At 42.8% G+C, this 71,513-nt stretch overlaps 2 protein-coding genes and 4 non-coding genes across 6 annotated transcripts; 1 reads left to right on the top strand and 5 right to left on the bottom strand.

Annotated features, from left to right (window-relative positions):
• Nucleotides 1-11,485: 11,485 nt before the first annotated feature.
• LOC115649570 lies at nucleotides 11,486-11,570 on the bottom strand. The gene has a single exon (XR_003999882.1). It is a non-coding gene; the product is annotated as a small nucleolar RNA SNORD100 (small nucleolar RNA).
• A 202-nt stretch (nucleotides 11,571-11,772) lies between these two features.
• RPS12 (ribosomal protein S12) lies at nucleotides 11,773-17,139 on the bottom strand. Its single transcript, XM_030556334.1, has 6 exons — nucleotides 17,078-17,139; nucleotides 16,915-16,960; nucleotides 16,412-16,528; nucleotides 13,785-13,887; nucleotides 13,166-13,267; nucleotides 11,773-11,862 (listed from the first exon to the last, which is right to left on the bottom strand). Exons 2-6 carry the CDS (start codon nucleotides 16,926-16,928, stop codon nucleotides 11,800-11,802), a joined length of 399 nt encoding a protein of 132 aa, XP_030412194.1. The 5' UTR covers nucleotides 16,929-16,960; nucleotides 17,078-17,139; the 3' UTR covers nucleotides 11,773-11,799.
• Nucleotides 12,622-12,755, bottom strand: LOC115649568. Its single transcript, XR_003999880.1, has one exon. It is a non-coding gene; the product is annotated as a small nucleolar RNA SNORA33 (small nucleolar RNA).
• On the bottom strand, nucleotides 13,333-13,421 carry LOC115649569. Its single transcript, XR_003999881.1, has one exon. It is a non-coding gene; the product is annotated as a small nucleolar RNA SNORD100 (small nucleolar RNA).
• Nucleotides 15,542-15,616, bottom strand: LOC115649549. The gene has a single exon (XR_003999862.1). It is a non-coding gene; the product is annotated as a small nucleolar RNA SNORD101 (small nucleolar RNA).
• A 9,676-nt stretch (nucleotides 17,140-26,815) lies between the features above and the next one.
• On the top strand, nucleotides 26,816-69,138 carry LOC115649398 (MFS-type transporter SLC18B1-like). The gene is made up of 15 exons (XM_030558339.1): nucleotides 26,816-26,861; nucleotides 28,366-28,511; nucleotides 30,309-30,404; nucleotides 34,722-34,795; nucleotides 41,528-41,675; nucleotides 44,355-44,511; nucleotides 47,235-47,371; nucleotides 57,258-57,359; nucleotides 58,996-59,087; nucleotides 60,400-60,495; nucleotides 61,446-61,520; nucleotides 68,080-68,173; nucleotides 68,277-68,323; nucleotides 68,576-68,631; nucleotides 69,080-69,138. The coding sequence occupies exons 1-15, from the start codon at nucleotides 26,816-26,818 to the stop codon at nucleotides 69,136-69,138; spliced, it is 1,425 nt and encodes a 474-aa protein (XP_030414199.1).
• The last annotated feature ends 2,375 nt before the right edge of the window (nucleotides 69,139-71,513 follow it).

The raw sequence follows: 71,513 nt of genomic DNA, 5'->3' as shown, positions 1-71,513 counted from the left end.
CTCTAGAGACGAGAACATCTTGTTGTGGCATCAGTGGTACCGGCAAAGACATGATGTCTTTTGAAGACAGGAAGGCCTCCGGCATGGATGGGACCTCTGCCACTACCCGGAGTGGCTAGTGGGTCCCTAGGAGAGCTGGATAGCCTAGCTGGCAATGCAGGTGTCTGGCTGGGCCGTGGAGACATGCTGCCCCGCATGGACCTATGCTGCTCTCTGGACTTTCCCTTTTCAGTACGAGATGTCAGGGAAGCCTTCTCCCGGTGTGCTTCCTCTGCTTCTTAGTAGGTATCAGGGACTGGGACTGGTGTCAGGAGGCAAGTGCCACACTTCACACCAATGCCGCTGTGCTCAGAGCAGAGTCTGATCTCTGTGGCTTAGAGACCAGCGCAAGGCCCAACTCCATGAGCAGCACTCTTAGTCTTATGTCCTGCTCCTTTTTAGTTTTAGGCTTGAAGCTCTTGCAGATGTGACACTTGTCACTAGCGTGGGTTTCCCCCAAAGACTTCAAGCAGCTTTGATAAGCAGCATAGGCTTTTTGCAGTGATCACAAGGCTTGAATGCCCGATCCTTGGGCTAAGTCCTTTAGGGGACTATCTAACTTATCTACAGTACTATCGGTTAACTATTAAGAGAACAATTTACACATTAAGAGAACTATTTACACAATGAATGACAAGAAGAACCACTGGGTAAGAGCACTTGCCAAAACAAGGAGATGTTCCAGCACCATCGCTAGCAGTAAGGAACTGTGGGAGGGGGGAGCCCACAGTGTCCCTTCTTCCGGCCCATATGCGCACCACTCCAGAGGGCACCAGAGCCTCTAGAGATACCACTGAGGGAAAAACTTCGGCATCAGTGCATGTGGTGATCATACACACATAACATGGAATGGACCTGAGCAAGCGCTCAAAGAAGAATAATTAGTGCTGATCAGAACATTTTTGACTAACTTTTTTTTTTAATGCTGTCTGGTAGAAGCTGAAACATTTCACAGAGGTGTTTTTGATGGGAAGGTTTCTGAGGTCCGGGGTGAAGACTGCACACTCTGAGATGTGAATTGAAAACCTGGGCTTTTCGATCTGAAAATGGACATTTAAACTGAATTCCTTTTCATAAAAAAAAATTATTTTTTTTTGTTTTAGTCCAATGCAGAAAGAAAACAAATTTTAAAGCCTCAAAAGTTTTTGCAAAATGAAATTGTCAGTCTCCAGCTGAATCTAGTAATATTATTATTAAACTGATGGGTCATTTTATAAAATGTTTATGTCTAGGCAAATTTCTCTTTCTTTTTTAAAACACGTAAGTCATAAAGGGGTTTGGACCATGATAACTTCATTCAGATACCATTAAGTACTTACAAAGAAATTTATATTTTGCCCAACAAATTTATTCTTCCAGAATAGGGCTATTCTTATTTTCTTACTTTTTCCTGACTGTTCATTTAACAAGCTACAGGCTGATAAATAGGAGAAAGTTTGTTCTCCAGCTACCATTAGGCTCAGTGAGCTCTATTATTCACTACATTTACTAATACAAAATATTTCATTAGTATGCCAAATATTGGATTGAATTCTATTCTAAATTATGGCAAAGAAATCCCACTGTGTACAATGAAGCTGTAACAGGGACATTTTTTTTAGCCCATTGACTCAATATGTATAAACATGTTCTCCAGTATGAATTTGGTCATAGTCCAGACACTGGTATTCAGAGTAACTGCAATCTATTTTATTTCCACTCAAAACCAGTTTGGGATTTTAGGAGCCTAAGTCTCAATTTTCAAAAGTGCTTAAGGGCCAGATTTGGGGCAGATAGGTACCCAGTGGGATTTTCAACAGTGCTAATGTGAGTCAGGTGCCAAGGCATTTTAAAAATCCCACTAAGATGCCTCTCTGTATTGTTAAGCACTTAATATCTTTAAAAATCTGGCCCCAAGTAACCTCTGCTTGATATACTGTCCAGTTGTCTACTTTGCAACACACACAATTACAATTGGCATTCTTATGACAATATCTGTGATTACAGGGGGACAAGATGTAGTTCGTCTCTTTCCCTTAAAAATGCCTCTCCAGAGTCACAAAAATCTGAAGCTGCACGGGTGCAAGATTCATTTTATACTGCTTCCAAAAGGGTTTGCACCATTATGACTTCATTGAAGTCATAACTGCAATGCAAGTTTCTTTAATGTAAATAGGACCTGAGAAAATCCTGAGATAGGATCTATATTCTACATAGCCTCAATTTCATACCATTTCAAGTTTAAAAATTGACAGCTATTCAACATTTGAAATCATAGAGAACAGGAACTTAAAGGTATAGTCAATATTTTACTATGCATTTTAATTTGTGCACTGATAACATTTGATATGAAACTAATGACTTCCAACCAGTGTAAGTACATTCAAATAATTATAGGCCTCAAAACCCTCATTAGCCAGCCAGATTGCTTCCTGCCTTCAAGTATGACTACTTTAACATATCATAAACTGAGTCAGCAAATTTAAAATATACCCAGGGAAAAGGTTGTAAGTTAAAACAAAAGAAATCCATAAATTCTACGGTATTTATGACCTTCCTGTGGACTTTGTTGAGCTCTCCAGATTTTCATTAAAAAATAAGTTTCTACTTCTGAAAGCAGATAGTCCTTTAGGATCAAGACGTTATCTCACTGAGTCTGCAGTGAGACCTGTGAACATCCATCTATCCCAATAGAAATAATTTTGACCTCTTAAATACAAATAATGTAAATCATTTCACTTCAGACCATTACACTACAAACACAAGTGTGGCTAGACATGCAAGCCTTCTGTACAATAAGGATTTTAGGGAAGTCTCCCATCATTACTTGTGGGGCTAGGGATCAGCACAACAACCAGTCTAACGCTGCTACTAATGCTCCCACTTTTGCTAGTACTGTTGTAATAGCAACTGTGAGATTTCCCTAAAATCCCTAGTGTATTCACAGCAGTTGAAATTCTAGATTCATTGAAATCAATGACAAAATTCCCATTGGTTTCAATGGGTTAGGATTTTCCCCAACTAGTTTTATTGTTGTATTTCAGTGAAACAGATACTCCAAAGAATAAAGCTGTAAAGTTTGAATACGTAAACCACCAAATATTGTTATAATTAAGAGGTCTACTATTCTCCTTACACTGAAGATAACTGGCAAACATTTTTTAAGTATAATGAGCTGAAATGTGTTGAACGAAGTAGAATTTTTCTATTAAAATGTCAGTCAGGATGTTAGTCTCTCATTTCCTGGATTATCAGTGGTTTAGAAATGTAAAAGCAATGTTTTTTCCCTTTAGGACCCAGTTACAATTACAACTGTGCCACAGAACTTGGTTACAAAATTCAAATTTGCAATGCAGACTGAATTTTAGGAGTGTCCCTTAAAAATATTACAGCCTTAGGCAACAATGAAGATCAGTATTTATGCTCCCAATATAGTATTACAATAGGAATAAAATACAACAAAGACAAATGCTTTTAATTTGCTCCCAAAGATTTAAGTTGTTCCATGTCAAAACTCAAAGCTGTAGTGCAGCAATTCTAGGTCCAAGAAGAACCAGACACTTCACTTTTGTATTATGTTATTCTACAAACATTTTGCTTTATTATTATATTTATATTAAAAAATTAACCTATCCAAGGCTCTAGACACCTTTGCCATAAATTATAACAAAACTAGATTGTCTACAAAACACCAACCTCTCCTATCCTACCCCCAACACAGCTGATTTCTCTCAAAGGCCCAACTCTACACACACACACTCCCAACCCCACCCCCCTTGGACTTTCCACCCTGTGACCTCTGACTCCCACATGGTTGCTCTTCCTGTCACAGGCCAAAAACTCCAAGAAGACCCCACACTTTCCCTTGTAGCATTTCACTCTCAGCAAGGAAAGGAATTCACAAGGATTTGTCTACTCATGAAAATTAATCCAGAATAAAGGATGTGAATTTAAAGTGGATTAACTATTTCCAATTTACTCCAGCCACTCTTATTCCAGAAAGTCTTATTCTAAATTAGTTTGACTCACTTCCAAAGTGGATTAAGTTAGTTCAGAATATAACACTTTTATTCCAGAAGAGGAGCATCTACACTCAGAATTAATCAGGAATAGCTATTCTGGAAAAACTCCCTATGCAAAAGAGCCTGTACATAGGCTATGTATACACTACAGCAGAGGTTTTCAAACTGTGGTACATGGACCACCAGTGGTCCACAAGCTCCATTCAGGTGGTCCGCAGATAGTTCCCTCTAAGGTGTGCACCTGGGCGGCCGCACACAACACAATGAAGGGCCACCCACTTAATTGAGCTGCACAGGCATGACTCCACTAAATAGGTACCTGGACCCTGGAGAAGATACACATGTAAGGTGTGGGCCTTGGGAGGAATAGTTGGGAGGGGGTAGTGGGGTGAGAAGAGGGGGTGGGAAGAATTTGGGATATGCAGGGCTGCAGCAGCAAGAGAAAGAGGCAACTTTCCCCAGCTCCAGGACTGCAGCTACCAGGAAGAAACCTCCCTCCTTCCTAGCCCCAGCTCAGGGGCTGCCACAGCAGGGGAGGGAGGGCACAACCATCACATTAGAAAGGTAAGACAACTGATATTAAAATATGAGTTGTGTGCTTTTATTTGTAGAACCAAAAAAAAGGTTATTACTAAGGGGCTTTTTTTATATAGTGCTTTTATCTAAAGCGCTTTACAATAGTTAGCTAATGGTAAAAACAACATTTGGAAAGTGGTCTGCCGAGACCCTCAGCAATTTTCAAGTGGTCCACGGAAAAAAAAGTTTGAGAACCACTGCACTACAGAGCTTATGCCAACATAGCCTTTTAGTGACAACACTGAGTACATTGAGTGAAGGAGTTTTTCTGCCAATGTAGCAACACCATCTCCCTGCATGACTTTATCTATGCCTACAGAAAAACACTGTTCTGTCAGCATAACTGTGTCTACGCTGGGGGTTTTGTCAGCCTAGCTATGTTGGTCATGGGTGTGGAGAGGTTTTCATGTCCCTGCCAATATAACTTTTAAGTGTAGACCACAGTCACAGAGATGGGAAAAGTGGAGAAGATGCTCGAATTAGGAGAACAATCAGCACAGGTGTACACAGATGACAACTTCCTCTCCCTTCCCCACAACTAGTTAGCTATATTTGGCATAAATTAAAAAAAAAAGTAATTGCAGTTTGCCAAAAGGAAAAAATGGGATTTACTGCTGTCAATTGTTTATCTATACAAAGACATTGGATAGAAATTTAAGAGAACTAGGAAGCAGAGCTTTAAGAGAACACATGAAATAATATAGAATGGCCTTCCTGATGAAGTTGTGAGATATGCACATAAATATGTGCAAATAGAAATTAGCCAAGTCTATGAAATCTAATTAAATTATCAGTGCTGTTCTGGGTTGCTTTTTTGGAGAATTTCTTGTGGGGGGACTACGTTGTTCATACTCTTTTCCACAAGCTGTCTTCTTTTGTGGGAGGAATATTGTTTTTCCTTTTGTGCAGCACAAAAAATTAAAATGCATGTAAGCTCTGTGGGGCAGGGACCGTTTTTGTGTGTGTTTGTATGGCAACCAGCACAAGTTCCTTGTTCATGACCAGGACTTCTAAGCAATACAAATAATGAATAAGTCTATATATGAAAAATATATAGAGAAATTTCAGCTATCACTCACAGACTTCAAATGTGGATGAGTGCCAAGTACGGTCCTCAGATGGAAGATTACTATGTGTCCTGCCCTCCCCCACCAAAGTGCACAATAAGTGAAACTGGTGCCACTGTCTATTGTTAAGGTTGCCTAATCCTTCTCATTATAAGAACCTATTTTCACTTGTAAGTTTCCCAAATTATAACTGCTTGGGCTGAAATTTCCCATGCTGGATATCAGCCTCAGGCTATTTTTTTGTTTTTTGAGATGTTTCAGCTAATATGGTTCAACCATTTCTGAGAGAGTGTAAAGGAAATTATATTGCTTAGCCCATCTGTCACAGGTTCCGCACAGCTATCCACCCTCTTGAGCCAGTGCCCTGCATTGGCTGGTTCAATAGAGTCCTCATGCCTACTTGGTGCTTCACCCTTGTCCTTATTTACAGTACAACCATGTAGTCCTCTTTATTCTCCCAACAGCTATCCCCATTCAGACCCATCCCAAGGTCTAACCACCATGAGGCTTCCTGCCTTTAGTGAGAAGACAAAGATATAAGCCTCCTATCCCCTTAGGCTAGCCTCCTGACTCAGCTTTCTCCAGGGCTTTTATAGCCTACCCCTTCCTCAGCCCAGCTGAGCATAGCCCATTGCTATGAGTCGACTCTCATTAGGGCTTGAAGCTGAGCTCTCTGCTGGCTGCCCAGGCCCCTGCATCTGGTTTCCCTACCAGAATGCAGGGCTTGGCCATTTTGGCAGGGCATTCAAGGTTTTACCCTAGCCCTGTCACACCATCTTAAAAAATTGTGACTATTTTGTTGAGATGATCCAGCACCACCATGTTTTGGAGCAGAGAATCCAAATTTGGCTTAAGTCACCCTGGTTTCTGGAATGTGTCTTTTGCAGTTCCCATGAAAAAAATGCCCAAATTTGGCCACATTATGAGACTCTGAAGCACATGCTCAGTAGAGAATTCTTAGAATTTGGCAGCTAAATTCTCTGAAGATTCCATTCTGCACTGTGCATACTGCATCCCATGACAGCTGGCATATGCTGCCTCGATTGCACATGCAATATTCCCAGAGAATGACTGCATATGCTCCAACCTGGAGCTGCAGGGACTGAGCAGAACTTTCCCTGCAACTGTTGCTCCCAGCTGTTGTCAGCTACTATGGTACAAACTGAGCAAGGAGTAGGTTTCTCCTGTGCTCTCAATGCTCCCACTGCTGATGCTGAGGCAGCACGGAGGAGGAAGCTGCCTGACTATAACACAGAGAGAACAAGACAGATCATGACAGCAGGAAAACTGAGGTAAAGAGCTTCATAGGAAAAACTGGGATGAGAAGCCAGGGAGAGAGGACATGAGATAGGACTGTTCTACAGACAGGCTGGAGAGGAAGCAGGTCAGGCTCTCCCTGAAGCACAAAAATGGACACAAGCATGTGATCACTACAGCACACTACACTGACCAATGTAGCTATGCTGCCCTAATCCACAGGATAGATGCAGCTATGTCAGTAAGAGAATATTTCTGCCTACATAACTTTGTTCAGGTTGGTGTTCCTCCACCAATGGAAAAACCCCTTCCATCAGTGTAGGCTGCTGTCCCTATAGCTTCCATAGTATAGACACAGCCTAAGATTTCTCAACATTCCCCTGTTGTCATCAAATAGCTGTGAAATCCATTGGCAAAGAGCAGCTCATCTCCCTCTAATGCAGGTCCATGCAGAGGAGGACAGGAGTGTCAGTCTATTAACACGAGTGGCCAATGTTTATGCTGAACACGTAAAGGTTCCACCACTGATTACCCACATCATTATTGCTAGGTTTCTATATGATGGTACTTATTCTTCACAATGTTTTTTAAAAAGCTGAGAAATCACAGAAATGTTAAAATAGAAAATTAAGGTTGCAAAGTCAAGCACTCAAAAGTTAGCAAATGCATCCATTGGGAATATGCGTTATGATAGTCTTACATACTATTTTTTTTCCTGCACAACCATGGCTCATCAGATACACTGAGAATGAATCAGAATGGTGTAGTGAACAAAGTATAGGCTCATAGGGACGGGAAGGATGGTCTCTCAGTTAATAATGAAATGGCTGCCCTGAAGAACTGGCTTCTATTTCTATTTCTGCCACAGAGTTCTCATATGGTGTTGGGAAAGTTATGTAAACCAAACATTTTATGGGTTATCACTCATTATGAGATCATCATTCTGTGGATGCCTGATTTGAGACTCTGGGCTGATTTGCAGAAGTGCTGAAAACACATTACTGCTATTGAAATTAATGGGTGTGCTTTGAACATATACAATGCTAAGTACTTTGGAAAAAGAGGTCAGCGGGATCTCAAATTGTGCACCCAGAATTAGTGGTCACTTTTGATCTTAACTCTTTCTGGCCTAGAATCATAGTTAGTATTGCAACTCTCAGCATTGCACCACCTTTTAGACACCTTACTACTTAGTGGAACCCACAGCCAAAGTTAGGCGCCTAGACATTCTATGAGTGGTTCTCAACCTGCAGCAGAATTAGCATGCAGCTGCAGCCCATCTGACATGTTCAGGGCCATACAGGTAGTACTGGATGCAGCCCACAAAGGCAAATAGGTTGAGAACCACCACAATCTCTGGGCCAGAGGAAGGCACTTATCTCTGGTTGGGATTCTTAGCAGTGAACCCTCTCCTGGAATTAGGAGCATATACTATCAGGATACTCATCTAAGATGTCTGAGAGCTGGGTCCAGTTATGTACCATTCCCTCATGCAGAACAGGTATTTGAACCTGGGTCTCCCTCCTCAGGTGAGATTTCTAATCACTGCTCTATAATCATCCTCACCCTGGCCCAACCCATATTTAATAATTCATCATACACAGCTTCACAAGAATGAGATGCCCTCCTCTCAGTGCTAGAATACCTCATAGCTCAATGGCTATGTCACTCCTGGAAGGTGGGAAGCCCAAGTTCAAATCCCTGCTCCACATCACATAGAATGGGAAAATGAACTTGGGTTCTCCCACACCACCGGCAACATCCCTCACCACTGAGCTAAAGGGAAGACAGCCTCACAACCCCACCATTTTATGCAGGTTTAAACATGTTTTGAGCACAGCTACTGGCTCAGGCTCTGCAAAGATAGGTAGACAACCTAGTTCAGGGGTAGGCAACCTATGGCACAAGTGCCAAAGGCAGCACATGAGCTGATTTTCAGTGGCACTCACGCTGCCTGGGTCCTGGCCACTGGTCTGAGGGGGCTCTGCATTTTAATTTTAAATGAAGCTTCTTAAACATTTTAAAAATCTTATTTACTTTACATACAATAGTTTAATTATATAGACTTATAGAGACCTTTTAAAAACATTAAAATGTGTTACTGGCACACACAACTTCAAATTAGCATGAATAAATGAAGACTCAGCACACCACTCCTGAAAGGCTGCCAACCCAGACCTAGTCGGAGGAACCTACATAGGCATGACATGCACCTTGGGCCATGGGTGGGGAACCACTGGTCTATCAGCACACAGCTGCAGCCTATTTGACATCCTCAGGGCCATACAGGTAGTACATATAGTGTGTGGATGCAACCCACATAACACAGAGCTGCATATGCAGCCCACAATGATAAATAGGTTGAGAACCATTGACCTAGACTGAGGCAAGAGTGTATGCGCACATGCAGAGGCTTAGATTTTAACTAAGGAATCCCATGGGATTTTAGGCACCTTTTTCCTGATTAGGCAGGAGTGGAGAGGGGTTTCAGGATCTGAGTGGCACCTATGCTCTCTTATGGATCAGGGTTTCTATGCCTAAATTCCCCATCTATAAAATGGGAATACCAGATCACAAAAACCCCACAGCACTAAGTCTCAGAGCCTGGGCCAGCTGAGGTGGGTTGCAGGGATAAAAATTGCAATGGACTCTTAGTCCCTCTCTCCCACATAGGCCAGTCCAATCAATATTGCAATGTCATAGCCCCACAACTATAGTCAGTTGACCTGGGCCAGAAGCAGCCCCCCAGGGGTGTGTGTGTGATGTGAAGATAAATTAATGTTTGTGAAGCACTCCTAACTACAGCAGAGTCCCACAGAAAAAACTACAAGGAAATAATTCTGTAATCTGAGCAGGGTTTGAACAGTATTTGGTATGAAAGGGCATGGTACAATACCCAGCAATCATGTAACAGAATTAAAAGAGCTGCTCATTCAAAATGCAATATCCATTCTGTGGAATAAGCTCAAAATCCTGTGAAGAAAACTCAATATGCAAAGGCAGCAGAATTATGGTTGTACAGGCAACCATTTTTCTGGCATTTCCCAACTTTTGAATGCTCAGCTTTGCAACTGTAGTTTTGTATGTAATTCTATTTAGGTTGTTATACTAGCCCTTTCAGATGACTGAGAACCTTAATGTATCTATTCCCATCAGCAGTCAGAAGACAGCAGGCTTCATTTATTAGGAAAGAGTAAAACCAACTTTGTTGCTGATGGCACTTGACCAAGACTAAATCTTTTCTTCTCTATAGTTTTGCATAGCAGTAAATACTAAAATACTTGAGTGCATGTCTTCTACATAATCAGGCTTATAGATTTATTTTCAGACCACAACTCCAAGCAGTGGTGTGCACTTGGTAGGAGTATGCAAGTGATTTTGATTCAGAGTACTTAAGCAACCTGAGCTAAAATTGAAAAAACCTATTGCAAAAAGCTGGAGATAAAAGGGGCTGAGACAGTATGGACATATTAACAGCCAGATCTATACTCGTTGGCTTGCACATTTCTCTTGTTTGATAAAAGTGTCCTATTTGGCATACAAAAACTTGCTAGCAACTCTAAAACAAAAGCCACAAACTAAGGCACTTCCTCATCTGGCAGTAGGAGGACCTGCAGTAAATCCCCACTCTGGACAGTGGGTCTTCCCACTGTTTCTTTATCACTGTTTTCAAGTTAGGCCTTGAAGTACTTCTCCATTAAACAAAAAATATTCACAAACATAAAAGGGGTAACTTTCCCTCCCCCACCTCAGAGGCATCGTCCTGTTATGCACCCAGGGTGTCAGGCCTTCCTCTAAACAAGTATTCAGTTTTGGTTGTTTCTGTTGTAGGGAAGAAAGCAGCCTTTCATCCGCCTGTCTCTCCTTACCAGGAGAGGGATTTTTAGGTTTCAGGCAGCCCTTAATTGGACTCAGGTGTCCCTAATTGACCTGAGGCAACTTCTTCTCAGCTTATCAGAAACAAGACTGTTATTCTAAGGCTAACATCACTCTCTTGCAGCTGTCCAGCTTTTGTCACAAGTTATATAAAGGAAATCCACCTATTAATTAGCATGAAGGTATCAACTTGGTTCCTATAAATTCCCTCACAACTCAGTCAGTGCATTCCCCGCACTAACAAAAATGCAATCTAATTAGAACAGTGCTAGTTTAACATTCACTGTTCACAGGAGTAAGCCACAGCCAGCACACAAAGTAGAAAAGTAGTATGGTCAAGAGGTCAAAATAATTTGAGCATTTCACTTGTTATAATGGAACCTTACAAGGATTATTTGTTTTGGTTCACAGCAAAGTCAAAGCCAGAACTCCTTATCAGAACATATCTAAACATAAGAAAGCAAAATCCAGATGCTCCCAAAGGTTGGGGTGAAACTTACTCATATTCAGCCCATTATAAAACCTATTTGAGCTGTAATCTCTAATTCAAACCTGAATTTCCTTCAGGACCATGTAGTTAAGTTTTCAACGGATAGGAAAACACACTTAAAATGTATCCAGTGTTAATGAAAAAGTACCAAAAAAAAGCTAGTTTTAAAGTATTTTTGCTGCATCTCAGAAGATTTGGGTAACAATTCAGGCATCTTTCCTCACTTGTTTCAGTAGAGGGAGCCAAATTTTCATCACAGATGCTACAATACAGGCTCTCAATCCCCCCAAAATGAAATTAGGTTCTCCCTACAATTGATAGCAAAAGTTTGCTTAACTAAGTGGATATAGTTGAATGGATAAATTACTGTCAAAAGACCCAAGATGAAAGGAGGGGTTAGAAAGTGTACTTTTTGAGCTTGAAAGATCATGATAGATGCTGCCCATCAAAAGTAGACACGAATTAGTCAGGCTTAACAAAATTTATTTTTCATTCATTTCTTGCACTTGAAGTATTCTTCGATTACATCTTTGGCCTGAGATTCCTTGCCATAGTCCTATAATACAAAAGAGTAAATTAATGGAATACAGACATCTTTGGAAATTAATATATATTTGTTCAGAGTAAGCTACAGGCTAAATTAATTACAATATATTTTTATTTGGCTATGTTGGAGTAAACTTTAGTGGAAGATATTCAAATAGATTCAGCAGTTCAACATATGGGCACACAAACTTTATTCTTCAAGTATGATGTACATGTATGTATATACTTGTTCATGTACATGCCCTCACATTAGAAGTAACAACCAGAGACTCTTGGTATTCACTTTAGCCTCCTTAATATGCTAGTAAGTTGCACACATCTCACCTACTTTCCACTATTTGAAGAAACTGAGCTGTGCAGAAGTTGGAATACTAACTGCCAGATTCTTCCTTATATACACAATTTTTGAAAGACTGTTCCTATCCTTGACTCCCCTCAAACACACCAATAATCCCCTGTACTTTGACAAAAACAATGTTGTGTTCAAAAGCAGTGTGCTTCTACCATCTCTTTGTTGTGCTCCTTGAGCAACTGCAAGTGGACTGCTACTTTTCCAAAATATCCTTCAACATCCCTACAATGTATCTGAGTGCCTGAGACTTAAGGAAACCAAATGGTAAAATGTAGGCAAGCATATCTAATTATTGTGATAACATGGAATCTGTGGGAAAGGCTTAACAGTCATAGAAAATCCATTTATTAAAAACCAGAACAATGACAGAAATATGAAAATATTCAGAGTAACCATCAGTGTTGTCCACTATGGACGATGTGTAGCCATCTTCAGGGACCTCAAGGACTAGCAAGTCTTTAAGGCTCGTACCATGGCTTTGTTATTGCCAGCACCATCTTAATGATTTCTGAAGAACATGTTCAAGTTAAGCAGACATAATTTACTGGCATTTAGTTATTTATTAAAACAGAACCAGACCTCTTCCAATAAAGGGTAATATTGAATTTTGTTTTAAGGCTAACCCATTAATGTTTTCTATCAATCCTGTACTCAGATTTCTAGTTATGCATTATAAAATAATCAGCAACAAAAGAGAACATTAGACTGAGCTGGACTGGTAAGACTATTTGCTGCTAAAAATACCACTAAAGTTAATTATAAAATAAGAATGTTAACCCACATATGCCTTTTTTTTTTCCCCCCAATACAGGAAACTTTTTTTCCAGAATGGAGAATTGACACTGAATTTATTAAGTGGAAATATTTTTCTATTTAAAACTATGTTCTAAATTTATTATTTATTTACTTATTATTTATTTTTTGGAAACCAAGGAAACAAATGGAAAAAAACTTATCTTACTTTGACAACCACACAACTGCAGCCCACTACTTTGCGGGGTTTTCCTTCTCTGTCGATTTTGCAGAGACCTACCCACTCGCCCAGTTTCTTGTTGTCATCAACCTGTTAAAGACAATAGTATGTCAGAGCTGCATTTTCCTTGATGCAATCAGAATAAGATCAAAGACGCTGTACACTCAGAAACATTGGGTAACGTTTGTGGCTGCTTTCCTCACAAATATCAGTAGAGGGAGCCAAACTATCATCATTGTACAGCTCTAACAGGATTCTGAAGAAAGTAAATGAGGTTTTGACTTGAAATTAAGAGCCTCAGACTAATATTTGTAGGCAGAAGTACCAGCAACAGAGTTTTACAACACATAATACACACTACAGTCTACTTGGTCTTCAATAGTACTTACTAAAAAAAAATCTTAATTTTCTTCCTCTTTGGCTTATATTTTATACTTTTGTGGTTTTGTACTGTTAATATGCTTAGTTCATAGCACTAAAATGCTAGTCCAAAAGAAATGGGTCTTGGTTGAGTAGACTACAGTATCAGATCATTATGGCACCACATATGTTTTTAAGTGCAATACTGATACAGCTCTAAATTTGTAACTGAAGTTTCAATACTCACTTTTATCAAGTTGATCTGGTGTTCTGCACAAAGGGCTTCAACCAACTTTACGTACATGGGTTCGTCGCAGTTTGAAGCAAGAACACAAAGGTGGGCTTGGCGTCTAAAATAAAGAATATTTATACACAAGTTACACAAGTTATTCCAAAGTCAATAGATTTTCATTAGTAATTAAGCCATGAACTAAAATACAATATTCAATGTCTATTTGTTTGCATTAAACCACTTTTTGTAAAACCCATCTGGTCTCACCAACATGTTCAGATTCAGCTGAAAAGAGAATAACTTTTAATCAAGCTTTAGAAGGATTTACTACAGCAATATCAGAGTCCATGGTTTAAGTAACAGGAATCCATTTCAGTTTTGGAAACAATCTAAAAAACCATTGATTACATGGAACCTCTGCCCTTGATTTAATATAATGCAGTTAGAACCCAGTTTCTGCAAATGACTGCATATGGGCACACCTCCATATTACTGCAAGCAGTCAACTGCAAGAGTGAGGCCTTCACTGCATAGTTCAAATGACAGCAATCCATTAGCACAAACTATGATTGTGAAGTAAAAATATATGTCTACTAGTTATATTTGACATTTAAATGATAAACTCTTCAAGGCAGGGATCTTGTCTGCCTGTTTGCACAGCAGCTATCATGACAGGACCTCAAGTTTAATTAGGGCTTCTGTTCACTACTGCAATACATACTTTTTGAATAGATTGAAGAGGAAGATGAGAGTAAGGGAGACCTGAAACAAGGCAGTTACAGGAGCCTAGGCAAAAAAAAAATAGTGGCACAAGCCATGAATTTTGTATCTTTATGCATTTTGACCATTAAGATGACTATAGTGGTTTGAATTTTGTATGCAATTTTACACACCCCCTGCCCCGGGCAACTGGAATGGAGTTTTTGTAGTTTTTCATAATCTCTCAAGTAAAAGGCTACGTCTAGACTACCCGCTGTATCGGCGGGTTAAAATCGATTGCTCGGGGATCGATATATCACGTCTCATCTAGCCGCGATATATCGATCTCCGAGCACGCTTATATCGATTCCAGAACTCCACCAACCCCAACAGAGTTGCGGAATCGACAGGGGAAGCTGCGGACATCGATCCCGTGCGGTGAGGACGGGTGAGTAATCTGATTTTAGATATTCGACTTCAGCTACGTTATTCACGTAGCTGAAGTTGCGTATTTAAGATCGATTTCCCCCCGTAGTGTAGACCAGCCCAAAGTTTGATTAACAACATATATTGGATAAAGGTGGGCGAGGACACAATTCAAAAAGAATGGGATCTGACTGAGGATCCATCTGAATCATGGGCACTGGTTTACCTCTGATCTCTCCTGGTCCATGCAAGAATTGGAAGTGAGATGTGAATATCAGGAGGATCCGAGTCCTTACACCCAGACCTGATTACAATCATGATGCTACTCCATCTATTCCATCCAGCACCACACATCTGATTATCTGAAGAGATGAATGCAGCTAAAACCAGGCTCTTAGTACTGTACTTAACACACTTTGAAAAAATCCGCCTATTAAATATCACTACTACCCATGGTCCTGTGCTAATACCCGCCCATCCCTCACCCAACCTACAACAAATAAGGCTGCTCAAAAAGCAATGTCACATTAGGCAATATAATTGTATTTCCTAAAGTATGTTTCGGACAGTTGACCGTACATAATCTATGTCTTCTTTCCTTCTCACTTTTGTTACAGTATTATCTGTCTAGTCCCTTAAACTTACAGGTTTGTCAGACTAATTTTATCACTCATAAAAAGAGTGAAGGGGTATCCGACATGTTTGAGAGTCATCATTCAAACACTGTAGTTTATTGAAGTTTTGGAAGCTATTATATACCTAAACCCAAAACAATTATTCACACATGCATCTCTATCTTACTTTGCCACTAAGTGTGTGCTCTGAGATCAACTCACATAACACATTTGGTAACAGATACATAACAGAACATAAACTTGAAACTTATAAGATTTTCTTTGCAATATATTATACAGAAGTTCACTGAATGAAGCCAGAAAATAAATTAAAGGTTACCAAAAAACTGAAGACGAGTTTTCCCAAATAGACCTATACTCAATGAGATCTTGGGAAGATTTTTATCCCCAGTTAAAGGCACACTTAAGTTTAGTAGACCCCAAGTCTGATACTGTCTATAAAAACCCTCAATCTTCCAATAATCCCTAGCCCAGAAGAAATGTATCAGCTCACCAAAACAAGGGCCATACTAATCAAGCTACCTTTAAAGTAGAAGCTCAAGCAAACTACACTGAGACTCAGATTTCCTAAACTCAAATCATGTTGCCTGTGCTATCCCACAACTGTTCATGAAAGCTATTTTTGCTTTGGTGCTCTCAGTTACATGATGAAAACTACATAACACAAGCACAGGAAACCCAGCATCTTGGGACTGTAACCTGTAATTTTTGGGTTTACATTTTACATATGACAGAAGGACTGATAGTCTCCTTGTTAGTGGGATCAGATTTCAAGTCAAAACCTGCTCATGCTACTATACATCCAAATATCTATACATCTACATTAACAAATATTTAAACAGATTTGCTCGTTACAATACATAGCCCCAAAATAAGACTTACTTGTCCAAGGCTTTGGCAGCTTCACGAATACCACGAGCTAAACCATCGTGGATGAGTGCGGTCTTCAGCACTTCTTGCAGGGCGGTGTTAACATCCATTACACCTCCAGCAGCAATGCTAAACAATTGAACAGACATAACTCCTCGCTCACCTGCCGGCCTCCCGCCTTAAGAGCCCCGGGGACAGGCAAACACTGGGCCAATAACACACCGGGGGTGGGGTGCAAAGGGACACACAACCCTGTTGCAGCCCAGCCCGGCTCCCCTCGCTGCAGCTGAAGCCCCCGACCCGGGGATCCCGCCACCCGTTCCTCCCACCTGGCTCCGAACACGCGGCGATGCAGCGCAGGCCTGGGCCCGGCCAAGAGCGCTCAGCGCCCGGCGGAGCCGCACGTGGTGCCCGGCATCGGCCACGCGCGACCGCGCCCCCCTCCCTCCCGGGGAATCCTAGCGGAGCTAGTAGGACCCAGCGCCCTCCCCCAACTCCGCGGCCCCGGCCCTCACCCTTCCTCGGCCATGGTCGGTGGGGGTCGCTCCCGCCCGGGATTTGCTGAAACACAAGAAACAGACCGAGGTTAGTGGCGGTGGCGGCCGCAGCCCCGCTACCCCCCCGCAGATGCCCTGGGGACGGGGGTTAAATTCGCGCCGCAGCCTCGTGCCCACGTACCCCGCTGCCTCTACGGGTCACCAGCGAAAGAGGGGGGCGCGGCCCCGGCGGCGCCTTCTTAAGGACGCGAGGACCCCGGCGCTGCCGCGCGCTCCCGGAAGAGGTGGCCACGGAACTGCCTGATCCTCTGCCTGTCACTGACTCCCGTTCACAACCGTTGCTGACCAACAACCCGCCCCCAGTCTCCTCTGCCTGTGACCCCTCCCCCACAGAGCCGACTGACGTGATTCGATCAAACCTTTTTTTCCCACAGAAACATGGCGGGGCGGGTGGGAGTCTCCGGAGGAGCAGCTGGGTCGGGACAAACCCCGCACGTGGCGGGAACCCGCCTCTGGCTAGGGCCAAACCCCACAGACTTGCGGGGCTCAGCGCCACGCTGCCTGTGCGCTCTTGCTTCCGGCGTGGGAGCACAGTTGCCAGTTTTAACGTGCTAAATAAACCCAACTTTCACAATAAGCCAAACCCGAAGCTGATCCCCTTTCAGGACAAGCCAGTCCCTGAGAACCCCGAGGCTATGTGACTGGAGGCCCCCGGGGGCGGTCGGGGACTGTGGTGGGCCCGCTGTGCACCCCGACTCACCCCTGCTTGCTGGGAGCTGATCAAAAAAAGACACAAGCTACAAGCCGAAAACTAGCCAACAAGCAACTCTCAAGCCAAAACCAAGCCCCATGTCTGTGGTTTTCTCCCTTGGGTTTGGCATGTCTGCTTCAGGGATCTCCTGTGGTCCCAGGGCTCAAAGTTCCCCCTTCTTTCTGCACAAAGCCCCAGGGTCGCCCACAGGCAATTTCCGTTGGGCCCCGAGGGGGCCCCGCGAGCCCTGGCCGAGAATCCCTTCCCGCTACTCACCCAGTGGCAGTCCAGGTCTTTGGCTGTGGGTCCTACACGCGCCCCGGGTCTTCGGCGGCACTTTGGTAGCAGGTCCTTCAGTGCTGTCGAACACGGGGAGTGAGTGAAGGAGCCACCATCGCTGAAGACTGAGTGCCGCCCAGTGAGTACAAGCAGCGCAGCAGGTGGTGCCTTTTTTATTTCCGCTCCCCCACTTTTCCCCAGGCCCCCTTGAATCCTCTGGGTGGCCCTGCAAAGCCCTGCTGTTTGTCAGTTTTCCCAAGGGCCAGCGAACTGGAAGAAGATCAGTGATTCACACAGCTCAACTCCCCCCCCCACACACACACCTTTCCCAGGGTATGTCTACACTACAGTTTATGTCAGCATAATTTATGGCTCTCATGGGTGCAAATAAGGCAAATAATCCCACACCTTTTGAATATTACGTTTCAGTATTCAGCATGTGTATATTCTTCTTCTCCACTGTGCCTGAAAAGATTTCTGAAGCCTATGAATGTGTTCAGAAAAGAGTCAAAGTAAAATACAAACACTGGAAAATTCTGAGAATGAAAAAGCACAGAAACAAAACCAAAAAACAGATGTTTGGAGGTTGGGGAGAGGTAACAAAAGTTGGTAGCCATAGCTTTGTAACTACAGAAACCAAAATCAGAATCCTCTGTCCTTTTTCTGCAATGTATCCCTCTATCACCTTGCTAGTACCCACATCACTGGTGGAATTTTACCCCACTCCTTTCTATTTAAGTTAAGAGGCAACCACTTGTGGACCATGAGTCTCCTTAGGCCTCTGTACAGGGAACTAAATAATGACATATGCAATATATATTCTATCCAGTAGGTGGAAGTATGCTCAGTCAGAAAGGTATGTATCAGATCAAACAAGAAAAATAATAGAAGAGCCTTGGGGAAGGGGCAGCGCAGTGGGTGGGGCAAGGGTGTTTGATTTTCTGGAATTAGAAAGTTTGCAATCGTAGTGACAGCACATGTGTGTTTCCAGCAGGGAAAGATCCCAGGTGGTCGTTCTTCAGCTCTGCTCTTGCTGCCTGAAAATTCCAAAGCTGGGCTGGCTGTGGGGATAATTATCCCCTGAATGTGCCTGGGGCAGCAGCCCCCTCCCAAGCCTGAACAGCCCTGTGTCTATTGATGTCAGCTCCTGCCTTTGTAACATGTCACCATGTGAAGGTGAATGGCACATTATGGTAAAATCTGCAGCAAGCATCTTCCAACCTAAGCCCAGAGCGTCCTTCCCCCCATCACTCCCTGAGCCAGTTTGTTTCAGGAATGAATCTGAAAAAAAGTGTTACAGAAACTCCCAGTCCTGCTATTGGCTCTGTGAGATACATATCTTCATTCCTATTGGCTGAGCAAAGAATTGCCTGCCCAGGGAGGGGAGAGAAGAGTGAATCACATTGCTCTGACTTGTGAGGGGAGAAGGGAGAGGATACGCGATGCAAGCAATGTGCATCGCACTCGCTCCTGGTTGGTGAGGGGAGGAGGCAGAGAAGCAAGCAGCATTGGTCCCAACTGGTGGTACGAAACTCGGTGTGGAGGGGGCTGCATCCCTCCCTTGGCATCTCTAAATGGCGCCCTTGCAAGGTTGGCTCTTCTAATAGCCTTTGTGTCCGGCAGTTCAAACTCAGCAGACAGCTGATCCACCCCGCTGGTAGCCCCTTTCATTTCACAGATATTATACAGGACACAACAGGTATCTATTAACCATTGGGATATGTTTTCTCTCTTTGATCCAACCTAGTTAGTAAACGTCACCAGAACCTTTTAATCTACCAAAAGCACATTCAACAATAATTCTGCACCTGCTCAACCAATATATCAGTGCTGGGCAACCTGTGGCCTGCTGCTTCCCGCAGCTCCCATTGGCTGGGAATGGTGAACCGTGACACTGGGAGCTGCGGGCGGCTGTGCTTGCAGACGGTTGAGGTAAACAAACTATCTCACAGCCCGCCAGCGGATTACCTGAATGGCAGCAGGTTGCCCACCACTGCAATAGATGAATCTTTCATTGTTGTCAAGGAAGCAAAAGGTAGGGTCCCCCAGAATCACTAGTGTCATTTCAACATCATACATGGGAATGCACCAATCAGGGAAGAATGTCCCTGCTTGCAGCTCTTGGAAAAGACCTGTGTTCTTAAAAATGTAAGCATCATGCAATCAGCTCTTGCGTAACTACAGAAAACCTATCCCTTTGCACATTTGGATGCCAATGGAACCCTCTGTGGATTTTCTAACTCCAAACTGATTGCCCACTAACAGATAGCAATCCAGTGTTGTAAGTTTCCCTAGTATGATCACCACTCGCTTTTCTACTGTTAATGTAGCTCTAATTCTGGTGACTCTGCAGTGGAGGGCTAGGGCCAACTTGGCACACAGATCCAGGAACATGCCCTTTTGCATCCGAAAGTTCTTAAGCCATTGCTCATCATCACAAACTTGCATTCTGATGTGACCCCTCCAGCCACTGCTTGTTTCTTGGGCCCAGAAGCAGCAATCCACCTTGTAGAGCTGCTCCGTGAGTGCCAGCAGCAAACTTGCCATTTTTATTTGCCTTGTGCATCAGCACCCAATTGTTATCATCAAACATCTCCTCTTCTTCCTCCTCGCACATATGGTGGCACATACTTGAAATTCCGCAAATAGAGAAGATTCGCATGTACTGTATCTGCGGCAGTTATTAATATTGTCTGAAGTTCTGCAGAGCACATGCTTCTGCCGGAGAGATGGCAGAGATGGGAATGAAACAAGCATTATGTGTTGGAAAAAATGGCTTTTTGGGAATTTGATACCAAGTTCCCAAAAATCCATGAGTGAATCACTAATATTCCTAAAACGTTGTGAAAATGTCCCACAAGGCATTGCACTGAATGGTGGCACAGGACACACAGGGATAAATATCCATGTAAATATCCATAGTGCACCACATTTTCCATAGATGCCACCGCTCTTGGTGAGTAATGGAGTGCCGTTGCAAGCAGCCAATATACAAATATCATTAGTAGTATGCCAATGTAACTTACATCAATGAAACTTTGTACAGTAGACGTAGCCTTAGTTTCCTATCTGTAAAATGAGGATAATAATGCTACTTCACAGGAGTGTTTAAATGATTAATTAAGGTTTATAAAGTGCTGACATCCAACAAAATGCACCAAAAAAATCCCTAACAACTGGACAATCCATTGACTCCCACATTCCCAGCTTATTTTGACAAATGACTCTTATCAACATTTTAAAAAATGTTTTTTAACTATGCACAGACTTCAGCACAAGCGGAAGATTAGCATCTCTCTTTTTACTTAAAATGGGTCAATTGGGATTCCACCGAAGCATCACATTTCACAAAAGCTTTCCCAAAATCTTTGGGGCTGGCCCTGTTCAGAGAGGTGTGATCACACCAGACAGCAGTCAGTTATGTCTCTTGAAGAAAGGGCCAAAAATATTTTACAGGCCTATACAAATATACAGTACCAGAGTGAGGAATGCATATTCCCATGGTGTTCTGAGGGGAAATTATTATTCTTATTGTGTTTTCATGTAGTGGACAAAAATATTAAAAATGAATGCAGACTTTCATCAACAGGATTGTTATGAGGTAGGAGAAACTTTGTTAAGGGTTAAGTTAAAAGCTCATTAAGATTGACAGATGTGAGTACTCCTTTCAGTTAACATAACTGTAAAGACAATCCCTCACCTAAGAGAGGAGTATGTGACCCTGTCCAAGAGCTTTTGCTGAGTATTGTTTGGGGTAAGAGAGAGAGAAATTGGCAGAACATAGAGGACCAAGACAGCCAAATGAACAGCCTGAAGGAGCTGCTGAAAACATGGTATATGAACTTCGAAGAAACCTGGGGAGAGGTTTTGTGGTCAGGATGAAGAGTGTTCATCCTGACCACAAAAAGTCAGGAGAGTCAGCTAAAGACAGTGTTCTTGGTGCTATGAGCAATGAAACTGTTTCTTGCTTTTTGATTCATTCTGTGTTCAGAGATACAGGACTTTGTCCATTCTTTGTAAATAAACAAAACCACATCAAAGAACTATTTGAATATCAGCAATTTCTCCTCCTAACTGGAAACACTTACTAATTTTTGGCTAGCCACTAAGGTCAAAAGAAGTGACAGCATTTATAAAGAGCCTGGGACACCAAGGCAGGAGTTTGACATACAATATAAACTCTGTGTTGTGGTGCTCATGGTAGTTACTAGGAATTTCTCTGACCTGTGCTGGTTTTACACGAGTGTAACTCCATGGGCTTCAATAGGGTTAATCCTGATTTATGTTAGAATAAGTGAGAAAAGAATCAGGTACTAAAAGTGAAGGATAGATGCAAACAAGTGCATGGCTGCCTGAGATACCTACATCTCAGAACTTAAATAAAATATACTGTGGAGATGTTGCACTCTATTATTTCCCTGAAAATTTCAATGGGGCTGTGATAAATGGGGGCGGAGGGAAGAGTAGTTCCCTTTTATGGGCACCCAGCCAGCCAGTTAGCTATAAAATCCCTCTTGGTAGCTGTTCTCTACTTGCTTTACCTGTAAAGGGTTAAAAAGTCTGATTGCGTGCATAGGTAAAAAGACATGAGTGGGCACCTGGCCAAAAGAGCCAATGGAAAGACTGGAACTTTTTATAATCAAAACAAGACTCCCCTTTTGTCTGTCTGTGGTTGTTCTCTCTGGAGAGGAGGCACAGAGCAGCAATGCTGTAAGAAGCTTGAGCCAGGTATGAAAAATTAGAAATCATACCTAGAAACTACTCATTTGAAACCCCAGATATGTAAGTAGATCAAAAAATGTCTAGGAAGATGCTATGAGGTTTCTCTCTTTTATTTCTGTAAGTCTTGTGGACTCCTCTGTGCTAACCTCAGGTGCTTTTGTTTTGCTTGTAACCTTTAAGATAGACCTCAAAGTTATTTTGATGCTTAATCCTTATAAGTGGCTCTTTTTAAAATCTAGCAATAGTCTGAATTTTTAGATGTATTTTCTTTCCTTTTTGTTTTTAATAAAATTTATCTTTTTTAAGAACTTGATTGGATTTTGTGTCCTAAAAGGGTGTGCACATGTTGTTTAATTAGCTGGTGGCAACAGCTCATTTCCTTTATTTTCTTTCTCAGCTCTTCCCTGGAGAGGGGTGAAATGACTTGAGGGTACCCCACAGGGAGGAATTCCCAAGTGCTCCTTCCTGGGTTCAAAAGGGTTTTTTTTTGTTTTGTGTTTTTTTTTTTTAACATTTGCATGGTGGCAGCATTTACCCAACCAAGGTCAGAGAGAGAAGCTGTAACCTTGGGAGTTTAATTCAAGCCTGGAGTGGCCGGTATTAATTTTTAGAATCCTTGTGTGCCCCCATCTTCTACACTTGCATTGCCAGAGTGGAGACTCAGCCTTGATCAGGGCCTTTAATTCATCATTCAAACCCTATCAATCATCAGCTTTAACTGGAGGCTGCGCCACTTCAATGTAACATGGAACCTAGAGCAGAAAATCTGCTTCATGGGTATTTTCATTGTGGAAGAAAGTAGTCACAGGTTTAATAAAGGTTGGGATAACAAAACCATTACTCCCAATCCCTAGTCCCCCTCCTCATTCCAAACCACTCCCAGAAAAATCCACTAGACTATAAGAGAAAAAGCTGATACAGAATTCTCTGCTGCCCAGCAGATGTATCACAGCTTTCAGATGTGCAAGAGGCAATCCCAACTCTTTTAACAGGAGTCCCAACAACAACATTTCTAATTGAACATTTGTCCCCGTATACAGCAGTCAAATCACTTATCTCCATGGAGGCATCCTAAGATAATTCTTCCATTATGAGGAATCTTGCCCAGAAGATCGTACTACCTACTGTTACTGCTGCTAGGATTTCTTCCTAGGTGGCTCCTAAGAAGACCCATGGCTGGAAACAGACACCTCAGATCCTTCCTTATTGTCACCATTCCTCAGTTTCCAGCTCCTGACAGGCTTTTGTGTTCTCTCATCAGCCCTGGGGTTTCCCTTTGTGTTGCTGGGATCCTCATGGTCAAGCAAAACAAAAAAACACCACTTCAGATTCTAAAATAATGCCTCTTTTGGAGCACTTTTCCCCCGGTCCACTCATACCTTTAATAATTCCTTGAGTGGAGAAAAGCAAATGGAACTCCTGCAACAGAGAAGACCCCAGTACTACCTCCATCTCCACCCACAGGAGAAGAGGAAGCCACATGTACAGTGGCTAAACTGCCCTTTACTTGTACATTTCTGATACAGCTTGACTGTGTTAAAGTTTCACTGTATCCCTGCCCCTCCTTTAAACCCTGTGCAGAATTCAAAATGGAGGGCATGCCCTGAAAACCATCTGCAAGAGTAAGGAAACCTAATCTATCCCCTCACTAGCCAAAGCTCCTTCTGGCAGCTGATACCCAACAGCAGGGAGCTTCAAAGCAAGCTCTCTTTCCACTTGAACATATACTCCTATTGCCAGTCTCTTGGTTCTCCCTCTCCATGCAGCTCCCAAGTCAACTTCCCCAGCTATACATACCTTTAGCCTGGGGACACAACCCCCCCAGGCACCACAGGAATATAACATCAGCTGATAGCACCACATAGATCCACCAATCTGTTCACAGTGATTTCTGCATCCATCTCCACACACACGGACTTTTATGCCATCTCATCCAGAGAACTTGTGGGTAGGACAAAGCCTTATTTCAGCCCCATTATCTGAGACTGCAGCCATCTTGGCAGAAAGAGGAGGTAAGAACTCTCTCTCTTTCTGTAGCTCAGAGAGACTGAGAACAGAGAAACTTTTGTTTTGGACTTTTAAGATTTGGGAGTTCTCAACCTTAGTCCTGAGGTAAGGGCCTTTATGGGACTACCTTTCATAGACCTTATTTAAAAGGAAGACATATTTATGTTAATTAGTGTGCTTGGTTTCTCATTGCCCTGATCTGAGCAAGCATACCTGTTGACACTCAGGTAGGATAATATAGGGTGAGGTATACCTGCAATACCACATCTGGCCATGAAGGAGGGCATAGGGTGGCCCACCCCTGTGCAAGAAAAGTGTCCATCACAATGTACAATGAATATCAATAACATAAAAAAAAAACTACACCAGCACAAATGAACAAGTAAGAGGAAAAATAAGACTTTCTTGAAGCTTTGTGAAATTTAAAATTTTCAATTTGCATCCTATAGAAGTTTCCTTTTGAGTTAAAAGAGAACCAACCTAGGCTGAAACCACTATATTTCAGCAGGTCAGAAATACACATTAGACTACTCAGTGTTTTTTTTTTAAATTGAAAACCTAAAACAGGTAACATCCAGCAGCCATGCCTACCCACCCACCATGCTCAGATTTCTGTCTTTTTTCAATGTCTTCCAAAATTGTTCCTCACCTCCATTGTTCCTGCACAGGGGGACAGCTGGCCTAATGCTCTATTTGTGTCTTCACGTGAGCAGAATAAGTTAGATCTGCTTCCTAATATACACCTGGAAACCTCTGGGAGAATGGGGCAGCACATCAGGAGAAGGCCTCAAGACTGGGGATGAAATAACCCAGTCTCCACCACATAGAAGAAAAACCCAAAGCTTCTGCCTGAACCTTAGCCGAGAAAAGTATGAATTGCTTCTGTTCATCTCCAGGGGATGTTGACCCTAATGATGAAATCTCAATGTTAACTATTTTGCTGCTGATCAAAGCATAAGCAAAAAAAGATCAACATGCTCTACTGGAAATGACATCTCTTTTTGGCATCATGAATGATTGAAGCTTGAGTTATAAACAGCTCCTGTAGGTGTACCACCATAAGAAGATCTAATGGCTGGAACATAAATCAAGAAAGGGTGCAACTTTTTAACAGTGAGGGTAAATAATCATTGGAACAATTTGTCTAGGGATGCAATGAATTCTCCATCACTCAGAGACTTTATATCAAAATTGGATATCTTTCTAAAACATAGCTCAAACAGAAGTTATAGTCTTGATGTAGCAATTACTGGATAAGTTTCTGTTGCCTGTATTATGCAGGAAGTCAGACTAGGTCAGGGGTTGGCAACCTTTCAGATGTAGTGAGCTGAGTCTTCATTTATTTACTCTAATTTAAGGTTTCGCGTGCCAGTAATACATTTTAAAGTTTTTAGAAGGTCTCTTTCTCTAAGTCTATAATATATAACTAAACTATTGTTGTATGTAAAGTAAATAAGGTTTTTAAAATGTTTAAGAAGCTTCATTTAAAATTAAATTAAAATGCAGAGCACCCCAGACGGGTGGCCAGGACCCGGGCAATGTGAGAGCCACTGAAAATCAGCTCTTGTGCCGTCTTAGGCACACGTGCCATAGGTTGCCTACCCCAGAACTAGATTATCATTATAGTCTTTGTCCTAAATTCTATACATGTTGTGTAATGCTCTTCTACTTTGCTACATGCACACACACACCTGTGCTGCTCCCACAGGTTTGTCTGTCGGTTTGGAGCACTGAATGATAGAATAACCAAAGAACATTTACACGGATGTGATTCCAGTGACCATGTGTCACGTCCCTTTTGCTGTAACGTTAACTTCGCAGCTGTTCTTTGTAACCCTTCACAAATTCTCAGGGTAGAAAAAGGACTAATATGTACTAAAGCCGCTGATTTGCGGATTAAGCAAATATGATGAAGCAGCCTGTGTTTGTCAGTGAAAAACTGGGAGGGAACGGTAGTGTCAGCTGCCTCTCCCGCGCGGCTAATGAGCGGGTTTAGGGTGAGCTAAGGCTGAGCATACTCACTAACATCTGAAGCTGCTGCCTTAAATCTGCTCTGCGCTGTGGTTAGAATCTCTTCCCTGTGCAAAACCGGGATAGACAGAGGGATACTGGTATTCTGGGGAAGCTACGTTGGGGCTGCGATATCCAGGATTCCTCGCAATGGGTAGCCAGGAAGCAGGGACCCAGGAGACTTTGCAAACCCCAGGTAGGAGTAGGAGAGTTTGTCTTTTAGATCCTGTTGTCTTTAACCTTTTGGGCTGCGGATGTCTTTTGCTCTCCCCCCCCCCCCTCCTCCGGGGAAATTGGGTGACTACTTCACCCAAGTATTGTCTGAACGCTTCTGAAAACCCCGGCTGACTTCTTCTGTTTAGGTTAGTGGTTTGCGTTTGCTTAAAGTGGGACCTGATTTATCTGAGTAACTGCAACTTTTTGGGGGTAGGTGACCCGTTTTGTCTGCGCGTTTTTCCTTTTATTATTTTTGTAACTAAACTTTGCACATCAGAAGAACTTAAAACTACACTAAGATCACAGACTGACACTTCTTGCCTTTCATGTTTACATCTCTCACTGTTGAAATTGACCCATTTCATCTTCTATCCCGGGGTAATGTGTTCAATGGGCTTTTTGTCTTTATGTGAAGTCTAGCTAAAGCTCAGCAGGACTTTTTTGTCCGTTTATAAGGGCTATGAAGGGATGAACTTGAAGGTTTCTTGCTGGCTATTTTAAAACTCTGACCCTAATTGCGACCCTAGCTAAATAATGGAAAGACTTGCAGTGGAGCCTGAAGCCAAACCTGTTAAATAACTATCTTACTGCACCTTGGAAAAAGAGCAAAAGGGTATCTTTGATATTCCTGGGAACTCTCTTCTGGCCTCAACCTCATTCTGGAGTGCAAAATATCAGGAACACTTGAAATCTACACCTGGAGGACTGGCGAGAAAGAAAGGGAGTAAATTTAAATACTATCTCTTGCAAACTTTCTTTGAAGGATAGAAGGAGTTGGTAGATGACCTACACTTGTATCTTCAATGTTTCTTGCATCTTTATTTGTAAGCTGATTGTTTCTGGGTCTCCAGGCTGTAAAACAAAGTGTTTGTAAGGGATGAAATGCAGACTTTATAGCATGTCAATACTGTGTAGCTAAAACACTGCAACTCTGTGAGAGTGCAGTGGCAGATTCTTTTGCAGCATCAATGACAAGCTGTGGAGAGACCCTGGGAGTCAAATGGAATCTGGGTGCAAGAGTCTATACCGATAGGGTTGTGGGGAGGGCTTCACTTAGGCTATGTCTATGCTGCACTTTCCTCATTAAAACTCATATCTCTCAGGGGTGTGGGGAAAAAACAACTTGTTGGGCGTGCTTTTATTTTGTCAGAAAGAGTGACTGCACTGCTTACCTTACAGCTGTAACAAGGCTTGTAAGCTGTGCAGTGTAGACATAGCCTTGTAAATTGGTGCAGTAATGCATTCAGAAAATGGTGGGTTTTATGGCTTTTAATGGCAGAACATAGATTCATAGACTCTTTAGGATTGGAAGGGACATCGAGAGGTCATTGAGTCCAATCCACTGCCCTCATGGCAGGACCAAATACAGTCTAGTAGATTACCTTTTCCTGACCCATAGGTTTAGGTTAGTAATTCTGAATCCTGGAGAGCCCATCTCTTGTAAACAGACAGCTTGAAATTGTGCCTAATGCAAATATTTGTAGTTCTAGAGAATGGCAGACCAGAAGTTCCCAGTGATGAGTCAAGCAGATTTACCAAAGATCAGCTCTTCACAATGGCCGCAACAGCTTGTTTAAACTTCAGTTCAATGATTTGCTATTCGATCCTGGGGCCCTTTTTTCCAAGAGAGGTAAATCCAATGTACAGCTTTGCAAACTATTATTCAAGTTACCTGCACATTTTGTGATTTTTTTTTTTTAAATCAGAAATTACTTTTTTTTATAAAGTTATCAGATTTATATTTCAGCATCACCCTTAGAGGCTACATGTGAGCTCAGGCCCCTATTGTGCCAGGTGCTGTAAGAAACTGTTCCTGTCCCAAAGCACTTACAACCTATTTTAGATGAGGCTGTAACTGTAGAGAGAGGTGAAGTGATTTGCCCAAGGCCTCTTAGCTAGTCAGTAAGGAAAACCAGGAATAAAATCCAGGTCTCTTGACTCCATTCCAATATCTTATCTTCTGGATCACTCTCTTCCCTCCCCTTCCCTCATCCACTTATGACTTCCCCCTCAGTCTTTCCCAGGTTAAAGTTTGCCAGGCTGGCAGATAGGAAAATCCCTTTACTTTCATATTAAATTAAGCAAACTTGATGTGCAAGTTGAGGAAAAATAAATGTATGTAGAGCCCCATGACACTTCAGAGTAATCATTTTAGAGCAAATCTATTGCTCGGAGAGAGAGGCAGGCCCTGGTAGGGTGACCAGATATCTTGATTTTTATCAGGACTGTCCCGATATTTACTTGTTTGTCCCGTATCCCCACCAATGTTCGGGATGCAAATTGTCCAGATATTTTGTACTCCAGCACAACTCAACTCGGCCCTGGCCCTGCCCCAACTCCACCTCCTCCCCAAATCCCTGCCCTGGCCCTGCCTCCTCCTCCCTCTCAGGCTTGCACAAATCAGCTATATGATGGCGCAAGTACTGGGAGGGAGAGCGGAGAAGCAGGATGCGGCAGCCAGCTCAGGAGAGGATGCGGTGAGCTGGGGGAGGGGTGGGGAGCTGCCAGTGGGTGCTCAGCCCCCACCAATTTTTCCTATGCTCTGGCAGCTTTTTTGTTGTTTTTTTTTTTTTTGGTTGCTCCACCGGTGATGACACCCCCCACCCCCACCCCAGTCCCAATATTTCATGTCTCTCATCTGGTCACCTTAGGCCCTGGTCAGTTAGCCAGATCATCCCCACCTGGGGCAATGCCTAAAAGAGGGGGGCTAAGGGTTTTCCCCTCAAACATTCCAGTGTTCTGCCCACATGCTGCATGGAGTGATCTTCAAAGCTTGCCCCCAGATGCTACCTAGCCACCAGGATCTGTGCAGAGGCCTTGTACCTCTAGTGCTGGAGTCACCCTAGTTCTCTTTCCCTCTGGCAGTGTAGCTCTACTGGAAAGGAAAAGTACAGTGACAGACCATATTACCTTTTCCCAGATAACTTCTATAAGACCAGCGGGGAGATGTCGTCATCTTCCCCCTGCCCAGTCCACACCTTTTCCTCTGCATGGATCCCAAATTTGCAGGGTGTCCTCTGTGGCATCCTGGGATGTAGGGGTAGAGGAACCACGCTGCGGAGACAGCAGAATCCTTCATTTGCCCCTTCCTTGCAGGGGGGATGTGGTCTGTGCACACCAGGTTTCATCTGTGTATGGACTTAGGGAATGTGTGCTGTCTCTGGGTAAGGTCCTACTAGCTGACCTGTAGTGCAACACAGCAACTTAGAATTTCCATCCTTCACACCTGCTTCCACTTGTAATAGATGCTGCTTCTGCTCCTGACTAAAGAAATACTGAATTGTGGTGCCAGGTGATTTTAAATTGCTGTAAAGATGTAAGACTTGATTAAAAGTACTTTACCTAATGCTAACGTTTTCCTTTGTGAACTGAGGTCCTTTTTTTGCCCATGTTCTAAGTCTGGCTGTCCTGGTGTTTCCTTTTACAGGCAGAGAAAAAGGGTGCCAGTGATACAGTTGTTGGACTGATTTTTGGATGCTTTGCCTTATCTAATTTCTTGACTTCTTTAATATTAGGAAATTATGTAAGTATTTTTACAGTTTTCAGTACTGACTTAATTATGGAATAGGCCCTAACAACTTTATGCAGAGCCTGGTCCAAATAAACCAATTTGACTTCTGACATGTATACATTTGCTCTTTTAAGCAAGTGAAAAGATACATTAACATAATGATGGCCACACTGGGTCAAACCAAAGGTCCATCTAGCTCACTGGCCACTGTTGGAAGACAGGATAATGCCAGGTGCTTGAGAGCGAATGAACAGGACAGGTAATCATCAAGTGATCCATCTTCTGTTGCCCATTCCTGGGTGTTTAGTGGTCAGGAAAAACTAATTATGTGCACTCTGAGACTCACTCCATACTCCAGTAAATGTATTTGTTGTGTTCCTATTTTCCAATTACTTTTACAGACATTCATGCTCTTCCTTTCAATGAAGAGCCTGGGCACCTGTAAATTCAGCTAGAAACAAGGAATATGTCCAGCAGAATGAGACTAAGTTGCTCTGGTGATCATCGGCAAATACTCTACAGATCACAGTAGAGAAGCTACTCTTTTTTATAAAGAAGGCAGGTTTCTCTCTGACTGCACATTCAGCTAGCTGGGTTAGGAGCAATAGTCTGTGTGCTGTTTTTACACCACTGGGCTCTCAGAGGCAGACCTCCTGGGAGAAGAGGTCAAAACTAGGGCTGTTAAGTGATTTAAAAGAAACAATTGTGATTAATAGCACAATTAATCACACTGTTAAACAACAATAGAATACCATTTAAATATTTTTGGGTGTTTTCTACATTTTTCAAGTATATTGACTTCAATTACAACACAGAATACAAAGTGTGCAGTGCTCACTTTATATTTTCGATTATAAGTATTTGCACTGTACAAATCAAATAGTATTTTGCAATTCACCTAATACAAGTTCTGTAGTACAATCTTTTTATCACAAAAGTTGAACTTACAAATGTAGAACTATGTACCAAAAAACAAAGCAATGTAAAATTTTAGAGCTTGCAAGTCCACTCAGTCCTCCTTGTTCAGCCAATCACTCAGACAAACAAGTTTTAAACTTGCAGGAGCTAATGCTGCCCTCTTCTTATTTACAATGTCACCTGAAATGAGAACAGGCATTCTCATGGCACTGTTGTAGCTGCCATTGCAAGATATTTACGTGTCAGATGCGCTAAGGATTGATATGTCCCTTTATCGGGGCTGGCTTTACCATTTTTGCTGCCCCAAGTGCACAAAAAAAAAGGGCTGCGGGACTGTGCTGCCCCAAGAATGGACGGAATGCTACCCCTTTGCATGTGCTGCCCCAGGCATGTGCTTCCTCCATTTGTGCCTGAAGCCGACCCTGCCCTTTATGCTTCAATCGCTATTCAAGAGGACATGCGTCAATACAAAGCAGTGCAGACCGACGCATGTTCATGTTTGTTATCTGAGTCAGTTGCTACTAGCAGAATGTTGATTTCTTTCTTTTGGTGGTTCGGGTTTTGTAGTTTCCACATCAGAATGTTGCTCTTCTAAGACTTACTGAAAGCATGCTCCACATCTCATCCCTTTCAGATTTTGGAAGGCACTTCAGATTCTTAAACCTTGGGTCAAGTGCTGTAGCTATCATTAGAAATCTCACATTGGTACCTTCTTTGCATTTTGTCAAATCTCCAATGAAACTGTTCTTAAAATGAACAAAACGTGCTGGGTCATCATCTAAGACTGCTATAAACATGAAGTATGTGGTAGAATGTGGGTAAAACAGAGCAGGGGACATGCAATCCTCCCTCAAGGAGTTCAGTCACAAAAAAAAAGCGTTAATTATATTTAACAAGCGTCATCCATATGGAAGCATGTTCTCTGGAATAGTGGCCAAAGCATGAAGGGGCATATGAATGTTTCATATCTGGCACAAAAATAGCTTGTAATGCCAGCCAGGGCTGGCTCCAGGCACCAGCAAACAAAGCAGGTGCTTGGGGCAGCCAATGGGAAGGGGCGGCATGTCAGTGGTCTTCAGCAATTTGGCAGCAGGTCCCTCCGTTTCTTTCTGAGCGATGGACCTGCCGCCGAGGAATGAAGCAGCATGGTCGAGCTGCTGCCAAAGTGCCGCTGCGCAGGCTTTTTTTTTCTTGCCACATGGGGTGGCAAAACAACCTGAGCTGGCCCTGATGCCAGCTACAAAAGTGCCATGCACATGCCTGTTTTCACTTTCTGGTGACACTGTAAATAAGGCAGCATTATCTCCTGTATATGTAAACAAGCTTGTTTGTCTGAGTGACTGGCTGAACAAAAAGTAGAACTGAGTGGTCTTTTTGTTTTTGAGTGAAGTTATGTAACAAAACAAAAATCTACATTTGTAAGTTGCACTTTCACAACAGAGATTGCACTACAGTACTTATGAGGTAAATTGAAAAACAGTATTTTTACAGTGCAATTATTTGTATAAAAATATACTGATTTCAATACAACACAGAATAAACATATGAAATATATTAAAACATCCAAATATTAATTTCAATTGGTCTTCTATTTAACAGTGCAATTAGTGTGATTAATTGCCAATTTTTAATTTCAATTTAATTTGTGAGTAACTGCAATTAGTGGACAGCCCTAGTCAAAACTATGGCCAGAATATGCTGTAATCAAAAAAAAGTTCTCCTGTCTGCTCTCTTTTTGGAGTATCTTCTTCCAATTTCAATTTTGCCTGTCTTTTTGTGACTAGCACTCAAAGATTTGAGAAACACCTTGTTAGTCTTTTTTTTTTTTCTTTCCCCCCCCTCAAAACTGACTCTTTTCCCCCCTCTTGCTGCAGTGATTGCAGTCTTGCCAGCCAGTGGGCATGGAGCTAAACCACGCAAGAAAACATTTTAGAGTTGGAAAATGTCTTCTCGGTTCCCACCTTAAATATGGCTATCGAATATAGTTCTTAAGCTAGTGTACAGGCTGCTTTAAGGCCCTAGCTACACTTTTAACACACTTGGAAAAAAAAAAGTGTTTGTATTTTGCCCCTTCCGTTTTTTGGGAGCTGGGGGGAGCATTAGACCTCTGTTTCCAATAGGAAGTCCCTGCAATTTACAAGAAAAAAAGAATAAAAGTCCTTACAACAGACCACTGGGGTGAAAGTAAGGTGGTACAAGCTGATACAGTGTACTGGTAAAAAGTTGCCACTGATAACAGCCTGTACAGCTGACTTTTTAAAGCAGTGCCATGGCAAAGGACCCTGCTTAAAGTGAGGTCCCTTTTGCCCTCTCCACCCTCCCCTGGGCTGCTGATGGGGCGGAAGAGGGACAAAAGGAGCAGCTGTCCCGGGGCTGGTAACTTGGGCTTGGGCTCCGGCTGCCACTACTGTGTATGTGTGTGACTTCTCATCTGCAAGGTAAGTGAGTGGGGGCTATGTGAAGCACACAACTTCTCACTAATGGAAGAGACAAGTGTGTAGCCTGTAGCAATGATCAGACATCTGTGTTTCACTGAAAGCAGGACAAACCACTGGCTTCAGTAAAACACACTGCAGTCCAGGAACTGGTTCTCCAGCCCTGAACAATCCAAAGAAACTGAAATGTGTGCTCATGCTAAGGGAGGGTTAGAATGCAATAAGAAGCCACACAGAGTTATATTGTTGAAGGTGACCTGGCCAGAGGCTGCGCCCTCAGCCATCCATTTTCTAGCTGGCAGAGTCTATAGTGAAAGCAGGCCATGCTGTCTTGCCTCTGGCATTTCTGAGAATGGGGACAAGTGAAGTGCGTTCCCTACCTCAGAGATGGTTACTAGTTTCTTTTAAACTGGCTTCCATGACAGAATGACCTTTTCCCTGAATAATTAGCCTTTCACGGATCCTGTGTTTTCTGTCTCTAGTGCTTATATGTCCTGAGCTGCATACCCTGTTGTCTGTTCGATAGATAATCCAAGACTAGCAGCTGAGCAAATGGAAACAGCCATTTTAGTCAGCTCCCCATTGCCTACTTTAATAGCACCGTTACTGCCTGCTATAGGCAATGCTGGATGTATGTGAGTCACTCTATCTAAGCGATATAAGAATGCTGGTGCATTCTGCCACTGTCCATAGACTACAGCAAAGGGCAGTGAGACTTAGCTCTACCAGTGACTTACCATTGGGGAAAAGTAGGTTAAGTCACTTAACCATTTAGAATATTTTTAGGTTTGGTTACAAGCTAAATGGGGGGGCGGGGAGGAGTCTGATTCTCTGCCTTTGTTCTGTCAGTGATTTTTCTAGAGCATGCACACAGTGTTTTTTATTTCATAACAAAACTCTCTCCAAATAAATTTCCTTGATTTAAAAATGAACTGGAAATAATTAAAATGTAACATTTATTCTTGATCAATTGCAGCTTGTACAAATTGGAGCCAAATTCATGTTTGTGGCTGGGATGTTTGTCTCAGGATGTGTTACAATTCTGTTTGGGTGAGTGTGTTTTCTTGTTTCTAGTGTGAAATTTGCATTGTCTTTTTTTGACACAGGGGTAGGAGTCAAAAGACTTCAGCTCTGTTTCTGACACTGGGCCAATGACTTAACCTGTCTTAGTTTTCCTCCTCTGTAAAGTGAGAATAATACTTGCCTAATTCTGGGAGCCATAAGATTTATTTAGCACTCTGAGACCCTTGGCTGGAAGATGCCATAAATGCAATTTGCTAATTAGTTATTGAAAAAACCTCAAGTATGGTAATAAGTACATACAAAATCTAGCTCATAAAATGGGACTCTTAATTATTTTAAATCCATTTGGAAATTGGAAACTTTGCCTGGCAATTGTAGGGTCTAAGGCACTAATTTCTGATTATGTAGGCTTTATTTTTAAAAAGGGTCTATTTCACAATGCTGTGAAATTGTGAAATCCAAATTCAGCTCTGTGGGGATGCTGCTTGGCAAAATGATGAGGGGCAACTGAGGAAGGCACTGGAGGTTTTCACGAGGAGAAGGATGCTGTGCTGGCCCTCTGCCCCCAAAGGGGGCGGAGGAGTTGGAGAAGGGCTAGAGATTGTTTCACTCTCCATTTCCAGTTCAGGCACTAGGGGTATGTCTGCACTGCGTTGTCAGCCTGGGTCTCTAGGATCTGAGACTGCAGACTCAGTATCTTTTGCATCCACACTGCATCATGAACCAGGGCTTACAATTTCTGGACCTGGGTCTTGGAATCATGCTGACACATCCATACTGTGCTATGCTGACCCCAGTCAAACATTATTCTTGGGACATATTCCAGGCGTCCTAGTGCATCCTCTAGCTGTAGCCATTCTAGGCCTTGTTTCACTGTGTATTGTGGGAAAACTTGACTGTCCAGCCTATGGCACTTCACTGGAAGTTCTCAACCTGCCAATACATCCAGCTGAGCCATCTTTGGGTCTACACACTCCCAAGAACCAGAGCCACAAACATGGGTGAAGCACTGTTGGAAGAACTTATCTTGCTTGCGCTTTCCCTCCCATTTCTGGAAATGATAGAGTGCCCATGAGATGCTGGTGGATATTTCAATAGTGTTGGGGGGGGGGGCGTTTGGGGGGGAATACAGATGTTGCAGACTCCAGCTGGTGGGTGCTGTCAATGATTCTTGTTATAGTTGCAGATTTTTCCCCAATATGTTGACTGGTACTTCTGGATCAGGACCATGAGAACAGACTTATGGGATCAGATCATGTGGATCTGGGATGCCCAGCAGGGGCTTCAGAACTTTCACATGAAGAAGCAGATGTTTCTGGAGCTTTGTCAGCAGCTTGCGCTGACACTTCAGCATCAGGACACATGTGAGGGAGCCAAGCTGGTCGAGAGCAAGGTTGCTATAGCCATCTGAAAGAAGCTCTGTCCCTGACTGCTACAGGTTGGTGTTGGCAAGTCAGTAGTAGGAGCTGTGCTGGTGGATATTTGTGTGGCAATTGGAACTGAGATTTACCCAAAGGTTAGTGGGCATAAACAAAGTCCCTGAAATAACTTTGAGAGAATGGGCTTTCCAAACTGCACTGGGGCATGGATGGGACTCGTGTCCTTAGTTTGCTCTCCTCAAGGAGCACATGAGTGCATGAACTACAAGTGGTACAATTTGATCATCACGGAGGCTCTGGTTGACCACAGAGGCTAATTGCTAGAACAGCCCATGTTGGCATCCATGAAAGTGCATGGTGCCAAGGTTTTCTGCAGAATAGGACTTTACCTTCCTGGACAGGCTGGGACATTATTCCCACTGAATGAGATGGTAATAAATAGAGTAAGTGTCCTCCCTGTTCTAGGGAACTCCACGTACCCCATATGGCTTCTGAAACAGTACCCAGATCTCAGAAGGCCTGGCAAAAGAAGGTTAATTACACCTTCAGTAGCTGTAGAATGGTGGTTCAGTGTGTGTTTGGCAGATTGAAATCCTGCTATAGCAGTTTACTGGATCGTTTGGATGCTAGTGTTATGCTGTCCATTATTGTGGCTTGCTGTGCTCTTCACAAGGTGAAGCCATTTCTTCAGGTGTGCACTCAGGCTTTTAATGGATTGCTAGACCAGTACACCTATTATAATGGAATCAGGATCCACATGTGCCATGGAAATCAGGGATGCTTTGTACAGCCACAATGTGGGCTTGCCCCACCCCATGGATGAGGGTGAATAGTAAGTGTGACTGTATACCTATAGTAATGTGAAATATCATCTGTGGTGGGATGGATCCCATTCACACTTCCATTACCTCTGGGGGGTTCTTAATGAATTTAAATGTATGGATGCAATGGAATATATGGTCTTTTATTTATATATATTAAATCTTTACTGTAAAATGGGCATGTGCTTCAGCCCACTGTTTTTGGATTGCTGTTATGTAGTCAGCTTTGGTAAAGATAATAAACAGCTGTCATGACACCATCTTTGTGCAAACAAAATACTTTAATTCTAGACATGGTTTTAATAAAAACTGGAAAATATTAAAAACTACAGGCCAGCCCAGCTGCCACCAAACTCCTAATATCAGGGAGGAAAAATTGCAAAAAAAACAGTGAATGGTGCTCATTAAATCACTGCCAAAAAAGTGAACAATTGTGACACAGACTCATTAGTGGCTCACTGCTTTGTGTTAGTGAATCTTATCTGACCTGTCCAAGTCACTACACCTAACAGGTTGCTGTCATAGTATTTGTCTTTAAAGAAGATTGTGTGAGATGTCAAATAACGTCTTATACTGTACTGGTCATTCTAAGCATTGTGAGATGCATCTGCAGGTATTACTCTCAAGAAGTTGTATGTATGTACTAAAAATGTTTAAAATATGTAACTTATGTTGAAAATGTTACTAGGTAGGGTTGATAAACTAGTTTCTCTCAGACAAAGGAATATTGACTTACCAGTGTGCCTACATATCTGATGTAAAATTAAGCACTGTGAAAGCCAAAACACAATGGGAACTACATCTGCATGCAAGTTACCAGGAAAAGCCAGGCGTAGGGGAGATTTAAAGCAAGAGAGATTGTCTGTCTGTTTTGATCCCAGACACACAAGAGTTCTGGGGAAATATAAGGCAAAAACATTTTGCCCATAACTGAGGGAGCAAAATGGACAGTTTTTTGCAGCCATGGAAGTTGGATCCTGGCCCTGGGGCTAGTGAGGCTGAGTGGGTTGCTGTAGGCAAGAAACTTAGCACAGGTAAAGCTTTCCACCTGTTTAAAAGTTTATTCATCTCTGAGAAGGGTTTATACTTCTGTTTTATTTGTAACCAATTCCCCTGTGACCATCTTAACCAGTTTCACTTAAATCTCTGTCCTTAATCAATAAGTTTATTCTTGAGTTTATTATAAATTCATCTCAGTGCTTTTTTCAGTTCAGGATTCACGCTTTATTAAGTATAAAACAGGCTGGTGAGTATGCTTTCTTTGGAGACAGCCAACTTGATAACTTCTGTGAGTGCCCAGTGACAGGGTCTGGATATGACAGGAAATACTCTACTCTTCAAGGGAGCATGGGGATTAGTGTGTAACCTGCAGGGTAAAGGAAAGGCTGGTAGAGCTTCTCAGGAGATTGATTGTTTGGGTGGCTAACAGACTGATAAGATAGGGAGCTGGTACCAGTTTAGCACTAAGTCTGTCTCTCTCTCACGAAGACAGGTCGGTAGCTAATTGACTCATCCTGTCCACTCCAAGAAGAAAACACTCCAGCTCTGTTTGACCAATTCTGAGTACCTCCTTCCCCAGTTCTTTGGCTTTTCTGGTGCATCATGTATGTACTGGCTGCTGCTGCACAGAACTGGAAGAATAAATGAGATACATGTGCCCATTCCAATTAGAGTTCATGCCTTGGGGGCATGTACCGCCCGATCACAGAATGGTCCAAAGTGTTCTGGGGCTGCAGAATACAGTAGAGTGGTGGGGGTCAGACAGTCGGACTGGGGCAGGAGGTACAGAGATAAGTGGGGCTGGAACCTTCAGTCTCACTGCCATGAGCACAAGCAGCTTCCCTAACCTTTCTGCTGAACTTGAATTTTCTCCCTCAAGTGTTGTTTGGGCTCCAGAAACAATGCTGCCAATCTCCCCTAATGTGCTACAGCCTCTCTTGATCTGTCAATCTACCGTACATCTTCCTCCCATTGATATTGCTGCTTATGACTGATTTTATCCAGCATGTCCACCATTAATTCTTCTTGCCTGCTTCCTCCTTGACTGCTGTAGCATCATATGGCCCTCCCTCCCTCCCTGACCCCAAAGGTTCCTGCGTGACTGACTGCCCTGCAGAGGTGAAAGGGTTGGCAAGACAAATGAAAGAACATATTGTCCGAGTATTTCAAAAAGTTTGACTTAATCAGTAGTGAAAGTCAAGGTCAAAAATGGTATTTTGGGTTTTATTCTGAGAAAAAGAAGTTGGTTTTCTGACACTGTTGGGAATTGAGCAGAAAGCAATCATGTTAGGATAAGGTCTGATTACAAATCAATTTAAATTACTTCTAAAATTCCAGTCCATTTTTTTTTTTCAGTATGGTGGAAGAAGGGGACCGCTTACCATGGTTTTATAATCCTTTTAGACTTGTAATGCCTGACCAACACATCTATGAGTGGAAGGGGTTTACTGACCTACATAGGAGGGCCCACATAAGCATGCCCTGCACTGAAGTGTGATCACCTGTTTGGAGTTTATGCTCCAGGAAAAGTTTGCAGACATTAATAACTGGGACTGTATGGAAATCAACAGGATGCAGAGTTCACTTGCAGATCTAGTGAAGCCTCCCTGAAAGCTCCCTGCAGTCAGGCAATGACCCAGTGCAGCTTAGGCTTACAATACAGCCCTCGTGGGTTACATACAGACACCCTAGGTCAATTTGATTCCTTATATCGCATGCACACATGCCTGGACTTCACATAGATGTCCATAGCCTAAATAACTTTTTAACCCCTCTCCCCATATTTGGATAATAGCTCAGTAAAAGGATTGAAAGCACTCCCCTCCTGGCATCTTTTTGACTCATAATACAGGACTCCTGGAGTAAATACAACCCAGGTGCATTTGGACAGTTATGTTCTCTCCTCCCTTCCCCCACCCCAATCTCCATTATAGTTAGAGTGAACCATGCCAAGCTGCCTGTCCAATTAGTGGTGCTGATTTGTATGGCATTGTGTACTATTAGTAAAAGACTCTTTATCTCTACAATGCATCTTTGGGACAAGGGGGGTGTGTGTGAATATTTAGTAAAAATTTCATCAGAACTGCTTAACTGTTTTGTTTTTTTTTCACTTCCCGGAATCCATTTTGAATTCCATATGATGGCTGGGAGTGGGGTAACCTTTAGCGGATACATGCTGCTTATCCCTGATGATGATTTTCATTGGGGCATAAGCCAAAATTGACTCCGCCTATATTAACAAAAATTTCGTGCCACTATGTCTGATGCTTTCAGTTCTGCTGCGGCTGCTCCCTGGGGCATCTTCAAACAGCTCCTCTCAGCATGGATTCAGGATTGCTGTAGCAGCTCACTATGCAGAACCTCCTCAAGGACTGGCATGAGCAGCAGAATCCTTCCTGTGCTTGATCTGATGGTGGCTGGTTTGCTATGTGTTGCCTGTGACTCAGGGCTTACAAGGGTGCCATCCCTGCTCAGCACATTGTCACGCACCACCGTAGGCTCAGTGAGATGTTCAGTTCCCATTAGCCCATCAAATTCCTCAGAGAAGAGACAGAGTTCCCAGAGGTGTGGTTGTTTATCCCTGACTTTGTGGTAGTTGGTCTAGAGTCACTTTGTTCACTCTGAGCATTGATCAGCTGAGTGGTGGATCCCCAATGCTGCAAGTCTCTCCAATCTTTCCTTGTACACACGGTCATTTCTGGTACTTTTGCTGAAGTCAGATGGCTTTCTTGTCTTGCATTAGAGATTAACCAGAATCTGGCTGATTTTCCGAGACTGGCTAGTACCCATGGCCAGCCACAAGAAGTCATCCTACAGCAAGTGTGCTAACACAGGAGATGGTTAACTGTGTTCCCAGTTCAGAGACCAGCATGGGAAGGAAGGGTTGCTTCTAGTTTCTGGGAATCAAGTAGGTAGTTCTGAGCTAAAAGGGCCAAGAAACACTGGCCCAGAGGACTGGAGGACAATGCTGACAAGCTGTCCAGCCATGACCCTGGGAAGCCAGGGTTGAGCTGCATCCACCCTGCAAAAAGACATTTGGAACCTGAATCTCTGAAGGACTCAGGCTCAGACCCTCCCCTCCCTGACCCAACACCTTTTTTCACCCATGTCCTAGGAGCTGGGTCTGAGAGTCCAAGTCAGAATATTTGTGTGTGGATGCTAAGGGAGGTCTAGGCTCAAACCTAAGTCTTGGCATGGATTTACAATGCAGTGTAGACATACCCGAGAGATACTGGAGCTTCTAATATATCAAACACGTGCAAAAGCTGGAGCACCCAAGCAGGTCCTGGGACAACACCTTCCACAGCACCTAAGAGTCAAAGTGGAACTGAGCTTCTCATCAGGACCCTGTCCCTGGACTCTGATGGAGGGGGGAGAACCTGCATTGTCTGTTAAGTGTCTAAACTTTTCAAACTTTCTTTGTGATAGGTAGGTAAGAGTTATTCCCCATTTGACAAAGGGCAAGTGACTTGCCCTGTGCTTTGACCACTCGAGCATATTGTTTAAAACTGTTATCGGTTTGGCTTGTTTCATTTTGTTCTGTTTCCTTGTTCTTTCAGTATGTTGGATAGAGCACCTGATGGACCAATATTCATTGGTTTATGTTTTCTGGTTAGAGCGATGGATGCCATAGGCTTTGCTGCAGCAGTGACAGCTTCGTTTTCTATTCTTGCAAAGGCTTTTCCCAATAATATAGCTACAGTAATGGTATGTACAGAACTATACATTATAGCCAAATGTCCAGAATAAGTATTTGTTTTTTAATGACTCTCATCTTTATGCATTTTGTGTACCAGACAGCCACTGTAACCCTACAGCTCATGTCAGGTGTCTAATATAAGCTCCTCCAATTTAAAAAGCCTGACAAAAAGTCTCTAATTTGAATTAAAAACTATATATGCCTGGATGAATAAACATGATCCAGGTGCAACAAAAGTTATGCAGGTCCTGGAACAATGGAAGGAATAAAGAAGTAAAACTGAGCTCATTCAGTAACATAAACAGGAGTGTTTAAAATAATAAAAACCTTGGTGTCTTTCTGAAGATTAGGAGAGGAGGGATTTTTTTTTTTTTTTAATTCTTGTTGTGATCAGTTTACCAGCCTTGTTTTAAATATGGGTAGGATATTGACAGACAACATACAACTTCAAGCATTTAAAAAATGCTTATATTTAATCTAGTCTTCATGAAAACTGAATTCCTTATGACATAACACAACAAAGGGAAATATCTTGGCTTATCATGCCACTTTCTGCCTAAGGATCAATCTGCTTTAACCAGGTGCTTCAGCGAGCAGTTAAACCATTACATTTGGGATTTTTTTTTTTTTATTCTAAGGTTCCTCCATTCTAGTGGGGACTGTTGCAAAGTGCCGTATGCTGTTGTGTCCAGCTGCACTGGTGATGGCTTCACTAGGAGTAGACACAAGGGAGGGCATGCTGACCCAACTTTGCATGATACTAATGCTGTACCCTACTTATAAAACAGCAAGCCAGTAGCAATGGGAGGAGGGATCTAAGAAGTGGATATGGCTGGAGACTTGGAGTAGGAATAGTGCTGCTGTTAAATTTTGATAATCATTTTGGGGGGGAACGGGGGGGTGGAGTGCATGTGGGAGAACTAAATAAAAGTTTACTTTAAATGTTAAATCCTCCATCTCTTTATACAAGTCTCCCGTTCATAAAGATGGACTTGCTGAACTGGGGCCTCTGTCACCTGTCAGTCTTGTTTCTTCATGAGAGAGATGTCTGCCCTTCAGTGTTATCTCTGAAATCCTGTGAAAATAACTAGAATCATAGTTTGCTGTTAACAAAGCAAAAATCTCAGAAGTAGACCACTACAGCATTGTGAAATAAAAAACAAAAACTGCCCTGTCCCCCTGCACCCCTTCCTAAAGCAAATTAATTCCAAGGAGACACCCAAGTCTGATATACACTTAAGTTTTTACACACATTTTAATTATGGGTGGCCTTTTTAAACCAAAATAGTTATACTGGCAAAAGCCTTATGTAGACAGTTAGTTATACAGTGTAAAGGTGATTTCTATCAGTGTAGTTTTTCTCCTTACTGCATAGAAATAATGATGCTGGTGAAAGCACTACCCCTATTGTGCAAGCAGTACATCTTTCTAGTGCAGACATGCCCTTATGTGAGCTTGTCACTGTTCTATTACTTCCCACTGGATATTATGGCTAACTACTTTTTGTGGTGTGTTTTTTTTTTTTTGTTTGTTTGTTTTTTAAGGAAAATTTCTTAGTCTAAGTATAGGTTGATCCAACGACGTAACTGAAGGGTAGTCAATTATTTTTGTCAAAGTGCAGTTTTTTGGTCAAGGTGTAGTCATGGTCCAGACTCCAGAGAAGAAAATAAATAAAAATATGAGAAATACATTATTGGGCTCCATTCAAAAGCATCTGATGGCCTGGGTTTCGCCAGGGCCGGCTCCAGGCACCAATTCGGCAAGCAGGTGCTTCAGGGAGCCAAGGGGAAGGGGCAGCAAGTTGGGCTCTTCGGAAGCGGGTCCCTTGGTCCCTCTCAGAGGGAAGGACCTGCCGCCGAATTGCTGCCGAAGAAGAAAGCAGCGCAGTGGAGCTGCCACCGATCGCGGCTCCCCCCTGCACCCCCACCGCTTGGGGCAGCAAAAACCCTGGAGCCAGCCCTGGATTTGGCCTGTGGTCCACGTATTGACTACCTGATGGGGACTAATAGTATTGTAAGAGGAGACTAAGTTCACATAGGTCCCCTTCGTCCTATTTTTTTTTTTTTGAGGTATCTTCATAAAAGAATCCAACCTTAGCAGGTCAAGCATACCCATTTTGTGACTTGATGGACTTCATTAGATAGATGCAGGGGTTAAACTTGACCAATTGTATATAAGTAGAAAAGTGCTTCAACTTAAGGCATTTTTCACCCAAGCCCCAAAGAAGTGACTTGATGATGATGGTCTGCAATATGCTTACAAAATTACTTTAGAACCTGAAGAGGAGAACTTAGTATTTGGGAAATGTAGTCACTTCACTGCTGGCCTCTCTGCAGATGTACTGGGTATGTGGAGGTGTTTTGCCCTGGAAACTAGCTATGTTAGTCAGTACTTGAATAGCTAATACCAAAATATAAGAACTATACTTGGTCCTGTCCTCTCTGGGCTGAAATAAGAGGATCAAATTGCTTTTACCTAGACAACTTTCCAGACTCCTTTTGCTGTCCTTGCATGTGAAAGTGATTGTTGATGGATCTGATTTGTTCTAGATCTTGATCAATGACAGAGCCTCACTTCTATTTAACCAACCTCCTCACACTGGATGTGATTTGTCTCCAGACACTTGCTGAAGAATTTGGATGCACCCAAAAAATGTTTGTTCTCTCTCTTTCTCTTCCCTTCTTTAGGGTAGTCTTGAAACATTTACAGGGCTTGGACTGGTGCTGGGCCCACCTATAGGTGGCTTTTTGTTCCAGTCCTTTGGCTATGAAGTCCCTTTCATAGTACTAGGATGCATAGTGCTGATCCTGGTGCCTCTGAACATGTACCTCTTACCAAAATACGGTAGGCTCTTTTCCTTCTTCCTTTGGTTAATATTTCAAGTTTGGGATGGATGGATAGATACATACTCCAGTAAAATATTTTAATTCTTCATGCGTGCAACTATCTGTGTGAGATTTCTGGAGCTGGATCAGGCATCAGAAATCTTCTGGCAAAATTGCAATCGATTTTAATTTTGCAGGATCAGGTCCTTGTTGACGATAACTAAAAATCGTGGATGCACATGGCTTGGAATGAACCAAATATCTTCTGTCCATCCCTGTAAATGCTAGCTTCCTCTGTTGCATTGAATTGCAGTGAGACTTTTCTACATGTCTCTCTTAGCTTTGGGACTGGAAATGATCAATTGTCTTTGCTTAGTAGCATTTTGAGGCTAATTGGAGTCATACAGTACCAAGGACAAATGGATTCCTATGTATTGTATTCCACACAATGCAAGAGATAACGAACACAAGGAAGAGAATCCACCTGCATGCAGTACTTTTGAACTCTGATGCATTTTCGAGAGGAAAAGGTAGTTAGAAAGTAACTGTTGATACAATATGAACAGCCTAATATTAGAAGGTAGTCATCACTAGATTGCTGGAGGATAAAACTAATGGAACAGTTCAGATGTGATAACTTTGGAGGATAAGAACTGCATGACTAAATACTTGAAGCTTTGAAGAAAGCCCACAAGGGAGGGGATGGTAAATATATATATAAAAAAAAAACCTGGGAGAGGAAGCACTGCATATATAATAAGTGTGTATCCTGCTTGCTACCACTACATGGGATATGCTGGTTAACCATTTGTCTGTCTTCAAAAGATGTTTATAGCTTGGATATAAATACTCAATTATGCAGCTTTGGAATTCTGCAGTGTGGAAGTCATTATAATCTTGTAGATGATGATGCATATGAGTAGCAGTCTCAATGTGCACATGTTAAAGTGTGTACAGGAGCGGGGCAATGGAACATAATTAAAAAATGAAAAGACATCACAATGGTACTTGAAATGTCTAGAGTGCATATCCAAGGTGCAGGAAGCCTGACTGGGTAACTGCATGAATATACTAATTGATTTGGTTTGACAACTGACAATCTTTTTTTGTTTTAGTAGCGCATGTCTGAACTAGGAATACCCTGAGAAGGGAGAACTTCCACATGTGGTTTTATGATGCACAATGTGTTAATTTTCTCTTACTGGCAGGGCCGGCTCTAGGCACCAGTGTTCCAAGCATGTGCTTGGGACAGCGCTTTCCAAGGGGCGGCATTCCATCCCCCTCCCCCTTTTTTTGCTTGGGGCACAAAAAGCCAGGACCCGGCACTGAACCAAGATGTTCCCTGTCAGCTGAGGCTTTTAGGCTGAGCGGGAACTGACATTGCAGTTCTGGCTTCAGTCGCTAGATGGCGCACATGGCAGCCTGAGTTGCAGGGGCTGGACTGCAGTTCAGGCTGCCCTGAGCATCATGTCCCAGAGCTGAGCCCGGGCTGCGAGAGGGGCTCAGCTCCGGGGGATGATGCTCTGGCTCCCCAGCGGCAGGGCAGCCTGAACTGCAGTCCAGCCTGTGGGTGAGGACCCGGGGAGGGAGGGAAGTGGGGCCTGGCATGCAGGGAGGGTCCTGCTGCTGCTCCGCTCTGTCTTGCCAGGTGCAGCGTGAGGTTTCCCCGCCCGAGTGGGCTGTGCAAGGCACCGCCGGGCTGGGCAGGGGGTGCGGATCCTGGCTCGCGCACTGACAGGGCGAGTGGCTGGGCAGCCCGAGCTGCCAGGGGGCTGCCACCACACCCTCCTGCCCCGGGACCCAGCCCGCTGCTCACCTCCCCCGCCTCAGCTCCGTGCTGCCTGCCGTGGGTGGGGAGAGGCAGAGCCCAGCTCCGAGCGGGGCAGCAGATACTGCCCCGCCAGGGGACCCCCGTGGCTCGGGCACCTGGAGGTCAGTGTCTGTCCTCTTGGCTCTGCCTGCACAGGGCTGGGGAAGCAGCTGTTAGTGCCTACCTCTCTGAGCCCCCAGCACTCCCACACCGCTCCTCCTGCCTGAACCCTCTTTACTAGATCCCCATCCCTTTCTGGGTACAAGGTTTGAGGGTTAATCCTTATGCTTTCCATGTGCATTTGGAGTACTAAAGATGGGGCTGAGGGGGAGAGGGTGAGATTTATACTAAAATGAAATAAAAATAGGAGAAACAGTTTGATCCCCACTGCAAGTGTAAACGGGGATTGCTGTGGTGAATGAAGAGGTCATGTTTCAGGGGGGAGCCCAGGGCTGAGGTGGCAGGAGGTAGGGGGCAGCCAAAAATTTTTTTGTTTGGGGCAGCAAAAAACCTAGAGCCGGCCCTGTTTACTGGTCAGAATGAATTATTAGATTATCTAGTTTGATCTTACGTAATGGCAAATGGTGTACTGTAGAGAGATGGCTGCATTTCATATTTTTGCCTATTCACTTAATAGGCAATAGCCCAATTACTTTAATCTAAGATGAAAGCATTAAGTAGGAACATTTAAGTTCTGTTTTCTTTGTCCAGCTTCCAATTTTCGAGGCTTTAAAAAAAAAATCTGATCTCATAACACAGCTCATGGTTGGACATTAACATTGTAAATTTTACTTGTTTGAGATTCCCACTGCTTTGAAGATGGCTGTGGGAGAATATTGAGTCTTGCAAGCAAGAGAGTGGGTTATGAGCATATCAGATTAAACACAATCCATGCTACCAAATGAACACAGTTTTTTCTTCTCTTAAAACAGATGCAATCGCTACCAAGGAATCCTTCTGGATGCTCGTTACTCTGCCAAAAGTTGTATTTCTCTGTTTTACTAGATTTTCACTAAGTGCATGTTTAGGCTTTCTGGATCCCACTATGTCACTGTTTGTTTCAGAGAAGGTGAGTTATCTTAATGTGTAACAGATGGGTTAATGAATTCAGCAATATAGAGTACTTTAATTGAAATATTTTAAAATCAATGTCCTAATAAATTCTGTTTTATCAAACGTGTTCGTCATTGGCATTAGCCGAGCTTAATACTGTGGTGTTGACTTGCCATTGAAAGTAATTTGATTTCCGCAGTGCTGGGCACCAGCAGCTCCTTTTAACTTCATTTGGAATCCCTTTGCTCTCTTTAATATGTTCTCCCTCCCTCCCCCCCTCCACTTAAACTGTTTCAACAGTCTAGTCTGAAGACACTATCTTGGCCTTGTCACTTATCCATCTTAATGGATAAGTGACACTTGTTTGTATGCTCGCATGACATGCTGAAATGAAGTGTATGCTAACAAAATCATTAGGTATGTATTAATGTTGTTGTCATTGTGTTTTTCCCCATCAGGGAACTTGAAAAACAAGCTTAATTGCATCTTTGCCAAGTGCCATTTTTTTTTCTTGATTTCTTACCCACTCTGGATAAGTATGAACAGATAATGCATGTGTGAATGGCAGAAGGGTTCATATGATTGGGTAAGAAGAGTATTTACAGACTTTGAGGTTTCAGTTGAAATAGCTGCAATCTTGGAATATTTGAATTGACTGAGCTCTTCAAATCTAGAATTGCGAATTGTTGATGCCATTGGCCTATAAAACTAGGGAAAGGCAAATGGCAAGTAAACCAAGCCTACTCTACAGTATTCTAACTTCTCCATTCTATTGTTTTTGCATCAATGAGACCCCGTTCTTCTCCTTGCCATGCCCTGTTCTGAATCCCTCTTTATATCAGACAAAGTGGGTGAGATCTTTTTTTATGGGACCAACTTTTGTTGGGGTGAAAGAGAGAAGCTCTTGAATTACACAAAACTCTTCTCCAGGTCTGGGAAGGTTATTCAGAGTGTCTTAGCTAAATACAAAGTGGAACAGGTGGTTTAGCATAAGAAGTTAATACATATTGTAAGGGACCATTCAAGGTGAAGTGGCCCATTAACACCTCTGTAGTCATAGGACAAAAAAGTGGGGTTAGTGAGTTACAGATGGTTGTAATAAGCCATAAATCCAGTGTCCTTTATTAAGACCTTGATTGCCCTTCATGTGGGAACGAATGATACGGCTAGTTACTCGCTGGACTGTATCAAGGAGGACTATGCCAGACTGGGGAAGAGGCTCAAAGACATCGAGGCTCAGGTGATCTTCAGTGGGATTCTGCCGGTTCCTAGAGCGGGGCGACGAAGGAGTGACAAGATTATGGCGATCAACAGATGGCTTAGGGAGTGGTGTTATAAGGAGGGCTTTGGGATGTACGGTCACTGGGAAGCGTTTACGGATAGATGACTGTTCGCTCAGGATGGACTTCATCTAAGCAAAGAGGGAAATAGAATTCTAGGATGGAGGCTCGCCGACCTCATCAAGAGAGCTTTAAACTAGGAAGTTGGGGGAGATGGTTGGGAGATCTCCACGCCGGAATATAACCTGGAGAGGGAAGTAAACAAAGTGAGAGGGGATACCCTTGTGGTCCCAAGATTTGATCCAAGGAGGAATAGTGGAGAAACCAGAGTAACGGGTGATGCTGGTGGTAAAAGGTCTCTGCACGACGGGGGAAAGAATGTCACTGATGCCAAACGCCGAAAGTTAAAAGGTCTGTACACTAATGCGAGGAGTCTAGGTAACAAGATGGAGGAACTGGAGTTACTAGTGCAGGAAGTGAAACTGGATATTATAGGGATAACTGAAACCTGGTGGAATAGTACTCATGACTGGAGCACGGGTATTGAAGGCTATGTGCTGTTTAGAAAAGACAGAAAGAAAGGCAAAGGTGGTGGAGTAGCCTTGTACATCAATGATGACATTAACTGTAGCGAAATAAGAAGCTATGGAATGGATAAGACAGAGTCTGTCTGGGCAAAAATCACATTGGGTAAAAAAGCAACTAGAGCTTCCCGTGAGATAGTGCTTGGCGTGTGCTACAGACCGCCGGGATCTGATTGGGATATGGATAGAGACCTCTTTAATGAAGTAAACACAAAGGGGAAATGTGTGATTATGGGGGACTTCAACTTCCCGGATATAGACTGGAGGACGAGTGCTTGCAAGAATAATAGGGGTCAGATTTTTCTGGATGTGATAGCGGATGGATTTCTTCATCAAGTAGTTGAAGTACCTACGAGAGGAGATGCCATTTTAGATTTGGTGTTGGTGAGCAGTGAGGACCTCGTAGAAGAAATGGTGGTAGGGGACAACCTTGGTTCGAGTGATCAGGAGCTGATTCAGTTCAAACTAGATGGAAGGATAAACAAATGTAGATCTGGGATTAGGGTTTTTGACTTCTCGAGGGCTAATTTTAAAGAGTTAAGGAAATTAGTTAGGGAAGTGGATTGGATGGAGGAATTAGTGGATTTGAATGCGGAGGAGGCCTGGAATTACTTTAAGTCGCAGCTGCGGAGACTGTCGGAAGCCTGCATCCCGAGAAAGGGGAAAAAAACCATGGGCAGGAATTGTAGGCCAAACTGGATGAGCAAACAACTCAGAGAGGGGATTAGACAAAAGCAGACAGCTTACAGGGAGTGGAAGAAAGGCAGGATCAGTAAGGAAAGCTACCTTGGTGAGGTCAGAACATGTAGGGATAAAGTGAGGAAGGCTAAAGGCCGCATTGAACTGGACCTTGCAAAGGGAATCAAAACCAATAGTAAAAGGTTCTACAGCCACATAAATAAGAAGAAAACAAAGAAAGAAGAAGTGGGGCCGCTATACACTGAGGATGGAATGGAGATTAAGGATAACCTAGGCATGGCCCAACATCTAAACAAGTACTTTGCTTCAGTTTTTAATAAGACTAGTGAACCTTGCGATGATGGAGGGATGATAAACGGGAATGTGGATATGGAAGTGGATATTACCGCAACTGAGGTAGAGGCCGTACTTGAACAGCTCGATGGGACGAAGTCGGAGGGCCCGGACAATCTCCATCCGAGGATATTAAAGGAACTGGCGTGTGAAATTGCGAGCCCGTTAGCGAAAATTTTTAAGCAATCGGTAAACTCGGGGTTGTGCCGTATGATTGGAGGATTGCTAATGTAGTTCCTATTTTTAAGAAAGGGAATAAAAGTGATCCGGGTAATTATAGGCCTGTTAGCTTGACATCTGTAGTATGCAAGGTCTTGGAAAAAATTTTAAGGGAGAAAGTAGTCAAGGACATAGAGGTCAATGGTAATTGGGACGAATTGCAACACGGATTTAGTAAAGGTAGATCGTGCCAAACCAATCTGATCTCCTTCTTTGAGAAGGTGACGGATTACTTAGATAAAGGAAATGCGGTAGATATAATTTACCTAGATTTCAGTAAGGCGTTCGACACGGTTCCGCACGGGGAACTGTTAGTCAAATTGGAAAAGATGGGAATGAATTTGTAAGTTGGATAAGGAACTGGTTAAAGGGGAGACTCCAGAGGGTCGTATTGAAAGGTGAATTGTCAGGCTGGAAGGAGGTCACTAGTGGAGTACCTCAAGGATCGGTTTTGGGACCGATCTTATTTAACCTTTTTATTACTGACCTTGGCACAAAGAGCGGGAATGTGCTAATAAAGTTTGCGGATGACACGAAGCTGGGGGGCATTGCTAACACGGAGAAGGACAGGGATACTATTCAGGAAGATCTGAACCACCTTGTAAACTGGAGTAATAGAAATAGGATGAAATACAATAGTGAAAAGTGCAAGGTTATACATTTAGGAATTAATAATAAGAATTTTGGATATACGTTGGGGGCGCATCAGTTGGAAGCGACGGAGGAGGAGAAGGACCTTGGGGTGCTGGTTGATAGCAGGATGACTGAGTCGCCAATGTGATACGGCTGTTAAAAAAGCAAATGCGATTTTGGGATGCATCAGGCGGGGTATTTCCTGCAAGGATAAGGAGGTGTTAGTACCGTTATACAAGGCGTTGGTGAGACCCCATCTGGAATACTGTGTGCAGTTCTGGTGTCCCATGTTCAAGAAGGATGAATTCAAACTGGAACAGGTTCAGAGACGGGCTACAAGGATGATCCGACGAATGGAAAAACTGCCTTATGAAAGGAGACTCAAAGAGCTTGGCTTGTTTAGCCTGGCCAAAAGAAGGCTGCGGGGGGATATGCTTGCTCTATATAAATATATCAGGGGGTTAACGTTAGGGAGGGAGAGGAATTATTTAAGTTTAGTACTAATGTAGGCACGAGGACGAATGGGTATAAACTGGATATTAGGAAGTTTAGACTTGAAATTAGACGAAGGTTTCTAACCATTAGGGGAGTGAAGTTCTGGACAGCCTTCCGAGGGAAGTAGTGGGGGCACAAGACTTTCCTGGCTTTAAGACAAAGCTTGATAAGTATATGGAGGGGATGTTATGATAGGATTGTTAATTTGGGCAATTGATCTTGGATTACCTCCAGATAGGTCTGCTCAATGATCTGCGGGGTGATGTTGGATGGCATGGGAACTGAGTTACTGCAGAGAATTCCTTCTTGGGTGCTGGCTGGTGACTCTTGCCCACATGCTCAGGGTTTAGCTGATCGCCATATTTGGGGTCGGGAAGGAATTTTCCTCCAGGGCGGATTGGCAGGGGCCCTGGAGGTTTTTCGCCTTCCCCTGCAGCGTGGGGCACGGGTCGCTTGCTGGCGGTTTCTCTGCAGCTTGAGGTCTTCAAACCAATTTTGAAGATTTCAATAACTCGATCCTGGGATAGGGGTTGTTATAAAATTGGATGGGTGGGGTTCTGTGGCCTGCCTTGTGCAGGAGGTCAGACTAGATGATCAGATTGGTCCCTTCTGACCTATGAGTCTATGAGTCTAGCAGCATTATGAATTTTAAGCTCCAGGCTCATCTTTTGAAGGTGTTTTGCAGGTTTCCTTTGAAGAGGAGAGCTGAGAGGTTAGATACGGAGTGATAGTTTTGTGAAAAGTGTTCACCCATATGTGATAAGGTGTTTTTGTCTTATCACTTTTCTGTGCAAGTTTATTTGACAGCATAGTGATTGTCTGGTTGTTCGGGCATTGAGTGCACTGGATGAGGAGGTAAACTACACATTGTGATAGGCATGTGTAGAGCTCCTGGATCTTGAACGGTGTGTTGTGGTGGGGTATTGATCATTATAGCAGTGGAGATATTCCTTCTGTTGTTCTGTCAGAGTCTGGTGCCATTTTGAGTTGATGGGCCCTAGTCTGTAGGGAGCTTGCTTCTGATGAGTTTCGTGAGGTTGTGGGGGAGGGGGTTGCTTCAAGGCCAGAAGAGGTGGTTCAGGAAATGTTTTTTTTCAGGATGTGGTCCCCACTGAGCATGGGTTGTAATTGTTTAATGATCCTCTATAAGGGTTCCAGTGTGGGGTGATAACTGACAAGTGGGGATATATCAGAACTTTTGTTTTTCTGTAATGGAGCAAGCTCTCTCGGGCTATCAGAGAGGCCTGTTCTGTGATATGATCCACTCCTCTGTAGGACTGTCTTTATTTAGTGAAGATGGTTTTAGGTGTGTTAAGGTATGTATCTCTGACTTTCTTCTCAAAGCATGTTCTGTGGTATCTACAGCCAGGCTGTCAGATAACAGATTTCTTGGTGTATCTGGGGTAGTTACTGGACCTGTGTAGGTAGGTATGGTGATCAACAAGTTATTTGTATATAGCTGTCAGGTTCCTTCTGGAATATGTGAAGTGCAAGAGATGGTTCTTCAGTTTTTCTAAAGTCCTTTTGCAAAGTTTTTTATTTATCATATTTGAAGTTGTATGTAGTGGTTAGAGGGCTATAGATGCTGAGCCCTCTGGGGACGATTTGTTTCTTGCATCTACTCAGGAAGTAAATGCCGCTGTTAACTTTCTTTTTTTTTTTTTTCCATGTTGTAGAATTTCCATTTCAATGGCAAAATTCAGTATCTTTTGTTGTTGTTGTTGTTGTTGTTTGACTTGTTCCTAGGATATTAGAGAGACATAGTGGATGAAGCAATAGCTTTTACTGGACCAACTTTTGTTTGGAGAAAGAGACCTACAACTCCAAATATGGTGTACAGAGCTGCAGAAGGACTTCAGAAAAACTAAGAAACCATCTCTTGCGCCTCCCATGCTCCAAGAGAAATCACCTCATACAAGAAATTATCATGTACCCCCACATGATAGAAAGGGGGAAAAAAAAAGTCAAGAAACCTACCTGGAGATCATGCAAAAACCCTCAAACAACTTTTAAAAAAAATAAACTAACCACTGTCAAACACACGCAAACAAAAAGTGGAACCAACTACAGCAATTCCACAACCCACAGCACTTTGCCTCTGAGATAAACCAGGGCAATAGAACCTGATGCACGAATGCTGCATGACAACCAAACATAATCAATGTATCAAGAGTACCCCTAATTGCAGCTGAATTATCTGTACTTTACAAGGGACCAAAATTCTGCCCCACCACAGGCCCTGATACCATACTATCATGTGGAAAACTAGAATAACTCTTTCACTGACTCTGCCTCCAAGTATTCTTTCACAACAATGACAACACTGCCTACAACTGCCATGTCCCCACACACAGTTATAAGAAAAAAAAAATGACTGGACATCTAAGTTCCCTCTAAGCTGTGTGGTCGCATTAAGTGTCATGCAGGTGTTCAGGGCTGTGGTAGGGAGACATGCTTCTCTCCCTGCCCTAGACCTGCTGGGGATGAGGAAGAGGCACCCTGGCCCCAGCCCAGTCCTGGGTTTGCCAGTGTAAGGAGAGGCACCTCTTCTCCTTCCCCCCCCCCCAGCCTAGGTGCTGTGGTAGGGGAAGGAGAGGGAGAGTGCGTGCTGGGGGAGTCCTCTCTCTCTCTCTCTCTCTCTCTCTCTCTCTCTCTCTGCCATAGTGCTGGGGCAGCCTGCACCCCTCACCCCAGAACCTGCACCCCCAGCCAGATCCCTCACCCCTTGCATCCCAGCCCTGAGTCCCTTATCACTGTCCCCACACCACCAGCCAGATCCCTCACCCCTCGCATCCGAACCCCAGCCCTGAGCCCCTCCCACTCTCCAAACCCCTTGGCCCCATCCCCACCACATGAATTTTATGTGCACCAATATGGAGGTGATGGTGCACATAACACAATTCATTCCGCACATGCGTGGGGAAAACTAGAGGGCACGCTGATAGACACCCCACAGTGGACAAAACCACACATTGATTGCTTCAGGAAAAAGAGAGGCTGTGAAATCCTTAACAAACATCATATCCATCACAATATTTCCACTGCCAAGAGAACAGCTGTACAGTCCCTGAAATTCAACTACTAGATAATGATCAAACCTGCAGACAAAGGGAGTATTGTTGTAGTCATCATGGTTGAGAATTACATCAGTGAGGTCAGCTGACAACTTTCCAACAATGCCTACTATAATGAACTTAAAGAACACCCCACACCACAATTCTCCAAGGAATTTAAAGATACTATCAAATCCTTCCTCAAACAACTCCAAGAGAAACACTACAACTTCATCCTGCACAAAACCACCCTAGGGATCTTCTACATGCTTTCTGAGATACACAAAGAATGGAACCCAGGCAGACCCATCATACCTAGCCATGGCACTCTTACTGAAGGAATATCCAGACTCATAGACACCATCCTCAAACCACTCACCACACAAGGTCAGCTTCATCCAGGACACATGAAACTTCCTGCAGAAACTCTGCAATATTAAGAAGCTCCCTCAAAACACCATCCTTGCCACCATGAATGTCACTTCTCTATACCAACATTCTTCACAATGACAGCATCACTGCCTACCTCAAATATCTACAAGATAATGATTAACACTCAGATATCCACCCCAAACATATCACCAAACTCATCTATTTCATCCTCACCCATAACCATTTCACAATCAACAACAAACAGTTTGTTCAAAGCATGGAGACAGCCATAGGTATTAGGATGGCTCCCCAATATGCCAACCTCTTCATGGGCCACCTTGAGGAAGAATTTTTGGACAAATGCACCATGAAACCGTTGTACCAAAGATATATGGATGACATTTTCATCTTCTCAACAGATGACCTAAACTCCCTCAGATTTCCACCACAACTTCAACAAACCACCACACATCCACTAAACTCTCTCTCGAATGCTCCCCCACCACCATCAACTTCCTGGAGAATACAATCAGCTTCAACAATGGATCCCTACAGAAAACTGTACACAAGAAACTCACGTATCACCACACTTGACTTCACAGATCCAGTAACTACCCCAAACACACTATGCTGGGCACTGATACCACAGAATATGCTTTTGAGGAGAAAGTCTGGGATACATATCTTACTACACTTAAAACTGCCTTCATCAGACACGGACACTACACCAGAGATGTTACATAGATTGCATTAGGGAACAGGCCACCTAAACACCCTGAAAGAACTTTCTTCAATATGGAAATAACACTGTCTCTGACTGCACAACCCTAGTTGTCACCGATCATCCCATACTGGAACCCATACTGGTATCCATTTAAATAATTACAACCCATACTCGGTGAGGACCCCATTCTGAAAGAAATCTTTCCTAAATCCCCTCTTTTGCCCTTGAAACAACCCCTTACCTCTCCAAATTCATCATCAGAAGTAAGCTCTCCACAGACCAGAACCCACCAGCTCCTGCCATAACAGAAGCAAAACCTGAAGATATATCACTATAGGTACAATGATCAATACCCCCCACAATGCACCTTTCAAGATCCATGAGTCCTACACCTGCCTATCACATGTGGTGTACTTCATTGAGCGCACTATATTCTCCAATAAATAACTAATAACCAGACAGTTGTCATTCTCTCAGATAACTCTCAAAGAAAAATGATGAAAGACAAAAACACATATCACTGGTGTTTGAACACTTTTTTTCATGAAACAATCACTTCATATCTGACTTCTCAGTCCTTCTCCTCAAAGGAAAACTGCACAACACTTTCAAAAGGCAAGCCTGGGAGCTTAAATTCATAACTTTGCTAGACACTAAAATCATGGTTTTAATAAAGGTGTAGGATTTATGGTTTATTACAACAATTTGTAACCCACTACCCCACCTTTTTTGTCCTCTGAGCAGGGTGTTAATGAACCACTTCACCTTAGGTGGACCCTTAGCATATATGCTAACTACTTATGCTAAACAATCTGTTCCATACCTTGTATCTAGCTGTGATATTTTGAAAACCTTCCCAAGACCTGGAGAAGAGCTCTGTGTAGCTCAAAAGCTTGTCTTTTTTTCATTAACAGAAGGTGGTTCAATAAAAGATATTGCCTCACCCACCTTGTCTCTCTCATATCTTGGAACCAACATGGCTCCAACAACACTTCTGTTTGCAGTGTTTGTTTTTTTTACCTTGTTTTTTGTTTTTTTTTAAAGAAATCAAGTCACTAATTTTTTCCAGTTTAAAAGCCATCTTAAAGGGAAGTCATGCTGTTAAATAAATTCACCTAGTAGGAAGGTACAAATGCTGTAGTATTCTACTATTAATAAAACTAAAAACTGGAGGAGATATAAACACTAGAGCCACTTGTACTGAACTCTGAGATCTAGATTTTAAACACCTCAGATTCTGAGCTGTTAAAATGCACCCTTCTGAATTGGGGGCAAATTTGTCAACTTTTGAGATTAGACTTGAACCCTATGTGTCTGTGGAGTAATGGAACCTGATGAATTGAAGAGATTTGGGGTAAGGGGGAACCCCAAAACTACTGCTGATACACAAATATTAAAAAATATATTTTTCATAAGGAAGTTTATTGGCTTCAGCCACTTAGCCTAAAATGTGATTCTTATGGAATACTTCAATCATTCTGTGCTTTTTTTTTTTAACTTTATTTTACAGTTCAAATTACCAGCTGGTTATGTGGGTTTAGTATTTCTAGCTTTGGCACTCTCCTACTCCCTGTCTTCACCATTACTTGGGCTTCTAAGTGATAAAATGCCAGTGAGTAAAATCTCTTATTGCTTGTATAGTATCATATGTACATGACTAGCTTAAATATGCAAAGTAAAAAGCAGAGAAGTCTCTTTTCTGAAGTCTTAGACCAGGACCTCAATTCTGCAAAGGGATGCATCTGCCCAGGCCTCTATACCTGCATGGAGTCCCATTTTCTTAAAGTCAGTGGATCCCTTCATAGGATCTTGGGCTACATTAAGATCACAAATATACTTGTTCATTATCTTTACTATTTCGATGTACATTATAGCTGATATACATCTGGATTTTTAGATGGGCTAAATGCATGGTCGGCCTCTTAGATGTAAAAAAAGGGGGGTGGGGGGAGAGATTGAGCATTGGCCTGCTAAACCCAGGGTTGTGAGTTCAATCCTTGAGGGGGCCACCTAGGGATATGGGGCAAAATCAGTACTTCATTCTGCTAGTGAATGACCCTTCAAGGTTCCTTCCAGTTCTATGAGATAGGTATATCACTACTCCAGGTATAGCTGGAACTGGGGGGAGAGAGGGTGTGAGGTGGTGAACAAGCTATCAGGATTTTTTCCCCTCCTTCTGGACAAATGTACTGGCCAGCTGTATCTTCACACTCTTAATGAAAAACTCACTATAGGAATATTTCAAATAAGCTCTGTATATGGGTGGACTAGGAGGCTTTGGTGATACAGCCTTTGGAGATCTTTGTTCAAGCTTTATCTGATCACAAGTGCAAATGTCTGTTTATTTTGACATTAGTATGTGTCACTTTTTTGTCATTTACCAGTGACCACCAATTATGTAGTGAAAAGACAATAGGAAAAGCAGAGACCTTGAATATTCAAAATTAGGTGCGTAGCCAACTCTGTATGGCAGCAAGCACTTGACAGTAGTGGGAGCCGTTAATGTCACATCAGCATCACAAGCAAACTTACTTTTCAGCAGTATTTTTTTAATTTTATTTATTTATTTTTATTTTGAAGAAGTTCTGAATCATACTGCTGGTGAAAACCAAGGTTTGGGCATCTAGTAGCAGAGTCTGTTTGCAGTAGGGTCATAGTGGCTTGAAATACCCTCACCACCTGATTTGTCATCTGAAAGCTTCCTGATGCAATCCCCACAGTAGGCAGTACTTGCCAGGGAGTGGGCATGAGATAGGAAATGTACTGATCAGTGCCTCTCCCATACATCCGCCTATGGAGCCTCAGTCAGAATGTAAAGGAGTTTTCCGCAGGGACCACTTTTAAAAGCTTCATTGGGCGTTGAGGTAATCCAGTCAAACTTTTAAATTTGCCTCTGTTACCTGTCATATCTCAGCATCTTCTTACACTGGGAGTAGGAGATACTGTGTTACCATAACTAATGCTGAGTGGCAAATGTTAAGTGTAAGGATTCGTACTCTGTGATGGGTAGAGAATATTAACTTTCTCTCAAAAATTATTGTTCTAAATCCCACTCCTTGCTTTCACCCCCAAGAGGTTTGAGCTGCTCCTGAAGGAAGGGAAATGCATCTGAATGAGTCCCAACTATGTTCCTTTCCCTGGTGGGTTTGAAGTGCCTTAACCACATTATTTTTGCGTATGTGCTAGTTTGGCAGATAAGAGTTTGGTTGAGTTTGAATTTCTTCAGACCTGTGATTCCTCTTTCACAGCGTCTAAGGAAATGGTTGTTGGTCTTTGGAGGCTTACTGACAGCACTGTCGTTTTTCCTGTTAGGACCTGCTCCCATCTTGCACATTGAAAGGTACAGTTTACTGCCTTTTATCTCAAACTATCTACTGAGCTTTCCCCATTAATTGGCATTCTGTCTAATTATGTAGCCATTCAATGCGAGAAGAGTTTATCTGCTGAGCTTTTGAAAAGAGATACTGTTTTCCTTGCTCAAGGAGCAGAACACAAAGGTACCTCCAGATGGAAGCATCAGAATACTTACGTATGGTTATAATTAAAAAAAATGACTAGAAGAAACTCAACTGTATTGCCCTGCAGCCTTTGCCTCTTCAGAGTTGTATCTGCTCACTTTAGTCTGTGTTTTGGGCAGAGAATAATAAAGGTTAGTTTTATTACTGGTAAGTCTTCCAGGACCAAGATGGCTGTGGGAGAGTGAAGTGACTTATTTTGTTAGATCTTGGGATGCATAAACTACAGTTATGTCTTCAAGAGTGGGGTACAGATGGGCGGGGGGAAGAGGGATCTCACTGAGAGCCATCTTGATGTCGTATCCAAGGGGAGATGGGTACTGTGACTTTTTTTTACCTCAATGTAGCTAGGTTAGGTAAACACTATAGGCTGCATTTTGTATTTAATTACACTAAAATAAAAAAACTACAATGCTTATCTCTCCTTGGATATTTATGACATTGAAATACCTCTCAATGGAAAATCATTGCCCCAAAAAAGCAAAGAAAGTCTGTCTTCCATTTGTAAAGCCACCTGTGCTACCCCTATTGTCTTCCAATGATATGCTCTGTTAAACTTTGTGAAATGACACTGATGGCAAGGATTGCTAAGGTGTAGAGCTGGTTAACTTTTTTCCCCTAACTTTTGAAGAACATAACCAATTTCAAACATTTTGGAAGGAGGGGTGAGTGGAGGAGAAACTTCAGAAAGTAGCTTAGAGGGTGAAAAAAACCTACATCTCTACACCGATGTAACTGTGGACTGCAGAATGGTTAGTGTTGTGAAACAAAGACCATATCTTGGATTTAACAACCCTAGGATAAATTTTCAGGGTCAGCAGTTGGTAAAACTATTCTCTGTTTATAAACTGAGCTCCCTGCATAAGGAAATAATTGACGCAACAGACATCGAATCACATAATTTTTTATTTTTCACAAAGTTCATTTTTCAAATTGAAGCTGCACTCTTAAATCTCTTATGTCAAAACATGCATGGCTATTTACTAGATGGTTTTAAATGAATATTCTAGCTAATGATGGTTCGAAGGGAAAACTAATCTCTGAATCATGGAGAACGGGTGTAACAGTCCTAATTAACAAAAGTAAAGTTTATTTTAAGGAAGTTTTACACCATTCCTTTCAATGCTTATTTTGCAGCAAACTCTGGATGTTTGTCCTAATGCTGGTTTTATATGGCTTTTCTTTTGGGATGTCTTGTATTCCACTGTTTCCTGAGATGCTAAGTTGTGCTTAGTAAGTAATTCTGTCTGTTTATATTCCTACTAATATTTGGAAGCTCTGCAAACAATTTCCAGCCACCTTTTTCATCCTCTGAGAGGGAGGGATAGGGAAACTAATTATTGATCTGAGCCTGAGATGTTGGGTGAACCTTTTGAAAAAGTGACTTAGCCACTTGACAAGTGGCTATTCTTGTCCCCCTCCTCACCTCCCCAAATGAGCTGGGCTTCTACATCACTTACGCACTTCTGAATTTTATCTATTGGTCAGTGTGTCTGACAACCTCAATATGGTCATGGGGTCCAGCTGGTTTTAGTAGTTTGCATAGCAACCCATAACACTAGTGTGTGTGGGTGTGTTTTGTGGGTTTTTTTTTTTAAGGGACTCATTTCAGGTCATTGGAAGGGTTAATATCCAGCGAATATCATTGTCTCTCTGGGAGACATTACACTAACAGTTCTATTAGCAGGAGTCAGGATTACTTTAAATGAAGTTTCCCATTTTCCATGCTGCTTGCTCATAGTGGGCTGAAGTCCTCTTAGTTCCATGTTTAGGCAACATGTATTTCTCCTTGGAACCAAGGGCTCCCCCTTTTTCAGACGCATTTCTCAGCTTTCCTTCTCCTATGCTCCATCACAGACTGACTATGTATAACATGGATATCCAGTTATCACAGTCTCAAAGGTGATTATGCAGTAGTGCTGGGAATCCCACTTAACATTGTCCTTTTCTTCCTTCTCCTAGGGAGGTGGTGCCAGATGGCTTAATAGGCAAGACAAGGGGCAGAAAGTTGTAGATCCTCTGTGCAGGCAAACTTCTCTGTGCTGTAGTTGATGTACTTGTGTGTATTTTTATGTGGTTCATGTTTCCCTGTGGGAGGGACATTCCTCACCTCCCCCAGGAATAGAGCACTTTAAATGGAAAGAAGCATACTTAGTGGAAATAACCTGTCTGTCTTTCTCCAGTGAGAATGGATTCGAGCAGGGGTTAAGTGCATTAGGACTGGTGTCTGGGCTCTGTGGTGCAATGTGGTCACTTGGGTAGGTACCCAATCATGCTCTCTAAACTTCTGGTGTTTTGGTTGCTCTGTGTTTACTATAATGTTGCTGGGCTGCTTAAGTGTGTAAAAGAACTGGCTTGCCCTTTAGCCCCTTCCCCTCCTCCCCCTCTGGCCAAGTATGGCTCTTCGATGTCCTACCTCAATAGTCTGTGCTCTCAGGACCCCTTAAGAATGCCACACAGTCCAAAGGTATAACATGAAATTCCCCTGCTGAGGTTCTACTTCATGAAGTCCAAAGACCTGAAATAAAGTCTCTCTTGCCCAGATTCAGAATAAAGCCTCTGTCCCCTCAGGTTCAGGGGTTGCATAGCCCTCTTTCTTCGGGGGTGGGGAATCTGTGCTTCCAGGCTCCCTGTAGCTTCCTTCAGAGACCCTTTCACTTGCTCCCTGTGTAATTTTCTCTTTTCTTTCCCTGGGTTGAAAGAAAGATCCATGGGTAGCCCTTCCCCATCTCCTGTTGTCCAGATACCTCCTCTTCTTAAGCCTGGTTGGGTAGCAGGTTCAGTCACAGGTGCACTGGACCCTACTCCCTCTTAAAGGGGCCAGCCTCCAAGTGACAAATTGATGATGGAAAAATCACTTAACTTTTACCTCTGTCATTGTGTTAACCTTGGACCAAAGGCTCATTACTAAACTGCCGCCAGGTGGGCATGTTCTGCAGCGATTCAAAATGTGCAGGAAAGGGATAGCAGGACAGAATCTGAACTAATCTTCCTTGAGATGGTGGTGTCTTTCACATCAAGAAATGATTGTTAGTGACTAAGTCTGGGTGAGCCTGCAGTTCCCCTCTGTGTGGTTACTTCTTGGCTATCAAAACTCTTGGCGTGTGCTAGCTTAGAAAGTGACAATGAACCTCCCAATAATGCAAGGAGGGACGCTTGTGCCTGAGATGAAGAACTTAGTGACATTCTCATCACTACTCCCAATTTCTACCTTCTGTTTCCCCTTCCACTCTCCTGTCAATTGCCACCTTTTCCCCTTCATTGTCTGGACAGTTTGATGTGTGGATAATTTGGCATTTTGAGGTAGGGTGTGTGTGTGTGTGTGTGTGTGTGTGTGTGTGTTCGTTCAGGGCTGGCTCCAGACCAAATGGCGTCCCAGGCAAGGAGTGCCTTTGGTGCTCCTCCCTGCCATTTGTTAAATTTTTGAATGCCTTTTTTTGCATTTGCAGCCCATTTCATGACTTTGCACAAGTTGGATGCATGATTTATCCCTGTCATATAGGACTATCGATTTGCATGCTAGGATCTGTAAATCTCATTTATTCATGCCATATATGAGAGTAAAAAAAATTCCTCTAAGCTTATAGAAACTTAATTTTAAGAATAACTGAAGTGTTCTAACATCACAAAATTGAACTGTGCACCAACATTGGGTGGAGCAGTATTAATTAGTGTTGCAGTAGGTGACAGCCTTAGAATGTTAACCCTAGTCCTTTAGTTCAACAGGTCGCTTTTCTTGCCTTTGCCCTCAAAGCTGAAGCACAACGTCAGAGATCCAAAGACTGGCAATGGCATTTTCAAGCAATGAAATAGCAAGCAATGTCAGTCTCTCATTGGCCATTGCTAAGGCAAAGATTTAGTCATGGGTATGTTTAGTAAAAGTCATGGACTGGTGACAGGCAATAAACAATAATTCATGGCCCATGACCTGTCCATGACTTTTTTTTTTTTTAATTTATATAAAACCCCCTGAATAAAACTCAGCAGTTCATGAGGCTCCGGGTGCTGCTGCTCTGGGGGCCACAGGACACCACTGCTGTGGGAGCCTGGGGACTGATGGCTAGCCTCTGCATTGGTCGTGGGGGCTTACTTCCCCCAGCCACCCCTGCTTCAAGTCTCCAGGGACCACTGCTCAGACATTCCACAGAGCCTCCCCTGGGGACCACTGCTTGGGGCCAGCCACCCTGGAACTGCCTGAACAGTGGCCTGTGCGGCTGGCTCCCTGGCCACTCCAGCAGTGCCTAGTTCAGATGGCTGCAGGGAACCTGAGCAGCTGGCCCCGGGATCAGCTGCACCAGCCACTGCAGCTGCAAAAGTCACAGAGATCACGGAAAGTCGAGGAATTTGTGACTTCTGCAACCTCTGACAAAATCGCAGCCTTAGCCATCATTGATCAAAGATACATTTTAATGAGCCTGAGCTTCAAAAAGCTGTGCTTACCATTTGCGACTGTGATGGGCAATGTGAGCAGAATCCTCAAAGCTATCCACACATTAGGAAAAGTATCCTTCAGCTTTGCATCATGAATGAATTGGAGAACTTGGAGTGGAAAGCAGTTCATATGTTGCAAAATGTGATGGATGTTGTACAATTTGATACAGACGTCTTTATCATTGACATCCGAACATTTCCCCGTGTGTCAGCTTCCAGTGAAGGTCTGCACAATTATTTGAGTGTTTGTTTTCTCTGTCTACCAGCAGCTTACTAAGAGCATACAAAAAACCCCAGGTCTTTTCATGGTACTTCATTTTTCCAAACCTTTCTTTGATGGACACTTGAGCAGCATCAATGAGTGAGCAAAAAAACCTCCCTTCTGAATTTTTCTTCTGAGCTTCCTATCACTTCACCTCTCCCCTTGTAACCAAACTCTCTCTCCTCCTCCAATGAATAAGAGTTTCCTTGAAGAAAGGCCCAACTCCTAAATTTTCTGCCATTTCTCTGGCAGCAGTGATGGGATCTTCAAATCCGTTGCCTCTGTAGGCCACAATGAAATCATAGCAGCTTTTAGTCAAAGTAGCGGCAGTTGTGATGTCCATTGACTGAGGTTTTTAATGCTTTGTTTACAATATTTACTTGGGACAGAATTGTGCTTTGACATGATATTGAGATCAGAAATTTGAAGTCGGTGATCCGGTTGGCCAGGCTTTGTGCCTAATGTCAGATTCCGGCCTCGGCTTTACTGGACTGCACCAGTTCCATCAGGGCATCGTAAACCTCAGTCACTTGGTAGCTTGCTGGCCTTATGCTGTCAATGTGACTCTCCCAATGAGTGTCACCTAGTGGCTTCAGGGTCAGATTTGTTATCTGTGAGGATCTTCCACCTGATAGTTGATGCTGAAAACAAGATGTATATCCTTTTGCAATACTCTGAATAGAGATACTGATTCTAAAGAAGATGATTGATGGCATGGTAGCCACAAGCCATGAAGAAAGCTCTTGGATTCAGTGCCAGGATCTTTGCCTGGACACCACTGTTTCTTCCCTTTATGTTCATGCTGTTGTCATAGCCTTGGCCAAGGCAATCCTGAAGCTTTATTTTATTCTCATTCAAAACATTCATAAACAGTTCTGTTAGGCTTTTTCCAGTTGAGTCATCCAGACTGGAAACAGATAGTATTTCTTTCCTTGGATACAGCCATCCTTGTCAACAAATCTTACTGTAAATGACGTCTTTTTCTTGTGACAAATGTCCGGAGTGCAGTCCATTATTACAACATAGTACTCTGCTTTATCAACCCACATCAATATGTTATCAAGTCCCTTCCTTGTCATAAGGTCAATCAATTCACTTTGAACTGTTTTGCTGTGGTAATGGTCCATAGCTTCTTTACAAATTACTCAATATAGGTGTTCGCTCATGACATCATTGGAGTTCTACCAAACCGAGGAAATTGCTGTTAAGTTGTTCACTGAACATATCCGACAAGCCCCAGAAAGCCAAATTATTCTTTGAAGTAAATTGAGATCAGATGCTGAGGTTCCTCCAATGCTGGGTTTCTACATTTACTAATGTGCTAGTTTTCTGTGTATCTGTACTTATTCAGCTTGAGTCTGGACTTGACCTTCAACCATTTGGAGTTAGGCTGTAAAATGGCCGGGAGACTTTTTATGTTGCTTCAGAGCATAAGCTAAATTATGCTGGTAATTGTACCTGGAAAGCAGAAGCAATGATCTGGTTTTGTCAAATATTTTGCAACAAATAGAATACTTTTAGTTTATGTTTTGAATTGGCATTGGCTAGTTTATTCAGTTTCTCACCATTCTCAAGCACTCTTTCACAATGTGACTTTGAGATGTGTCACTTCTGCCCATTACTGGAAACATCATATCTTCAGTTTTTCCTGGCCCATTCAAAATTGTACGATCAATATTGGCAGAGTTTAGAATTGCTGGCCATAAAACGGGATCTGATGTATCAATTTGCGGGGTGCAATTTTTCTCACTGCTGTTTCTGTCATCCATGCAAGGCTGATTCTTCTTTATCATCTGTCCTTTTCATGTAAACCAGTTTTTTTTTTCTTTCACATTACGCTCCTTTTCATGTGAGCCACATTCTTCTTTGCTCTCCTTTATGCTGCCAGGAAAACTGGACGATTCACCATCACTTTCCTCACATTTCCATTTCTTATCTTCAGATAAATCTGTTAATTCCTTAGTAATAGGACTTCTATGATTTACACTTTATGCCTCAATTTATTTGCACTGGGATGATCGCTACTACCTAAAGCCTGGTCTATATTGATCTCTTTCAGATATTTTTCCATCAAATTTACCCCTTGATGCAAAAAGCTCAGTTGCAATCTAGTTTGCTTCCTATACTGAGCTCCTGAAGGCTTCTTTTGGGGGCATCTTTTACTTTCTATGAGGGAAAACAGACAGTATTGGGGAGAGTAAAAGTCTATGTTCCGCAGTATTAGAAAGTCATCAAACATTATGTGTTAAGCATGGCAAAGAAGTAACAGTATTTCTTTTATATTGCTTAGATAGGGGTTTGATAGATATCTCTGGTCTCTTTTTATTAGTCCTTTTTATTAGTTGCTACTTACACTCTTCAAGTCTTAAAACACAAGTACACTTTCACAATTACACAATGAAACAAGTTTCACAATATCGCAGATGGATTCTCACTTCGCTTCATTTTTGTATCTCACTGACTAGTGACACCCTGCCCCTTACATACCATTGAGGGCATGGCTGACAACATTCTAGGAGGCTCAAGGAAAATGTAGTTCTCAAAGTCTGGAAGGTTCCACAACGTTCTAGAAAGGTCCAGAACATTCTCAGAGGTTAAGTGAAAAATGAATCCACATGTGGAATACCTGAAACACTTGACTTCAAATGTTCTATTTTTCCTTTTTTTTGCCACTAACAAGAAAAACAGGACCCTGAGCCCAGTGTCCCAAGTCCAGCACCTCAAGCGGTTATCTAGGTTACCTGCCCCTGAATCTGCCTCTATTTGGATAGAGAGGAGGGATTCCAGAGTTTCTCACCCAGTTGCTGCCACCAAGTGAGTGGAAGTTGAGGAAGACATTAGATTTGCCACAGCCAGGACTCTGCCTACCCTGCTTGTGTTGATAGCAGCACACAGGCAACAGCAGCACAAACCATAGCTTTGGGCAGCATTTTCTAGGATGTTAATCTGCCCTGCTTTATCATCCGTATTCGCAGCTGATGGGATTTAATGGAACAAGAGTGGGATGCTCTCTGCTGAGTGACTGAAATGCTGACTGTCCTGCTTAGTGCAGGACAATTGGGAGCAATGCTGGGTATATGACAACAGCCTGGTGGATGTAGTAAAGATATATATGTACCGTCCTCTCCTGTTACTAAATCAGTCTTTAGATCTTGTAAAAAGCTACTTCAGTTTACACAAGTGAAGTTAATTGTGAACAAATAATAATATTGTGCCACTGCATGAGAGTGATGCTGCACTCAGCTTTTTTGAAAAGCACAGTACACCACAGCCAGCTGCAGGCACAGGCATTCCAAGCTGGTGCTTGGGGCAGCAATCTTCAAGGGGCGGCAGTCCCTGTTGTTTTGCCCCCAAGCAGCGCAACAATTTGCTGCCCTGGACGGCTGAGGCAGTCCATGTGCCCTTAGGGCGGCGGGGGCAGTCTGTGTGCCCTTAGGGTGGCACGTGCGTTTCCGCAGTGTAGGCAATTCGTCAGCAACTTCTATGTTTAGCTGTCCGTGGCGGCTTCAGCTAAACATAGAAGCTGCAGCCGAATTGCTGCTGCCGTGGAAATGTGCCTGCCGCCCTAAGGGCACACGGACTACCCCCACCGCAGCGGCAATTTGGTGCACTGCTTGGGGTGGCAAAAAGTGTAGAGCCGGTCCTGGAGAGCACACTATTCACATGGAAATCAATAGACCTTGCAAGGTGCTCAGCACCTCAGAAAACCAGGCCCCTATATAAGTAGTTTAACTTTTTGAACATAAGGCCCCACTCCTGCATTGAGTTCTAGCACAGACCCTGGCATGGATTTAAATCCCTCATGGATTTAAATCACTGGGACTCTGCATGGGCACAGGAGTCAACAAGACACAAGTCTGAAAACATAAGTTAGTTTATATTCTGCTTAGCTTCCCCCCCTCACTTCACAAAACCTCAGTTTGGTGCATGGACTACACTGACAGACCCTGTGTCAAACCACTCCTGCATGGAACTACTCCATAGATGTCTGCCAGCTGATGTGCCATCTGTACATAAGTTATAGATCTGAAACCTCTTGTCTCAACATATTGTGATAAAGAATCTTTTAGCTGTGGATCTCTTCTCTTTGAGGTACCCATACTTCTTCTCTTCGATATTTTTAGAGGTTTTGTAGGACCAACATTAGGTGGATTCCTAAATGAGAGGCTGGGGTTTGAATGGGCTGCCACCATACAAGGAGGATGGGCGTTATTAAGTGTAAGTAAAGCTAGTATTCTTGCTTGTTGCTTTTATTGCAGACTGTGACTATAAAAATATTACACAACTATTACAACTGTAATAATTGGCCATTTCTTTAAAGGGACTAGCTATTGGAATATTCTATATCCTAGAGGCCTCACGAAGAAGGTACTGCAGGACTTTTTTATTCTTTACATCCATTTCCAACCAGATTTAAATAGTTTTCATTAAGGAAAACACAAAATCAAGCTTAGTAATTAAAGAGACTTTAAACACTTCTGGGGGCACAAACTACACCTGCATTTGTTTGGGAGTTTGTGTTTGTTTTTGTTAATGCTAGCATTATGTATTCAAAAAGTATCCAGAATTTCTGTCTCACATATTTGCCTTTCCTTCTTTTCCCTTCCCCAACACTCACAGATCCAGCCTGCAGACTCCTCCAGGCACAAATGAAGAAAGAATTCACCTTTTGGCTAGTGAGATGTAGCCAGAAATATTTTTGGATCACTGTTCATTTTTTATAGTTAACTTAATGATGAGAAGAGTGGACTTCACACACACAAACATGCAATACTGCATAATTCTAGAGCTGGGGGTGGGGATATCTTCCCATAATGTACAATGAATTGTGGTTTATTTGTAACTGCAATATATTGCTCCAGGGCTGTTCTGAAACTTGGATATTAAATGTCAAATGAACTTCTTTTGGATGTTCCTGTTGTGCATTAGTTGAACTGGTAAATATTCGATGTCAGCCGGCTTATCTGTGTTCACTGTAGAGTGTTCTGAAAAGCGGTTTTGCCCAATGTGAAAGAATTTTATTTCAGGATGTTCTACTTTTTTGTACTTGTATCTGCTGGGGACTATTCCAGATAGTCTGTCACTACCATATGTTTTTCTAATGTGTATTTTTCTTTTTTAAAGGGAAGATGATGGTTAAAAATATCAAACTGATAATACAAGATGGTCAAAGGGAATTTTGAAATAGTGAAGCAGTGAGCGTAATGCTCTGTTAAATAAAACCAATTAATTTCTTATTTCTAAATTCTGTGAATTTCTTTAGCCAAATGAGATTAAAAGTGAGGGTGGGAAGGAAGTCCACCATTTCCCATGTCATCCTAATGAACACAGGAGTGGGAAGGACAGGCTAAAGTGGAAGGGCTGAGTTTACACAGTGGGTGATGGGCCTATTTAGACCAGGAATGAATTTGGCTTATGATGGAGATGGAGTTGGGTGGACTTAGGGTCTGTATTACTCGTGGATGCTAGTTGGGCCACTTACCTCTTTAATTATAGCAGAGTTTATATCTTCAATATATAAAAAATACATGAGATTCCCATCTCAAAATACTCTGAGCACTCTGCCATCACTGTAAAGCACTATAGCTTGTATCAGGAGCACCCAGTGAGCTCCACCTCTTTAGAGTGCTGCTGGCTGCTGTCATGATAAACCCCACCTCTACCACAGTCTTCCGCAAAGTCTTGGAGAAACAGGCTCTGAAGGCAATTAGGAGTGAGGAGAGTGAGTTCCAAACTCAAGGGGCTGCTGTTAATATCAACCTGCCAGCAGCATTTTTGGTGTATATCAAGAGGATTTTAAGCACTTTGGCTGATCACAACTGTTGCAATATTGAACTGGGAGAGGTGGCCCTTTCTCTTGGCTAAGGATTTTGGTATTATAGAAGCTGTGGGGGGTTTCCTGTCTCTTTAGGAGAGATTTTTGACACCCTTACTTGAAGAGTGAGAGGAGTGGTTTTGGTGGTTCTCTAGCTTCTACTCTGAGGTCTTCTAGTGACATGGACATTCCTGATCTCTGGAATGGCACCTTCTCAGCCTTAGACTCCCTGTCCCAAGCTGTACTATCAACATGCAACAATAACTAAACCATGTTTCAGTTTGGTTTGGATATTGCTTTGTATTCAAGAGGGTGCCAAAGTGCAACTTGTATTATTATGTTTCTTGGTAAAGACTGTCATAAACAGATAGCTAAGGGTTAATGTCTCTTTCACCTGAAACACCTGACCAGAGAACCAATCAGGAAACCGGATTTTTTCAACTTTGGGTGGAGGGAATTGTGTGTCTGAGTCTTTTGTCTGTCTGCCTGCTGTCTCTGAGCTTTGGAGAAGTAGTTCTGTTTTCTAATCTTCTGTTTCTAAGTGTAAGGACAAAGAGATCAGATAGTAAGTTATATGGTTTCTTTTCTTTGGTATTTACATGAATATAAGTGCTGGAGTGCTTTAATTTGTATTCTTTTTGAATAAGGCTGTTTATTCAATATTCTTTTAAGCAATTGACCCTGTGTTGTATCATCTTAATACAGAGAGAACATTTGTATGTATTTTTCTTTCTTTTTTTATATAAAGCTTTCTTTTAAGACCTGTTGGAGTTTTTCTTTACTTCAGGGAAATTGAGTCTGTACTCGGCAGGGAATTGGTGGGAGGAAGAAATCAGGGGGGAGAGCTGTGTGTGGGTTGTATTGGCTAGCCTGATTTTGCATTCCCTCTGGGGAAATAGGAAAGTACTTTTTGTTTCCAGGATTGGAAACGGAGAGGGCAAGTTACTCTGTTTGGATTCACAGAGCTTGTCTGTGTATCTCTCCAGGAGCACCTGGAGGGGGGGAGGGAAAAAGGATTATTTCCCTTTGTTGTGAGACTCAAGGGATTTGGGTCTTGGGGTCCCCAGGGAAGGTTTTTTCAGGGGGACCAGAGTGCCCCAAAACACTCTAATTTTTTGGGTGGTGGCAGCAAGTACCAGGTCCAAGCTGGTAACTAAGCTTGGAGGTTTTCATGCTAACCCCCATATTTTGGACGCTAAGGTCCAAATCTGGGACTAAGGTTATAACAAAGACCCTCTCACTAGAGCTGGTCAAAAACTTTTCAACAGAAGGAATTTTTTCCAATACGTTGTAATATTCTATGGAACAGAAATTCCAACTTTGACCAGCTTTTGCTTCTTCCCACGTATTTCCTATTTTTGCCTTACTCTCTATGGGAAGCGTAGGGGAGCTCTTGCCATCTGCTTCAATGCAGTGCTCTCTCCCTCCCTTCAAAGGCACACTTGCAGCGTTCCCCATTGTGCATGCCAGACTATGAATCACACCAACTCTCTGGTTTATGTGCTTTGGGAGCTGGGGTAGCTCAAATCCCTTGCATGCCTTTGCAAGAATTTGAGGTACCAGGATTGAAATCAGAAGAAGCTGAATCAAAAGTTTAATCTAAATGCTAGAAGAGGATTGTAGGATGGTGGATTACGGGGCCAGTGGCAGGTTGGTCAGCTGGCTCATTATAATGAAACTAGTGATACCTTGTTTTCAGTATTATCTACTGGATCACCACTTGAAAATTAGGATGTTTTGTTC

The sequence above is a fragment of the Gopherus evgoodei genome, chromosome 3 (assembly GCF_007399415.2).
Source record: "Gopherus evgoodei ecotype Sinaloan lineage chromosome 3, rGopEvg1_v1.p, whole genome shotgun sequence".
Taxonomy (NCBI): domain Eukaryota; kingdom Metazoa; phylum Chordata; order Testudines; family Testudinidae; genus Gopherus; species Gopherus evgoodei.
This window is presented reverse-complemented; position numbering and strand designations above follow the sequence as displayed.

Excerpts from the sequence above, each read along its gene's own strand:
- RPS12 (XM_030556334.1), bottom strand. Across the intron at positions 13,888-16,411 it reads GCTGCCAAAGCCTTGGACAA|ACGCCAAGCCCACCTTTGTG; the intron begins GTAAGTCTTATT and ends TCTTTATTTTAG. Across the intron at positions 13,268-13,784 it reads ACCAGATCAACTTGATAAAA|GTTGATGACAACAAGAAACT; the intron begins GTGAGTATTGAA and ends TGTCTTTAACAG.
- LOC115649398 (XM_030558339.1), top strand. The coding sequence starts at position 26,816 with ATGGGTAGCCAGGAAGCAGGGACCCAGGAGACTTTGCAAACCCCAG. Across the intron at positions 34,796-41,527 it reads TGTGTTACAATTCTGTTTGG|TATGTTGGATAGAGCACCTG; the intron begins GTGAGTGTGTTT and ends TTGTTCTTTCAG. Across the intron at positions 57,360-58,995 it reads TTCTAAGTGATAAAATGCCA|CGTCTAAGGAAATGGTTGTT; the intron begins GTGAGTAAAATC and ends CCTCTTTCACAG.